Source organism: Haliotis rubra, unplaced genomic scaffold, assembly GCF_003918875.1.
Source record: "Haliotis rubra isolate DU_JTF1 unplaced genomic scaffold, ASM391887v1 Scf144, whole genome shotgun sequence".
Lineage (NCBI taxonomy): Eukaryota > Metazoa > Mollusca > Gastropoda > Lepetellida > Haliotidae > Haliotis > Haliotis rubra.
Genome location: NW_025765381.1, coordinates 1451605 through 1523693, shown reverse-complemented (window position 1 = coordinate 1523693; position 72089 = coordinate 1451605). Strand labels below are relative to the sequence as shown.

The 72089-nt window shown below is 42.6% G+C and overlaps 1 protein-coding gene across 1 annotated transcript; it reads left to right on the top strand.

Moving 5' to 3' along the window:
• Positions 1 to 16447: 16447 nt before the first annotated feature.
• LOC124269342 lies at positions 16448 to 49947 on the top strand. Its single transcript, XM_046704361.1, has 3 exons — positions 16448 to 16979; positions 36277 to 36432; positions 46224 to 49947. The coding sequence occupies exons 1-3, from the start codon at positions 16862 to 16864 to the stop codon at positions 46565 to 46567; spliced, it is 618 nt and encodes a 205-aa protein (XP_046560317.1). The 5' UTR covers positions 16448 to 16861; the 3' UTR covers positions 46568 to 49947.
• Positions 49948 to 72089: the final 22142 nt, after the last annotated feature.

Below are 72089 nucleotides of genomic sequence, written 5' to 3'. Positions count from 1 at the left end.
GTAGACACCGAGAATAGACTTGACAAACAATTACCGGATGGGAATCGAACTTGAGCTGATTTTGGAGAATGGTCAAGACTTCTGCTACAATCCAAGTTGATTGCGCCCTGTTCAGACAACTGTTCGGTAGTTTGTCTTGAGGGGGGCTATCACAGGGAACCTAGGAAGGGCAAGCCAGCACGGGGAACCTAGCAAGGAAAACTGACAAGAGGGAACTGACAAGACGTAACTGACAAGGGGGAATCAAGCAAGCGGTAACTGACAAGGGGGAGTCTTGCAAGGGTTAACTGACAAGGCGGAGTCTAGCAAGGGGTAACTGACAAGAGGGAACTGACAAGACATAACTGACAAGGGGGAATCTAGCAAGCGGTAACTGACAAGGGGGAGTCTAGCAAGGGGTAACTGACAATTGGTACCTTACAAAGGAACCTAACAACAAGGGAAATCTAGCAAGAGAAATCTAGCAAGGGGAATCTAGTAAGGGGAACCTGACAAGGAAAATCTAACAAACGGAACCTAACAAGGAGTAAAAGGCAAGGGGAACCTAGCAAGGGGAATTCAGCAGGGGAACCTAGCAAAGGAAATCTAACAAGGGGAATCTAACAAAAGGAACTTAGCAAGGGGAATCTAGCAAGAGGAACCTAGTAAGGGGAACTTAGCAAGGGGATCCTAACAAGGGGAGTCTAGCAAGGGGAATCTAACAAATGGAATTAAACAAGATGTAACTGACAAGGGGAACCTAGCAAGGGGAATTCAGCAGGGGAACCTAGCAAAGGAAATCTAACAAGGGGAATCTAACAAAAGGAACTTAGCAAGGGGAATCTAGCAAGAGGAACCCAGCAAGGGGAACTTAGCAAGGGGATCCTAACAAGGGGATCCTAACAAGGGGATCCTAACAAGGGGAACCTAGCAAGGGGAATCTAGCAAGAGGAACCTAGCAAGGGGAACTTAGCAAGGGGATCCTAACAAGGGGAATCTAGCAAGGGGATCCTAACAAGGGGAACCTAGCAAGAGGAACCTAGCAAGGGGAACTTAGCAAGGGGATCCTAACAAGGGGAATCTAGCAAGGGGAATCTAGCAAGGGGAACCTAGCAAGGGGAATTCAGCAGGGGAACCTAGCCTTAGCAAGGGAATCTAACAAGGAACTCTAACAAGGGGAATCTAACCCAGTAAGGGGGAATCTAAGGAAAAGGAACTTAGCAAGGGGAATCTAGCAAGGGGAACCCAGCAAGGGGAACCTAGCAAAGGGATCCTAACAAGGGGAATCTAACAAAAAGGAATCTAGCAAGAGGAATCTAGCAAAGAGGAACCCCAAGGGGGAACTTAGCAAGGAACTAACAAGGGAATCTAACAAGAGGAATCTAGCAAGAGGAACCTAGGGAATCCTAACTAGCAAGGGAATCTAACAAGGAGAATCTAGCAATGGGAACCTAGCAAGGGGAATCTAGCAAGAGGAACCTAGCAAAGGGGAATCTAGCAAAAGGAATCTAGCAAGAGAGAATCTAGCAAAGGAACCGCAAGGGGGAATCTAGCAAGAGGAACCTAGCAAGGGGAATCTAGCAAGAGAGGAACCTAGCAAAGGGGAATCTAGCAATGGGGAACCTAGCAAGGGAATCTAGCAAGAGGAACCTAGCAAGGGAATCTAGCAAGAGGAACCTAGCAAGGGGAATCTAGCAAAGGGGAACCTAGCAAGGGGAATCTAGCAAGGGGAATCTAGCAAGAGGAACCTAGCAAGGGGAATCTAGCAAGGGGAATCTAGCAAGAGGAACCTAGCAAAGGGAATCTAGCAAGAGGAACCTAGAAAAGGGAATCTGGAAGCAAAGGAACCTAACAAAGGGAATCTAGTGAAGGGAATCTAGCAAGAAGGAATCTAGCAAGGGAAGAGGAACCTGGAAAAGAGAGGAACCCCAGCAAGAGGAACCTAACAAAGGGAATCTAGCAAGGGAACCTAGCAAAGGGAATCTAGCAACGAAGGAACCTAGCAAAGGAATCTAGGGAATCTAGCAAGAGGAACCTAGCAAAGGAATCTAACCAAGGGAACCTAGCAAGGGAACCTAGCAAGAGGAATCTAGCAAGAGGAACCTAGCAAGGGGAATCTAGCAAAAGGAATCTAGCAAGAGGAACCTAGCAAGGGGAATCTAACAAGGGGAATCTAGCAAGGGGAACCTAGCAAGGGGAATCTAGCAAGAGGAACCTAGCAAGGGGATCCTAACAAGGGAAATCTAGGGAATCTAGCAAGGGGAATCTAGCAAGGGGGGAATCTAGCAAAGGGAATCTAGCAAGGGGAATCTAGCAAGAGGAACCTAGCAAGGGGAATCTAGCAAGAGGAATCTAGCAAGGGGAATCTAGCAAAGGGATCCTAACAAGGGGAATCTAGCAAGAGGAACCTAACAAGGGGAATCTAACAAAGGGAACCTAGCAAGGGGAATCTAGCAAAGGGAATCTAGCAGAGGAACCTAGCAAGGGGATCCTAACAAGGGAATCTAACAAGGGGGAATCTAACAAAGGGAATCTAGCAAGGAACCTAGCAAAGTGGATCCTAACAAGGGAATCCAGCTAAGGGGAATCCTAGAATGGAACAAAGGGGAATCTAACAAGAGGAAAAGGGAACCTAGCAAAAGGGATCTAACAAAGGGAATCTAGCAAAGGGGAACCTAGCAGGGGAATCCTAACAAGGGGAACCTAGCAAGGGAATAGCAAAGGGATACTAACAAGAGGAAATATGGAACCTAGCAAGGGAATCTAACAAGAAGGAACCTAGCAAGGGGAATCTAACAAGAGGAACCTAGCAAGGGAACCTAGCAAAGGGATCTAGCAAGAGGAATCTAGCAAGGGAATCTAAGCAAAGGGAATCTAGCAAGAGGAATCTAGCAAGGGGATCCTAGCAAGGGAGATCTAACAAGAGGAATCTAGCAAGGGGAACCTCAGCAAGGGGAATCAAGAGGAACCTAGCAAGGGGAATAGCAAAGACAAGGGGATCTAGCAAAGAGATCCTAACAAGGGAATCTAGCAAGAGGAACCTAGCAAGGGGAATCTTACAAGAGGAACCTAGCAAGGGGAATCTAGCAAAGAGATCCTAACAAGGGGAATCTAGCAAGGGAAACCAAGCAAGGGGAGCCTATCAAGAGGAATCTAGCAAGGGGAATCTGGCAAGTAGAAGTCTTTCAACTCCCAATTTGTTAGTCTGTAAATTCAAAGTATGTAACGTATATCAATCTGTTAGTTACGTATGACAAAACTTGTGCAGACATAATGTCATTATGTGACACAAGTCATTAATTACATGCTGCTAACGGACACTGGGCATTGAGTATGGTGTCCCGTTAACTAACTAGGCATAGCTGTTTTTCTTCCACAGTCTTTTTTTTTTTTTGCCTTTATATCCATGGACAAGATCAGCTTAATGATTACACGAGTGTCTGCTCACTTCCTGTTGCTGGTCGTTAACCCCCAAAACAGCACAGTAATCGTTATTTTTACAAAACTACATGCGAGTCACTGTACATAGAGGTGTCAACGTATTCGACCCTGTTGAGATTCCTGGTAAGAAAACCTCCCCCAGAAGATAACCGCTACCAAATAGACCAGCCCATTGACATGGTTGAATTTTCATCGTGTTCCGAGCTGTTGCTCATAATATCAGTCGCTGTTTGTCTGGTCTAATCTGATTATAATAGGTTACTGGTACCTTAAAGGGACACAACTCTGACCGAGCGATCCGTATAAAAGGTCTTCACGGTCAGACCCGTGAAGGTCGGGGTTAGAATTGATCTTCAGTAACCCATGCTTGTCGTACGAAGCGACTAACGGGATCGGGTGGTCAGGCTCTCTGACTTGGTTGACACATGTTATGGGTTCCCAACTGCGTAGATCGGTGCTAATGCTGTTAATCACTGGAATGTCTGGTCCAGACACGATTATTTACAGACCGCTGCCCTATAGTGGATTATTGCTGGGTGCGGCGTAAAACTAAATTCACTCACTCACTTCACAGTCAGTAAGTATATACATGAGACACGGGCACATTGAGACAGAGAAACAACAGCCTGTGTTGTCTTTGCATATATGTGTCCAAATATGCCCCCTATTACACAATTAGGACTTACATAGCGGGTACTATCACAATCATATTTCTGGACAAATCCTAGCCTTGGCAGATGCTTCAGGACCTAACGCATTACAAAAGTTAAAGGAATATTCATTTCAGGGCCCGGTGGAGAGAATTTATGACTGTTTGTGTGTAATAGCAATGACGTGGGTTGTTACACACGCTCAGTCACTTGTTTTTACCCACTTTCGATTATTTCATGCTATGTTTCTTGATATAGCTTGACGGCTTTAAACAGCATTCACTCACGTATCAAATAATTCACGTACAGGGTTAAGATTGTGTTCTTATTTAAGGCAGGTTCATTGCATCGTTTCCGATTCGGTCACAGTTGGTGAATATTGTGCAGATAAACAGCTTACGTTTATGGTTTTCAATTTTCCAGATTCGCTCAAATAAAAGGCTTGAGAGAACTCACTACTTTGTCGAGAGAATTTCTTTGAACCTTTCGTCTTAACGTGGCCTCGCATGAATGCGATTGGTTAACGATGCGGAGTATGCAAAGCGTGGTATGCGCCGCTTGTCATATACGCTTAGATTGACGTAACAAATAATATATTCAAAACTGTTCGTGAATACACCCATAACTTGCATTTTCCGCTGCATTGATATACGAGGGAAGAGTCCTTCCTGTGGTCCATATAACAAGAGGATTTCATACTTAAGCCGTCAACATCAAATCACAATCGCCATTAACTAAACAAGTGTTGTATTGTTTTCTTGAAGGTATACAAAACACAAACACCATGTGTGAAAATGACACACGTGTTTGAAGATAGGTAAACAAACTACAGCAGGAAAACCTATGAGTCTTTAAAAAAGAATGTATTTTCACTAACACGCAAACAAAATATATTATCAGCTTAATAAGAGATTTCTGTGGTGAGTAACAGAGACAAGAATTCAACAGGAAACCAGCCCGTCACTTGTTGATCCTCAGCTCTTTTCACAGTTTTGTTGGATTTATAACATTTTAACGATTTATCCTTGAACAGAAACGGAAAACTGACCAGGAAACAGCTGCCATTACGTCACGTGTGTAATATTCCGATATAATGTGATGATTAATGTGAAGGTGATTCATATTGTTCGAGGTTTACACAAAGTGTGTCACCAGGTAGGCCTTTTAATCGCCACAGTGCATGTTAATATGTTATTCTACACGTACACCTAGGGCGGCGACAGTTTACACCGTGATGCACACAGAGAAAATACAAAGCGGATATTGTGATGTTAATCCAACTCTGAAGACCTTTTCTTTAGCTTAGAGACTTTTTAAAAGAAATACAATCCTTTATCATATAATCGCGGTTGTTAAGTCGTTTCGCAGTTTGTATATATATTCCAGTGTGGATTATGTAGCAGAATCTGTACCCAGTCACGTAGATGGATAAGGTTTTCATTCGTCATCACTTCAGGTTGACCCTCATCAAGCTCGGAATCCCAGGTGTCCATGAGAGAGTGTCTCATGTCAAGCCCGTGAATCCCCAACCAGGTCGCTATATCGTGGAACACCCCGTGACATGTGTTCGGGAGTGAGTGAGTGAGTGAGTGAGTGAGTGAGTGAGTGAGTGAGTGAGTGAGTGAGTGAGTGAGTGAGTGAGTGAGTGAGTGAGTGAGTGAGTGAGTGAGTGAGTGAGTGAGTGAGTGAGTGAGTGAGTGAGTGAGTGAGTGAGAGTGAGTGAGTGAGTGAGTGAGTGAGTGAGTGAGTGAGTGAGTGAGTGAGTGAGTGAGTGAGTGAGTGAGTGAGTGAGTGAGTGAGTGAGTGAGTGAGTGAGTGAGTGAGTGAGTGAGTGAGTGAGTGAGTGAGTGAGTGAGTGAGTGAGTGAGTGAGTGAGTGAGTGAGTGAGTGAGTGAGTGAGTGTCGCATCAGAAATATTTCAGCTCTACAGTGATTACAGTATGCGGGCTCGGGTATAGCTGTCAAGGACGTTATGGGTCTTGATGTAATACAAGTGTTTGCGGTGGTGCAAAGTACTCCACCAGATCGCGCCTGCCCTGTTGACTCCGTGACGGTAACTGAAATTCCCGGTGTATATCACGTGCCTGTATATACTTCAGATCACCAAATATGAAACTTTCCTTTCCTTCAGTTCACCACACATAGCTTACATACACTTCAGTTCATCAGATATATCACTTGAACTTACAGTTCAGTTCACAGATATAAAACCTTCACATGATTCAGTTCACTAGATATAAAACATACGAATACTCCAGTTCACCAGAGACCCGGGCTATAACTGGCCTTCGGCAATCTATGCTTGTTATGAGAGGCGACTAACAGGATCGGGCTCACTGGCTTGTTTGACACATATCATCGTATCCCAGCTGCGTAGATCGATGCTCATGATGTTGATCACGGGATTGTCTGGTCCAGACTCGATTATTTTCAGACAAAGCTGGAATATATGCGAACAAACAGTTCACCAGATATTTAACTTCACCAGTGATCAACAACATGAGCATCGATCTACGCAATTGGGAACCCATAACATGTGTCAACAAAGTCAGAGAGCCTGACCACCCGATCCCGTTAGTCGCCTCTTATGACAAGCATGGGTTACTGAAAATCAATTCTAACCCCGATCTTCACTGGTTTCTTGTCTGAGGCTGTGATATCGTCCTCCGACGGCGTGGATCGCTGTTCCTGAAACAACAGAAAACAACCAACAAATCGACACTCATTAATCCTGTCTTTTTCATGAAATTTAAAATTTGACTGCGCCGAATTGAGTTGAAAATTATTCCTTTATTAAAGCTTTTTCATCAAGATTAAATATAATGTAAAATTCAATATTCAATCGCTAAAGGTTCTGTGTCGTCATATTATTTCTCCATCAATTATGTTTGAAATAGATGGAAAATAAAATAATGAAATGTGACGTTTATTTTGACACCAATTTACGTTATAACAGCATCATGCTATCCGGGCCTGGCTTGCTTACTGGTTCTCTGGATCTACAATTCCAAGATATGACAGTCTTTAAATCCGTGTTATCCATCTTTATCATTATCTTCTTCAAGTTATCAATAAATGCCAATGTCAGATATTTTTTCATATTAGGTTTCTTTCTATTCCTTCGCGTAGGAAACGACATGGCAGGTGTGATGAATGATTTCGATTTTGAAGGATTCGAGAGATTTAGGTTTTAATCACCAAAATCAAGAGTTACTGACGAAATACAATATAAAATACATCATGTTAAAACTCCAGTCGCCGGGTACATGTCGAGTTTTATCAGAAATAATAGCATTTTCGTGAAGATTAATAATGCGTTTCTACTAAACGAACTTATATTTCAACCCGAGATGTGAATAGTATCTAAAATGATCGGTTAACATCTTAATGCTGTAGGGTAAACCGGCATCCCTATTCTCAAAAGTGATAAATTTTCTGTGAATAGCGGTTTCTTCTACATATTTTATATACGCCTATTTCATCCAATCGTGATTTCCATGATTCCAATTTCGAAAATTTCGTTTTCAACTTCTTCCTGATTCTTAGATATTGTTAAACACTCAATATATATCAAAAAGAAGAATTTTATTAGTTTCGTTTCTGCGAAGGGTTTTCGTTGTGAAAACACGGAATATTCCGTTCATGGTCAGTATTAGAGAGTTTCAGTAACTGTGTTTATACGCCGATTTTAGAATCAGAACAATGGTCACCAAAGATGACCACTGCAGCGGGATTTGAACCCGGGTTTCAGTGGAAGGGGGCAAAATATAATAACATATTTAATAGTATAATATATATTAATATAATAAATATAATAATATATTTTGTTTGTTTTTTGTTTAATGCCTTACTACTTTCAAAATCCTTGCTATATGATGGTTGTCTGCATATACTCGAGTCCGAACCAGACAATTCAGGAGTTGAAATAACGAGCATTAATCTCCCAGGTTAGATACGAGGTGAGGTGAAATTGGGTTTAACGTCGTGCTTGAGAATATTTTGCTCATATGGCGACGTGCATTCGTGTGTATGTGTATGTGCGGCTGCTTGTACTAGCCCAGACTTAAGCTGGTTTTATAGTGCTAGCCCACTGAGATACCATGCCGCAGTGAAGCATGAATACCCCACTCAGACACATTATACTGACTCCGAGCCGACCAGTCCTTGATGTACCCATTAATGCCGAGCGCCAGGCAGGGACCAACAAGTACCATATTTTAACGTCTTTTGGTATGACGCGGTCGGGGATCTAACCCGCGACCTTCCGCTCTCCGGGCGGACGCTCTAACCACTCACTACACCACGGAGGCGGCAGGTGAGATACGATGACACACACCAAAGCTCAGCGGACCAGACCACCACGATACCGTCAGTCGATCGCTGCTCTAGCCAAATATACTACACATCAAAAGTTTAGACTCACTAAAGCACTCACTATATGTTATGCATATATATGTGGTTACATCGAAGATGAATTTCTCCTCTAACTTGGGGGAACTATACTAGGCACATAAAGAAACTGTGCATACAAAAAATTAAAATCTAAATTTATCAAACCTGTGTAGACACATAAGGATTTAAAATCTGAGATTAGTGACATGTATCCAACATGCATGTACGTACCACGTTCCGTGACGTCAGTGGGTTCGTCCTTGAGACGTGCAATACGTTGTTGCACGTGCATTCCGGGAAAAAGAAACAGTGCAAATGAATGCCACACAATACTGTCACTTTGGAAAGCTGAACCCCTGCCCTTGCGATCGTTCAAAAAATTAAACGGCTATTGAAACGCATAGCATGCCAAGGCTCACGTCTGCACAACGTCATGAGGCCATTGGGGTGGTCCGTGGCTGCACATTTCCACTGCCACCGGAACACCATTTGTGACCATGGTGAGACGCTACCAGAACACAAATGACGTCATCGATCGGCCACGTTTTGGACGTCCACGTGTAACAACGCCAAGACAGGACAGATGGATAAGGGTGACCCATCTTCGCCACAGGTTTCAGACTGCAGTGATGACTGCCCGAACCATCCCAGGACTTCGCCGTATCCACCCCAACACAGTTCGACAACGTTTACGTCATCACGGGATCAGACCACGACGTCCTGCCATACGGCCTATCCTGACACAACGTCATCGAAAAGCTCGCCGAATGTAGTGCCGAAATCATGTCCGCAGACCCTTGTTTTGGTGGAGAAATGTTGTTTTACAGATGAGTCCAGGTTTAACATTTCCCATAGTGATGGACGTCAACGTGCCTATAGACGCGTGTGAGAACGTTATGCACAGGCTTGTGTCTTGGAGAGGAATCGCTTTGGTGGTGGTTCCGTGATGATTTGGGGTGGAATAACAGCACGCCAAAGAACTCCTTTGGTGATTGTTCAGGGCAACTTAACTGGTGTGGGCTACAGGGATCATATTCTTAGACCTGTGGCAATTCCTTTTCTGCAACGTCATGGCCCTGGGTAAACATTCCAACAGGACAATGCCCGCCCTCATACGGCAAGGGTTGCTATGGATTTCTTGCAACGCCACAACGTTGACTTACTGCCTTGGCCTGCAAATTCACCGGATCTCTCCCCGACAGAGCATGTTTGGGACGAGATGGATCGACGTCTACGCCGTCTTCCTCATCCGCCAGATAACGCCCTTGACCTTGCAACAGAACTTGAGAGAATCTGGCGTGACATCCCACAAGTCTTCCTTGCACGTTTGATAGGCTTTATGCGTCGTCGATGCACTGCTGTTCTCAATGCCGATGGTGGACATACCCGTTATTGAGCTTGTGACATGGTCGTTTGACCCCTGTCCCGCTTGTGGACTCGTGACGTCGTTGTGATTGACTTTTCAATTGAAATTCTCCCGATTTGTTATGGTCTCATGGTCCCTCCATTAAGGTTTATATGTACCTTTGACATTGTTATCGTACTTATCAACTGGGATAATATTTTGACAATGCACAGTTTCTTTATGTGGCTAGTATATTTGCAAACCTTATGTAGATGAGTTATACAAGGATCATGTATCATATTGCTGAAAAGCTTGTGCAAATGTCGTGCATGTGAACAGCTGTGTTTTGGTGTAAAGTTTTATTAAGATTTCGACAATTTTCAGTGAGTTTCATCATTTATTGAACTCATGACAATAATCTTTTCGACGTTACAAATTTGATTTACAAACAGTACCTTTAAACATTATGGAATATTTAGCAAAATCTAGTTTAGAACAGTTGCCTGAAGTAAGTGGCTACGTTTACACTAGTGAGTCTAAACTTTTGATGGGTAGTATATATTCTATTTCAGATCTTCACTGGTAACGTATAACAACACCGGGTGGTCACGTCAAGGGTCGAGGAAAGGTATCCGCCGTGTTCAGGTGAGAGAATCTGGTTTAGGCTCGCCCTGTGTAGATGCGGGTTAGAATTGGTTTTCAGGAACCCATGCTTATCGTAAGATGCGACTAACGAGATCGGGTGGTCAGACTCGATGAGCTTTGAGGCATGTCATCGTTACTCACCTGCCATGTCCCCTTGTCCCAATTGTGTAGATCGATGAGCATGTTGTTGATCACTGGATTGTCTGGTTCAGACAATACCTGGAATATTGCTGAGAGCGACGTTAAACAACAAACAATGAAAGGGCTAACGGTGGTTAAACAGTATTCCGTTTACACTAGGTCATGATTATATCCACAGGGGTGCGAACCACTGTTTGGACAATACTTTTTAAAAATAATAACCTAGACTTTTGCAGTCGTATATTGTTGTACACGTTATGATTAACCTGTATTTCAAATTTGAACGAGATCGGTGAAGAAATGAATTTACAAGAAAATTCTACAGCTACACTCATTACATTAAAATATTTTACATAATGAGTGTAGAGGTGGAATTTTCTTAAGATTCACTTATTCACCGATCTCGTTCAAATTTGAAATATAGGTTAATCATAACGTATAAAAACAATATACGACTGCAAAAATCTAGATTTTTATTTTTAAAAATTATTGTCGAAACAGTGATTCGAACCTCTGTGATTATATAAATGGTGTTAGACGTTTACTTGATAGCAAAAAGCAAGCATAGGTATGTTAACGATAAACCAAGAATCGCAAATAGGGTGAATATGGGATTCGACCCCACGATTATATGATTCTGACAAGCATGTGGAACGCACCCATGCAGTGCAAATTGTTGTCCTTAAGCAAAATTCACATTTCAGCGATCTAATCACTGTTGCTTTTGGAAAAAACACGCAGGTGATTTTTTATGTCGACGTGCAGCGTAGCGCTGCTTCATTATGGGACGTACTTGGACACTTGTTAACTTCTTTGAAAGGCATTTTAGAAGTTGGGAACATGGAGTATTGAACAAACTTTATGCATAACTGTGTTGTTACATTCCTGTTTGACAACGGTACAAGAATCTGTATCGAGACGTCGCACGAAATATAAGAAGTTGTTATCCACCAAGTTTATTCAATAGTGGACACCTGTTACCACGTTGGGATTCAGAAGTTAAAATAGAAATTACCCTTTTCAAGTTACATCCTTATATACCGAATAGGGGAGACCGGGGTCAATTGTAACGCGGGTCAATTGTAACAAGGGCGATTACTCTAAAAGTTTTCGCTCAAGCATAGTGTAGGTGAGTAGAGTTATTTCCCTTTACTTTCCTGCGGTACTCATCCAGGCGTTTTTCATCTGCTCGCTTATGGCGAGATACAGTTGACGAAAAATCGTTTTTCACATAGGTAAGTAAATTTTTCACAAAACGCATTAAAGCGTTCTTAATGCAGTAAATGGTGTTTGGTATGAAATTAACTTTTCAAGTGTAAAATTTAGATATTACGACATATTTGGAAGTAGAAATATTTGAGAAGCCCAAGGTTGTTAACGTGTGACGAGGCATGAAATATGGCTACTGCCATCAGGGGCAATTGTAACACTTGTAGTCATTGCATTTGATACGTAATAACTTTGTAAAGACATCATAGTGAACTTGAAACGACACTGAGGTTTAAAGCCAAGAAGCCAATGTACTAGTTAGTACCGATTAACTTTGTGAGCGGTCGTCTGGGATCGAACTACAAGAAGTTAAGTAAAAAGTGTTACAATTGACCCCGGTCTCCCCTACTGTAACACTATTATGAGTGTAGAACTACGAGATGTATGTCTTACTGTGGTGTGGGGTTACTTACATCAGTGTCTGCAGGAGCAGCGAGACACCAGGAATCGCCTTCACCACTGATCTGGGGAATCGAACTTGGCCTTGACGAGACAAAACAACGCTTTATCCACTTGGCTACCTCCTTGTATAGAACAAGGCTTCAGTGAATCATTGTGTGACATACCGTCCCACCCCAAAGTGCGTATCATGAGAACCATTGTCAAAGACACAAACTCACAAACCCATTACCATCAGCAACGACAGTCGAGAATTCAACGTCACCATTGTCAAGAACAAAAACACACATTACCACTTGTACTCACATGCTAGGGTTACACACATACAGTTGATCTGGTTTTTGTCAAGCCGTGGATGTTTCTCACCTGTGACAAGTCCTGGGCAGATTACATGAAGAAATGTCGACAGTAGGTGTGATCAAGTAGAAGCCATTTTCGATGTGCTGAGAATACATGCATCTGTCGTCACTCGCTTGCTTTTTATACTTTCACGATATCACCTGCCTTATTTAAATAATTTGATCCCATTTCAGTCCTATTGGGTAAGCGATTTCTTTGTACTCGTGATGTATGCTTTAACAAACACTGGATGTGAATCAGTATATCCGGTGACAGTGCGCAGAAAAGCGAGTAAATTTGACACTGAACTTTTTAGTTTTATCATCTGAAAAGGCAATTACTTTTGTTCACGTTAGATTTATAGCACACATTTGCTGAAAAGTTATTACCTTACATAGATTCACACTCGCGGTATTGTGCTGACATATATAACACGACCACAAACTGACTGACTGACTGACTGAGTTTGGGTTTACGCCGCTTTTAGCAATATTCCAGCAATATCACGGCGGGGAACATCAGTAATGGGCTTCACACATTGTACTCATGTGGGGATTCGAACCCGGGTCTTCGGCATGACGAGCCAACGCTTTACCCACTGGGATACCTCACCGACCACAAACACAAACCCGACAACTCCAACATTCTTCTTAACGAATGAGTTTAAATGTAATGCTTTAAAAGATACCCATCGTTAAAGAAGGCTATCGCCATCAGTCGGTATGGTTTTACGAACAGAGGGTCATAATCAAGATAATCTTAGTTGATTTTGTAGTGCAAGGCTGAGCTTTTAGCTCTAGTGAGTGAGTTTGGTTTAACGCAGCTTTTAGCAGTATTTGTAGCAGACCACGATATAAGCGTGGATGTGGTGCTGATACGCTTATGTAAGAGCGAATTTGGGATTCGAACGCATGGCAATGTGATCCTGGCGCAGCTGAAGGAGGCTACTCTGCATACCTAATTAGTCCCTTAGCCAGCTTTACAATATGGCTGAAGAAATGAGAGCAGAACCCGTCCAGTCGGTCCTGAAAACTTTCCCGACGTTTAAGTGTTAATAGAGGCTGGGATTGAGCTTTAATCACGGACAATGGTGTTGATATATCTTAGCCGGAAACATCTAACATGGAACGGATTAAAGAGGCGTCACTGCAATGCGATATATGGTGGGTGGGGGTGAGTATTGTGTTACGCCGCTTTTAGCAATATTCCAGCAATATCACGGCGGTGGACACCAGAAATGGTCTTCACACTTTGTACACGTGTGGGGAATCGAACCCGGGTCTTCAGCGTGACGAGCTGCCCCACCACCCCAATGCGAGATATGAGACGGTATAGTATGCGTCGTTTAAGAATTAAACAGCGATTGTTATACGCGTTCGATGACCACCTTTAAATGAAACGTAATTCTTGTACCATCAATAGTGAAGACGAACAACATATGTCCCCAGTGTCATTGCGCACTTGACCAGAAAGTGGAAAGTTACACTAAAAGACGTTAAAAGATCACGCTTGTGGTTAACCTACCTGTGTTTGGCATTAACAAGCATATAAACGACGTTAAAAGGTTGTACTTGTTGTTGTCGTGCCTTGGCATTCAGCTTATGTAATGAGAACCCGTGTCTCTGAGCCATTGTGAATGGTGTTACCAGATCATGTGTTGACGTGCAACGCTTAAACGTAACAATGGATGCCGTTTTTGTCTGTGGACGTTGACCACAGAATGGGCAAGTGTTGTATCCCGAAGTCAGTATTGCGACCTTAATATTACGACAGGAAGTGAGTAATGGTGTCTGGACAAGATCAAGGGTTGGTAGATGGTAAAGACAACAATCCACGCCGTCAGAAAAAGAGGACACACATCAGCCAGATCATATAAATTAACCATCTAAACCTCAGATGGTAACCATCTTAACCTCAGTTGGTTACCATCTAAACCTCAGTTGGTAACCATACGAAATAAACCTCAATTAGTACAAATCTAAACCTGTGAGTAACCATCTAAACCCCAGTTGGTAATCGTTTAAACATTAATTTGGCATAACCATCTAAACATCAGTTAGTAACTATTAGTAACTCTTACAACACCTTACAGAGGATCAACTTTACTTTGAACCTTAGCACGCAAACTTTTAGGACTGAAATGAAAATTGTAAAAACTTATGTATATATTGATCTTCATATAGACCGGGCAGGGATATCCCAGTTGTCTAACGCGCCACGAGTAGCTGTGTAGACGTGCGTCATATAAGCGTCGGACCCCTAGAGTCGTTGGTTCGAATCCCAGATTTGTCCTGAAATATTGTCAGCATAACGTGCTCGTGGATAAAATTATAAACGTAGTTTGTCACTTCCAGTTTATTCTCCCACATCAAAACAGATCCGTTATATTTCTGAAATACTATTTAAAACGTCCGTACGTGAGTGAGTGAGTATGGTTTTACGCCGCTTTTAGCAATATTACAGCAATGTCGCGGCGAGGGACACCAGAAATGGGCTCCACACGTTGTACCCAAGTGGGGAATCGAAACCGGTTCCTCGGCGTGACAAGCGAAAGCTTTAACCACTAGGCTACCCCACCGCCCCCGTCCGTATGTGAACCTTGGCAAGATGGGATCAGCACTATAAATGTAATTATTTGTTACAAACTCTCTGCCTCAATATGTACCAGACGTTAGGCTATATGTCAAGCTATGTACATCCAGACAGTCGCTGAATGGAGATCCCATCCAGTCTGTTATCCCTTGTTCATGCAAACATAATTATTTCACAACAATAATAATTAAAATCTTTCTATATATACACACACTGATTTCATGTGCTTGGTCATTAAGATTAATATCGATTTCCTTTACCAAACACAACTACGTTTTATTAAATTCTATTAACTGAGTGTAGGCTTTATCGTTCTTTTTTAGAACAGCCCATAAAATTCACGGTTAGAAAATGGATACAACTCAGGTCAGGCTTGTCAACAAGTAAGTGGAATATTAACGGCTTGTCCTGTGTTAAAGTTTATGGTCCATTCTGATGTTAGGCAAGAGTATACTGGCTTGTTTAGAAGAGTTTTCGCGTTGCTCCTATATATCACGTTTATATAGACCAGACCTCATAGCTCGGGTGTCATTCACTATATCGATTTGCGTGGGAGGCAAAACACTGGCATCTTCTCCCTCATCAAATCGTTTTCAGGAACGAATGTTGGTTTGATCGCTTCACGCCCCGTTTCCATTGTAAAGTTTGGATTCAGAGGTCGGAGTGTCATACTAAAACGTATAGTGTCCTGTGAATCTGTTCCGCCTTGGTACGATATTACTCTGTCGTTCTCAAGCCCATGGATACAAGCTCCCAACATTGATAGGGATAAGCGCGTTGTAAGCGCACGCGGAGCTCTCGCATTGCACTTCACAGTATAACATGGGATCCCAAGCTACTGCGTTCAAGTGCTTTTGAGAAACACGGGTTATGCGCCCAAGAGTGCATCCTCAGTGGTTGATTTCACTGATAATGACCTCGCTGGGATTAGATCTTAATATAACGTGCTCCATATTGCATAAGTCTTTCTTCAGCGGAAAGCGTGCTTGATTTGTCATTGTGGTTGATAAATTGATAGGTTGTACAAGCCGATCCGAGTGAGCGGTGTTGTAATCACATAACGTAGATTGGGTAAGGGTAGCACAGGTCTGCGGAGTTTTTCTCTTCATAGTGTGTCGTTCTTGTATGAAAGGTATTTACGGCGGGTTTGTTGACTGGGTGAAACGGGCGAGGCGCACCGCTGATTTGTGTCCGAGTTCTTGGATATATTTGTATCAACAGTTGGGCGGGATGTGTGTACGTGTTTCGGTAGCACCAGCCTCCTCTCAGCCGACGTGAGCCCTCACGGTTAGGCCTGCACAGACGCACGCTGCTACCTAACAATGGGGAGCCGCCGAAGGTGCTGATTGGTCAAACTAGGAGCGCCAAAATTCCTTGGGTGTTTTTTTTCAAGAGAATACCGCCCTCTGGTGATGTTAAGGAGGCAGACGTCCCCCACAAGCTTCAAGTCCACGTGGTCATGTGACCAAGCGACCGTCTGTCGCTTTCTGTTCATGTTCGTCGTCAAGGAAGATACTGGAAGACCAAGGGATGCATTGTCGGCGAGAAGCCGGTCGTTCCCCAACTATGTTCAGTATAGCAGAAGGGGGTTGCGACTACGTTTAGTCCTGCGTCTCTTCAACGGGACAGTTAATGTAGATACTATTCAAGCTGCGAGCCCCGAGCTCCCATGGACACGCACGTGAGTTGGCTCGTGAAAATCAGTCTCGTGCTCCTACTTGTCGGCGTCGCCTATCCCTCCCGCGCCTCGCGACGACGACAGCAGCAGCAGAACTCGGCAACGCAAGGTAGGTGATGTTGCATCAAGTTTTCATTTGTCATCACTTCTGGTCTGGCACTTGTCTTGCTCGGAATCCCAAATGTTTGGTGTCCAATGAAAGTTTGTCTCATGTCAAGCCCGTGATTCCCAAAGCTCCTCGTTATATCGTGGCACATCTTGCAACATGTGTTCGGCAGTCCCGACAATCATGTGTGACTATCTGTCGCTTACGTCTTGAGATTCTACTCGAGCGTGATGTCAAATATATCACATAAGACAACATATATTCAAAATGTGTCACTTCCAAATGTAAAAAACCAGCGGAGAGTCTAATGTAGAATGGGTCTTTCACTCAGCATGGGCTAAAGTGAGTGAGTTGCTTTTAACAATATTCCAGCAACATTGCGGCGGGGGAAACCAGAAATGGGCTTCACACATTGTACCCATGTGGGGAATCGAACCCGGGCCTTCGGCGTGACGAGCGAACGCTTCAACCACTAGGCTACCCCACCTCTCTGTTCGCCACTAGGCTACCCAACAGCCCCCATGGGTTAAAAGCCGACTTAATGGTTAGGTTGGTCAGACTCGCTGACCACAGATCATTTCGTACAGATTACAGATCATTTCGTACCTTGGGTTTGCTCATGATGTCGATCACTGGATTATGTAGTTCAGACTCGATTATTTAGAAGCAGCCGCCACATAGCTAGAATAATGCTGAGTGTGGCGTTTAGAAACAAATATATCCAGCAAATTCAATTGTTAAAATTATTCAATTCTAAACAAAACAATTAAGCCTGTTTTAAATTTACCAGTTCAAAATATGCGACACTGTCATATGTTACTATGATTCGCAACAGTGTATGAAATATATCCCATTTCAATTAATACACGATTACACTGTACTGTTGTTAGTGAGTGAGTGAGTTTAGTTTTACGCCGCACTCAGCAATATTCCAGCTGTATGGAGGCGGTCTGTGAATAATCGAGTCTGGACCAGACAATCCAGGGATCAACAGCGTGAACATCGATCTATACGCAATTGGGATACGATGACCCGTGTCAACCCAGTCAGCGAGCCTGACCACCCAATCCCGTTAATTGTCTCTTACGACAAGCATGGGTTACTGAAGATCAATTCTAACACGGATCTTCATAGGTTACCAACTGAGGTTTATATGATTACTAACTGATCTTCGGTTGGTTACTCACAGGTTTTGATTTATACTGATTAAGGTTTAAACGATTACCAACTGGGGTTTAGATGGTTACTCACAGGTTTAGATTTGTACTAATTGAGGTTTATATGGTTACCAAGTGAGGTTTAGATGATAACCAACTGAGGTTAAGATATCTACCAATTCACAATAATTATTTCTCAGATTTTGAGGAAATTCATCATGACTCCAGTAAGGTAAATCTATTATAACAGTATTTCTGAATCGCGTAACGGCAGTTCTAATCTACTTGGTATGAAGACGGTGGTTGTTTTACGCCGCATGACAAGTACATACCATGTATGTAAAGGTCAAAGCAGAAAAACGAGGGTTGGTAAGTTTCATTAGCGATCCATGCCGTCTAGCTATTATGCTAACGCATTTCGATATATTCCAATCAAACATAACCAATCGATTTTGTAGGCTTGACAAGCACGGATCATTGCGGATCTTCGGTGAGTATTTTTAACTGTCGCGGGGGGCGATGGGGTAGGCCAGTGGTTAACGCTTTCGCTCGTCACCCCGGAGGCGCGGGTTCGATTCCCCACATGGGTACAATGTGTGAAGCCCATTTCTGGTGTCCCCCGCCGTGATATTGCTGGAATATTGCAGTCAGCGTACAACCCAACTCATTCACTCACTCACTCATTCACTTACTCATTTAAACTGTCGCCTGGCTGAACTGTTTTGTTCTACCCCAGACACAACGAGTTCAAACAGGATCTCACTACTCAGAGCTAGTCTTCAAAGCCGATTGAAACCATTATCGGAAGGTCAAGTGTGAATATAGCATCGTACCTCGATCGCGTGTATTGTTGTTCGTGCTATCAACCACAGGTTTAATGGTTGGCCAAGATGCAGCTTGGACATTCACTTTCACTCAGGTGCACCTTCCCAGATCAAAATAGATTCTTACTACTAACAAGCGACTATTAAAAATTGGGTGTTGCAAGGCCACGACGTCGCCTGAGCCTGTGGATTGAATGGTCACGTTTTCTGCTATAGCTGAATGTTTGCCAAGCTATAAACCATCAGTTTGCCAAGCCCGGATCCCACGATTCAGGGGCGATGGGGTAGGCCAGTGGTTAACGCGATTGCTCGTCACCCCGGAGGCGCGGGTTCGATTCCTCACATGGGTACAATGTGTGAAGCCCATTTCTGGTGTCCCCCGCCGTGATATTGCTGGAATATTGCAGTCAGCGTACAACCCAACTCATTCACTCACTCACTCATTCACTTACTCATTTAAACTGTCGCCTGGCTGAACTGTTTTGTTCTACCCCAGACACAACGAGTTCAAACAGGATCTCACTACTCAGAGCTAGTCTTCAAAGCCGATTGAAACCATTATCGGAAGGTCAAGTGTGAATATAGCATCGTACCTCGATCGCGTGTATTGTTGTTCGTGCTATCAACCACAGGTTTAATGGTTGGCCAAGGTGCAGCTTGGACATTCACTTTCACTCAGGTGCACCTTCCCAGATCAAAATAGATTCTTACTACTAACAAGCGACTATTAAAATGGGTGTTGCAAGGCCACGACGTCGCCTGAGCCTGTGGATTGAATGGTCACGTTTTCTGCTATAGTTGAATGTTTGCCAAGCTATAAACCATCAGTTTGCCAAGCCCGGATCCCACGATTCAGGGGCGGTGGGGGTAGCCTAGTGGTTAATGCGATTGCCCGTCACGCCGAGGACCCGGGTTCGATTCCTCACATGGGTACAATGTGTGAAGCCCATTTCCGGTGCCCCACATCCACACACACACACACCTCCACACACCTCCACACACACCACCACCCCACCCCACCCGATATTGCTGGAATGTTGTTAAAAGCGGCGTAAAACCATACTCACTCCCACCATTCAAGGCGTGTGATAAATCTGTAATACTTCTTTGTGAGTTTTAATTACATGTAAATCTACAAGTCAAAGCCAGTAAAGCACTAAAATGGCTTAAACCAACGTTTCATTTCACTCACCACTCCACTCTTCCTCCGAATTACCCGTGAAGGTCCGGGTTAGAATATTGATCTTCAGTAACCCATGCTTTTCGTAAGAGGCGACTAACGGGATTAGGTGGTCAGGCTCGCTGACTTGGTTGACACATATCATCGGTTCCCAATTGCGCAGATCGATGCTCATGTTGTTGATCACTGGATTGTCTGGTCCAGACTAGATTATTTACAGACCGCCGCCATATAGCTGGAATATTGCTGAGTGCGGCGTAAAACTAAAATCACTCACTCGCTCTTCCTCCGAATAGATTCTAAATGCTTAAAGGCGATCGGAATAGGGGTAGCTCAATGGTTATAAGGTTCAGTGTTGAAGCCTATTTCCGATTGACCCTGCCGTCTTATTGCTGGATTGTCAGGAAAAGGTTGTAATATCCAAACTCAAGCATTTTAATGTGACTTTGTATAGAATTTCGATTGTGGGTAGGTCGTTTTACTGTCACCTTATCTTTGTTGTGTAAGCCGCACATATTAATACTGTCACAGATGTGATGTTGCTGACGACGGATAATCCCATTGACGGATAGAGAATCGTCCATCCCCGTGCCTTCCCCGTCTGATAGGGGCGGTGGCGTAGCCTAGTGGTTGAAGCGTTGGCTCGTCACACTGAAGACCCGGTTCGATTCCCCACATGGGTCAATGTGTGAAGCCCATTTGTGGTGCTCCCCGCCGTGATATTGCTGGAATATTGCTAAAAGCGGCGTAAAAACACTCACCAACTCACTCCATCTGATATCACAGTATCAGTCTCTATCCCCTACCTGTCCATGCCACATCTCCGTCACAGTTCATATCCCTGTCCCGATCTCAGTCCCCGACTTCATCATAATATCATCCCTGCCTCCATCACAGTATCCTAAAACCCGTCTCTCTCTACCTCACCACCTGCATCCCTGTTTCAGTCTCCACCTCCATAACAGTATCCTTTAAACTTGTCAGTCTTAGTCGCCATCTTCATATCCATCCTTATTTCAGGATTTCAGTCTCCACCTCCATAACAGTATCCTTTAAACTTGTCAGTCTTAGTCGCCATCTTCATATCCATCCGGATTTCAGTCTCCACCTCCATAACAGTATCCTTAAAACTTGTCAGTCTTAGTCGCCATATCCATCCATATTTCAGGATTTCAGTCTCCACCTCCATAACAGTATCCTTTCCATATCCATCCTTATTTCAGGGATTTCAGTCTCCACCTCCATAACAGTATCCTTTAAACTTGTCAGTCTTAGTCGCCATCTCCATATCCATCCTTATTTCAGGATTTCAGTCTCCACCTCCATAACAGTATCCTTTAAACTTGTCAGTCTTAGTCGCCATCTTCATATCCATCCATATATTTCAGGATTTCAGTCTCCACCTCCATAACAGTATCCTTTAAACTTGTCAGTCTTAGTCGCCATCTTCATATCCTTTAAATCGCCATCTTCATATCCATCCATATCAGGATTTCATCCCACCTCATAACAGTATCCTTATTTCAGTCTTAGTCGGATTTCAGGATTTCAGTCTCCACCTCCATAACAGTATCCTTTTTAAACTTGTCAGTCTTAGTCGCCATCTTCATATCCATCCTTATTTCAGGATTTCAGTCTCCACCTCCATAACAGTATCCTTTAAACTTGTCAGTCTTAGTCGCCATCTTCATATCCATCCTTATTTCAGGATTTCAGTCTCCACCTCCATAACAGTATCCTTTAAACTTGTCAGTCTTAGTCGCCATCTTCATATCCATCCTTATTTCAGGATTTCAGTCTCCACCTCCATAACAGTATCCTTTAAACTTGTCAGTCTTAGTCGCCATCTCCATATCCATCCATATTTCAGGATTTCAGTATCCTTATTACAGTCTCCACCTACACAACAAAAACCCTTCTCAAAATCTCCATCTCATTCTCAGTATTAATCTCCATCTCGTTCTCAGTATTAATCCCCATCTCATTCTCAGTATTAATCCCCATCTCATTCTCAGTATTAATCCCCATCTCGTTTTCAGTATTAATCTCCATCTCATTCTCAGTATTAATCCCCATCTCATTCTCAGTATTAATCTCCATCTCATTCTCAGTATCAATCCCCATCTTATTCTCAGTATAAATCCCCTTCTGATGCTGTCTCTACCCCCATCTTAGCCCCAATCCTCTACCTCGTCCCCCATCTCAGTTTCGGTCCCCATCCCCGTCTCCATCCCATCCCAACCTCAGTCTCCATCTTAACCCCCCCTTCCCTATCTCCATCCACATTCTGCGTGATTACATACATTTTCCAAATGATTTCTTGTCTTTGAACAAATTCGTTCCCATTCAAATAAACCACATCATCTGGCGTCTTTATTTGTTCGTAAAACGTAACTCTACCCCGTACCAATTTATCCTAAGCCTATGAATTATTATTTCATACAAACCTAATATTGCTTAAGATGAGCATCAGCCGAATGTCGGACGTTATTACGGCAATCAATCTCGTCATCCTCTGCAAATCCAATTAAGATGGAATCATTCTAGAAAACTTCCCTCCATACGCCCACACAACAAACTGTTTCCAGTCTACCAAGGCATTAGTAAAGTATGTCACTGAGGTTTTTCCGTTGTTGTTCGTGTTGTAATTCTTGACACGTCTAGGTATATTTGATGGAACGGTACAAGGAATACAAGCCTGACGCATGCTCACCGCCCCATTAAATTTGATGGATATCGTCTCTTTGTTTTTCGACTTCAGATATAATTAGAGAGTGATGTATTCTGAAACATAGGACCTTGCACTGCGATGCCATGTTGATACCGATGCCATTTTGGGATGGGCTGGGGTTGAACTAAATGTTCGAATTGTTATTGATGTCTTTAATTGAGAATATACGGAGTGGCCGATCCGGGGGTGGGGTTGAGAGGTGTTTCTGGGTGTGACCAATCTTTCTCTTTTATAGCTGATGACAGTCTGTATACGCATTGACTTCCATGATAACGTCCTGATGTGGTTGTTTAAGTGCTATTAATGGTTTCTATACCATTTTTGTGATTTCTTTTTCTGTTTGGTCTTTTTTGTTTTGTTTTGTTGTTTTTTAAAGGGAGGGTATTTCTTTTTACCACTTACCCTTCGAAGTTACAAATGGCTTTAGTGGAACCCACATTTTTAAAACATGGTGCACCCACTCCCGAAAGATTACCATAAAACATTTGTCTCGTCTAATTGAGAGACAGACAGTTTATTCTCAAGAGAACCCACCAACGGTGGTACATGAGAAAAGAACAGATTAGCCATGTGGCATGTCATGGAGGATTAAAACACAGACTCCCTGGTCTCGGAGTCAGAAAATTTGTGTATTTCTATGTCCATTTGTTCTTTTAAGGTGTTATGCATAATTACTTACTATAATACATAGAAATCGAATTCGATCACATAATGACATCTTTTGTCGGCCTTCCTTGGTGATAGTCAATCCTTTACTTTCCCCTACTTCTTTGCGGAGCGGTGAGGATAGCCTGGTGGTTTATCGTTAACACGTCATGCGGAAGACCCGGGTTCGATTCCTCATCGCCTTCTGTACAATGTGTGGAGGCCAATTCTGGTGTCCCATGCTATGATATTGCTGGTGGTTTAGCGTTAATTTGTCATGCGGAACACCCGGGTTCGATTCCCCGTCGCCTTCTGTACAATGTGTGAAGCCCAATTCTGGTGTCCCATGCTGGGATATTGCTGGTGGTTTAGCGTTAACTCGTCATGCGGAAGACCCGGGTTCGATTCCTCATCGCCTTCTGTACAATGTGTGAAGCCCAATTCTGGTGTCCCCAATTCTGGTAGTTTAGTGTCCCATGCTGGGATATTGCTGGTAGTTTAGCGTTAATTTGTCATGCGGAACACCCGGGTTCGATTCCCCATCGCCTTCTGTACAATGTGTGAAGCCCAATTCTGGTGTCCTATGCTGGGATATTGCTTGAATATTGCTGGTGGTTTAGCGTTAACTCGTCATGCGGAAGACCCGGGTTCGATTCCCCATCGCCATGGGTACAGTGTGTGAAGCCCAATTCTGGTGTCCCATACTGTGATATTACTGGAATATTGCTAAGCGGCGTAAAACCATACTCACTCACCTAAAGCCACACTCACATACTCACACTGCTTTGCCTTGTATCCCTTCACTTGCAATATTCTGTAGGTCACGGTCGTAACTAACTCTTAAATACACGTAGATGCGACATGTACATGTTACAAAAGGTTTATATAAGTTTGAAATAGGGGAAAACATGGAAGGGATGTAGTTTAACTTACATTTTTAGAAACATAAAGAAAATCGATTCCATTTTATTTAGTCGGGTGTCGTCGTGTTAATGTTGATTCCGTCTATACTTGTAACGTAAGGTTAGATTTAGTCTTCATCAAACCGTGCTCATAGAGACAGCTGACGGGATGGGATGTTGTTGATTCTTTAAGCTTGCGCGTTATTGTAGCACTGTTTCGTAGATCGACACTCATCTCTATCACTGCATTGTCTGGTTCAGATTCGACCGCCATATTTACAGACCGTCATATGTAAGGAATATGTGGCGTCAAACAGTCCTGATTACACTATGGATCCATATTACGTACAGTCCTATTTACACTATGGATCCATATTACGTACAGTCCTATTTACACTATGGATCCATATTACGTACAGTCCTATTTACACTATGGATCCATATTACGTACAGTCCTATTTACACTATGGATCCATATTACGTACAGTCCTATTTACACTATGGATCCATATTACGTACAGTCCTATTTACACTATGGATCCATATTACGTACAGTCGTATTTACACTATGGATCCATATTACGTACAGTCCTATTTACACTATGGATCCATATTACGTACAGTCCTATTTACACTATGGATCCATATTACGTACAGTCCTATTTAAACCATGGATCCATATTACTTACGGTGATATGCCAAGTTACAACACAGGGCCAAAAACCTTATCACTGCAGCCTGAAGTTATGTCAACTTATGTCAAACGTAGAAGTGTGCCTCCAGGGAGCGAGTTTAATGTGTCTGAGTCGGCTAGTCATGTTAAACAGCGACTAGGTATCGCTATCACGGGACAAACTATATGTACCTTGCTTTCGTCTGGAAAAGCACGCGCACGCCCACGCGTACGCGTCATTCAACTTTAAGAATGGCGATTTTTGATACAAACATTGTGGATATGCATGCAAGAGACAGAACACGAAGCCTGCTGCAATATGTCACACCCATTGCCATTAATATTGCCATTTACACGTCGCCTCATCCTCTCAAATGGGAAACTGTATAGAGCTTCTGACGTCAGCATATAAACTTAAAGGCACAAGTGTTCACGATTTTATTTATCATAGTGTGTTTCTAATAACACTTAACTCTGAATGACGGAAGTGAAATGACGACGCATAAGTGCAATTAAGAGTGGCACAATAGGCATTTAAAAGTTTCAAAATTTCAAATTCAAATTCTGATCAGAAGTTGTTTTTTTCCATTGCTGTACAGTAATTTGAAAGGGCCAGAAAATTTGAAGTTGGACCCAAGTATGAATTGGAACGTCATCAAATAACTAAAGAGAAGAATGATAAATTTTTATGTCAAGAAATATATCATCACATTTACGTCTGGCGTTGAGTATATTGCCATACATAATCACGAAATATTTATAATCATATATCCTTTAACACGTATAATTAACCTTTGAAGATTCAGGTTAGAATTGGTCTTCAGCAACCCATGTTCGGATGGTCAGGCTCGCTGACTTGGTTGACACATGTCATCGTATCCCAGTTGCGTAGAACGATGCTCATGCTATTGATCACTGGATTGTCTGGTCCAGACTCGGTAATTCACAGACCACCGTCAATATATATGCCGCTGCTGGAATATTGCTGAGTTATACAACAAACAAACAAGTATAATTATACTTAAACAAAAATAACCTTATATGTACAATAAAATAAATTGTTTCAACCTACGGGCTAGTCTGTCTTACAGTCCCTGAACCACATTATTTTCCCTACTGCACAGCCCTCCCTGCAATGTTAAAGCCCTAAACGCAAGTCCGGATTTCCTCAATTTGGGGCTCCTTTTCAGTTTAAATGATTTTTATTGTTTTTTTTGTTTCTATCAAAATTATATGTATTCAAAGACTAAGGGATAGTTAGTCTGTCATACAGACCCTGACGCAAATATATCCAAGAAAGCCCACACAAGTCTAGATTTCCACAGTTTTAGGGTCACCGAAAATGAAGAAAGTCTGAGGGCTCCTTTTCATTATATTTTCTGAGATTTTTGTCTGTAAAATATGTTCATTTCAGAGACTAGTTGTTAGTCTAAGGGATAGTCTACCTGCATGCATACCGTCACATGAACCAGACTCTCTGCACCATACCCAACTACACACCTTTCACAGAGAAATCCAGCCATCCCACCTGGTATACCCATGCCAACGGGCGACCCCCTCTCCTTTGATAAAGTGTCACATCCAGCCCTGTCGGCAGATTGATGCAAGCCAATAGCACTGACACCATTTGGCGCTTATTGGATTACCTTCCTCTCCTTTCATACTTGACGTATATATCCGCAAAGTGGCATGTATGCCATTCTGTGTACATTGCGGCGCATTATTCCGTCTCGCGGGCCGGCCTGGCACGGACCTCACCCTCAATGGTGTCTCCGCGAGTGACACGCGGGGAGAACAGTTGTCACCAGGGTGGGACAGCCGGACGCTGAGAGGGGGGTGAGGGAGCCAGGACCACGACAAAACACACAGGCTCGTCTGGCAGAACTGGGAGGAAACTAAACAAGTTGAACGCCAGAAGCTGGGGGTTGGGGGTGGGTGAGTGGCGTGGGGGGGGGTGGGGGTGGAGTAGCCTTGCTCCTAGGCTCTGTTGAAAGCTAAGCCCAAGGATGTGTATAGTAATTCAATCTTCAAAGAGGCAAATCTAGATGAGCGGACAGTAGGGACGCTAGTCTGTTAGAGGGTATTTACATTTTTTAAATTAAAATTTAAACTATTAATTATTACTTTAGCGACTTGTGCAAGTCTAGGGATGGGGTGGGGTGGGGGTTTCCATGTACACAACACGACACGCAGGCTTCGCTTCCACCATAACATTCTACATAATGTCTGTTGGGGGTGGGGTAAGCATACGCACTGGGGGTCCCGGGGCTGGGGAGAAAGAAGACAGGTACACAACACTACACCCAGGTTTGTCTGCCAGAAGCTTGCGTTATCGAAAAAGCTTAACCATGGCGTATGTCTGTCAATACCTTTATGGAAGGTTTACTAGCGTGTTATTCAATTTAATTGTATGTGACAGAATCTGAGATAATAGTTCGGAGGGTGCACTCGACTGGCTGTCTCTAGTGTCCAAACCTAATACTGAAACCTGTCTATACATTTTGACACTGCCACTCACTGCCTTGGTCTCGTTGTTGCCAGTTTACTTAAATATAAGAAAGGACGTGTTTTCTGTTTGGTATTTCAAATAGTATTTATTCTCCATTACGAGTATTATTGTTGATGGGTGACATTAGGCTAAACAAACAGGGGAGATCGTACATGGAGACTCTTTTAGTTTCAGGGTTAAGCCCCGTGTGACCCCAGGTTAGAAGGGGTTCCCAGAAACCAACCTCTGCCGTAACTGTTGACTAAAATGAAGATCGGATGTCGTGATATCGACCACTTGTTGAGAGCCTGTTTTGCTTGTCCGTTGTTTTGTCTGTTGTTCAAGGCCGCACTGTATAATCCAGCTGCATGAAGGCGGTCTGTAAGTTATTGAGTCTCGACCAGACAACCAAGTGACCTGCATCGTGAGCAGCGAGGATACGATGACTTGTTTCGATCAAGTCTAATAACCTGGCCATCCGATCCTGCTAGACACGTCTAACGTGAAGAACTGAATCGATACCTAAGACCAGTTCTAACCCAGAATCTTTTTGGGAGCGATGATGAAACAAATACGCGCACCGTAATTGGTGCGAATAGAATCTATATACATTTTACTATTTTGAAGATGAAGTTCCGAATTTTACGAAATCATTAGGCTCAAATGGAGATCGGCTAGTCACAGAAGATCTTGAGTGAGTGTGATTTGTGAGTGAGTTAGTTTAGTTTTACGCCGCACTCAGCAATATTCCAGCTATATGGCGGCGGTCTGTATATAATCGAGTCTGGACCAGACAATCCAGTGATCAACAGCATGAGCATCGATCTGCGCAATTGGGAACCGATGACATGTGTCAGCCAAGCCAGCAAGCCTGACCACCCGATCCCGTTAGTCGCCTCTTACGACAAGCATGGGTTACTGAAGGTTCATTCTAACCCGGACCTTCACGGGTGAGTGTGATTTGTGAGTCATTATAGGGGACAGCAGAAATGAGAGACACTTTGCTCATTCCGGGGATGGAACCGGAATATTGGGGGTGACCGAAATAAGGAATGTGGGATCATCGCTAAACCGGTATATTTTGGTGCAAATCTCCTGCAATACGTATTGCGATACGTTAGTCAACGTAGCAAATAAATTGGGCAAATATTAATCAGTAAATTTTATAATTTGGACGTTCCATAATCGATATGGAGACAGAAAATACTATCTTCCTGGTGCAGCTTTGGTGCATAAAATATAATGAGTTGTCATAATATCAACCACTTTTATCTTATCATGTCTCGTGCTTTTGTTGAAATTTTACAGTTTCGTAAATTCCGTTCTTTTGCTGTATGTATTAGGGACACGGTAAGCCCAGTAGTCAAAAGCACCACGGTTTCTCGTTTTAGAGTTGTGACCCCCATTCTGACCAGGATCTGCTGTAGATTTGAAATTGACATTGTTTGTAAAATGTACATGAGATTATACCATTGTTTGCTAGCGCAGTGTTCATGATCGTATTCCTGGTTTTCAATGCAGAAAACTTGATGTCCGTGGGTCACTGACGGACTGACCACCGCGCTATGCCCACTCGCTGTGGTATAACTGGACAAGGATTTTTTAACTCATTTACGCCACAGTTACTCGCCTAGTCTGTCTCACAGTCCCTGAACCACATTAATTTCCCTACTGCCAAGCCCTCTCTGCTGTGCTAAAGCCCTAAATAAAGCAAGTCTAGATTTCCTCAGGTTCAGGAATCTCTGGTCTCCCTAGGGCTCCTTTTCAATATAAATGGGCTTGTTTGTTACTATCAAAATTAAATATATTCAGAGACTAAGCCTTAGTCTATTACTCGCCCTGTGAAGATCCGAATTACAATTAGTTTTCAACAACCCATGCTACTCGTCAAAGACCACTGACGAGATCGGATTGCCAAGCTTCGGAAATGCATGCCCTCGTGTCCCAGGTGAGGTGAGGTGAGGTGAGGTGAGGTGAAATTGGGTTTAACGTCGTGCTTGAGAATATTTCGCTCATATGACGACGTGCATGCGTGTGTATGTGTGTGTGCGGCTGCTTGTACTAGCCCAGACTGAAGCTGGTTTTATAGTGCTAGCCCACTGAGATACCATGCTGCAGTGAAGCATGAATACCCCACTCAGACACATTATACTGACTCCGAGCCGACCAGTCCTTGATGTACCCATTAATGCCGAGCGCCAGGCAGGGACCAACAAGTACCGTATTTTAACGTCTTTTTGGTATGACGCGATCGGGGATCGAACCCGCGACCTTCCGCTCTAACCACTACACCACGGAGGCGGTCTTCCCAGGTATGAAGATCGATATGCTCATGATTTCATGAATCACTTGATTGTCTGGTCTGGACGCGATTATATGCATATCACAGAGTGTTGCTGAGTGGACCCGTGAAGAGCCGGGGAAGAATAGTTCTTCAGCAACCCCCGCCGTGATGTTGCTGGAATATTGCTAAAAGCGGCGTAAAACCAAACTCAGTCAGTCAGTCTTCAGCAACCCATGCTTGCCACAAAAGGCGACTATGCTTGTCGTAAGAGGCGACTAACGGGATCGGGGTGGTCAGGCTCGCTGACTTGGTTGACACGTCATCGGTTCCCAATTGCGCATATCAATGCCCATGCTGTTGATCACGGGATTGTCTGGTCCAGACTCGATTATTTCGAACGGCCGCCATATAGCTGGAATATTGCTGAGTGCCGGGTTAAACTAAACTCACTCACTCACTCACTCACTGTTGTCGAGTGTGGCGTTACACAACCAACAAATAAACACACGTTTTCAATTCCTCCGACCATTGACAGCATTGATTCATCTAAACAGTATTATTGTCAGATTGTCTTCAAAATACCAACATTTATCCAGTTTGTTATATTGAAGAACTTTTGTTTTACATATTGTGCACACGTGTTAATTAGTTTCCTCGTGGGTCATGCGTTAAATGTACACGGATTTGTTGGAAACGAAGTCCTTGAAAGTCTCGAGTTTGATAGCCTTTCGCGTCGTTTTCCATGTGTTTAGCAAAATGGGTCATTACTCGGTTAAAATTAGACGTAGCTTTGATCCAAATGTTAAAAGCCTGGCGCGGCTTAAGCCGCACCGTAAAACTTTATTGTGTCTTCGGAGACAGAAACTCACATATGGCCTGTGAATGTATACAGACTATTTTATAATAACTAGGCATTCTAGCCCCCTTCAGGCGATCAGTTCACATTCAACCAATCAGCGCCAGCCTTCTTAAAACGGCGCTCGCTGATTGGCCGTGCCTGTGAGCGGAGTGCTTTGAGCGAGAAGGGCGTTTGGTGAAGATAGGTTACCGCACCGACGACCGCTCTCGCCCTGTAAACATAGCTCTGTTACCAGCATTTAAAGATCGTGTCAGATTTCTTAAAAAGTAATTTGTTAATCCAAAATAAAAGGACCAAATACTGAAAACACATGGCAGGCAGAAACAATTGATCATTCAAAACAAGGAAGTTTCTATAGATAAAAACATACACCAAGTCTAAGTATATACATGCAGCTGCGTAACATGACTGAACCGGTTGTTGTCAAGCTGATTTTAATAACTGGTGTCTCGAGTTCATAGCCAAAAAATATATTCTACCCATCAAACGTTTAGACTCACTTAAAACACTCACTATATGTTATGTCTATATATATATGGTTACAGCGAAGATGAATTTCTCCACTAACTTAGGGGAACCAACTGCAAACCTTATGCAGTTGAATTGCATGAGGATCATGCATCAAATTGCTGAAAATCATGTGCAAATATCGTGCATGTGAACAGCTGCGTTTTTGTTTTGGTGTAAAGTTTTGTTAGGAATTTGCCAATTTTCACTGAGTTTCATCATTTATTGAACTCATGACAATAATTTTTTCAACATTACGAATTTATTTTACAATACATCAGTTCATGTGCAAACAGTACCTCTAAACAGTATGGAATATTTTACAAAATTCAAGTTTAGAACAGTTTACTGAAGTGAGTGGCTATATTTACACTAGTGAGTTTTTAATGGGTAACTTTTAATGGGTAGTATATGTATTTCCACTTTTTGGTTACATTTCCCAAAAATATATGGCTGTTTAAGAAATGGCTGTTTGCATGTATTGGTGTTGTTTAATAAGATACGCCTCGCACTTAATGTATGTGGATGTGAAAATGACAGTAGATACAAAATGTTTATATTACACATTGAAAGAATGCATTAATATTACACTAACAACTAGTCTCTGAAATGAACATATTTTTCAGAAAAACAGTTAATATTAAAACAATCAAAGTATAATGAAAAGGAGCCCTGTGACTTTCTTCATTTTGAAGCTGTGGAAATCTAGACTTGCCACGTTTTCTAGACTTGCGTGGACTTTCTTGGATATATTTGTTTCAGGGTCTGTATGACAGACTACATTAATATGTGCGTATGATTTTTTTTACAATTTATCAACAGAACGCTCCTTAAGTCGATTCAATGATGTCGCTCGGCTGGTGAAATGGAGTGGCTGTTGTCACTTCCATCGTCAATAGTTGTATTCCCATGATTATGGGCGGTCACCCGTCCTCTGACCCTTGAACACTGACACGGGTGAATGCCTATGTTTGTAATGGCCTGAGAAATTCGACTGTTTGCAAAAGCTATTTTCCACACAACAAATGTTATTCGGGGGTGGATCTAAGGCGACCCACTCTCTTTATCGCATTGAAATTCAAACCCGAAATAGAATATGTATACAACGCCTTGTTCAGCTTTTGTTGAAGGATTTTTAGTGTAAATTCTAATAGAATAAGTTAGTCAGAGGGTTAGACAGTGGCTGTCATTCAGAGGCTGGAGATGTTGACGTTTCTCATTAACACTGTGTAAATAGAGGCGAAACATTATGTTGCTTTTAACATTACGAACCGCAATCTATATATCATTTATAGTGCTGTGTAATCACGGGCTATTCTTTCCATGTGAATTATTTGTCACGGCGCAAAGACCTTATGTGATGCGTGTATCATGTCACCGTATGATCTCGCGATGATCTCGTTGGGGAGATGACGGGGTGTGTGGGGTGGGGTGTGTGTGTGTGTGTGTGTGTGTGTGTGTGTGTGTGTTTTACTGCTATTCGCTTTGCTGAGTTACGTCCCTTGCTTCCAACAGAATCGTATGCCTTTGGGTTCGAATCCCATTTCTCCCCGATTACGTTTCCATGTTTATCAGCACCATATCCGTGCTTATTGGCACCCGTGAAGATGGGGTAAGATCACTGGATTGTCTGGTCCAGACTCGATTGTTTACAGACTGCCGCCTATAGCTAGTCTACTGATGAGTGCGGCGTTAATCATCAGCGTCCCTGTCCGTGTCACCAGTTTTGATTGTTTATAATAGTATTACTATCATGATACTGTAGCTAAACTTTAGCCCGTACATGTACATACGCCTTTCAACACAGCGCATACCTCTTGTTCGCAAGGTAATGCTGAAGCTTTATCTGGGAAATACTTCAGATTATTGGGAGGAAAATTGCCTGGGGGTTAAGGGAGGTGGATCTGATGGAATAAAAAGTTGCGAGCATTATCTGAATGTCCTGTACAGGCTAGGCGTGTTCTGAATACTAAAACGAACAGAAAAGAATTTGAGGGATCAGGCGTCCAATATCTGGGCCACTTCGGGCTATCCAACACCATCAAACTGATAGGTCATATTTCAGGAATCCTGTTCAAAGTGGCCTAAACCAAACTCGCTCACAGGTTCCACTTCATTGCGTGCACTTGTGCGTGCGTGCGTGCATGCATGTGTGCGTGCGTAGACGTTACGGAATGGGAAAGGACCTGAATACCTGATGCTTTAAATGAGTGAGTTTAGTTTTACGCCGCACTCTGCAATATCCAAGCTATATGGCGGCAGTCTGTAAATAATCGAGTCTGGACCAGACAATCAAGTGATCAACAGCATGAGCATCGATCTACGAAATTGGGATAAGAGGACATGTGTCAACCAAGTCGGCGAGCCTGACCACCCGATCCCGTTAGTCGCCTCTTACGACAAGCATTGGTTGCGGAAGATCAGTTCGAACCCGGATCTTCACGCTGCTCTTAGCAATATCCCAGCAGTATCAGGACAGGGGACACCAGAAATTGGCTTCACACTTGTACACACGTGCGAAATCGAACCCGGGCGTCGCCGTGACAAGCGAACACTTTAACCACTAGGCTACCCGCCAACCCTCTGAAGCGTGATGTGGCGATAGACTGCCTGCAGAGGCACTACTCGTGTTACTGTGAGAATCGAAGGAACGATCAAATATAGCTGCAGTTAATGTTCTTTACATTTCCAGTGAAATAATATCGATCACCTTCTAACAACAAATCATATACGTTTAGAAAAGCTTTACACATCTATAAATAATTGTGTTCAAGCAGCGTGCAAAAATCCATGATTTCCTATTTACAACGTGTAATGTGCATGGTTTGTTATTCTCCACGAACATTCTATGGCATTGATCCGTATAATTGTTTACTGTCGTAACTGTTTACTTTATTAATGATTAAATGTTGTATTGCTCGTCCGCCCCCGCGTATAGTTCTTAAAATTGATAACGCCACTCGTGGCATACACCTTGAAGTTATATCTTCATCAACCCCCACCCCCACATCTGACCTAGAGTATTCTTAAATAATCCATTTTTCAATGTCATAAATTCGCAAAAATTTAAGATAAACCAAATACGATTTTCCAAATTTTCTTCCTCAAAGAACTAACGCCCCTCCCACGCTTGACCGTAGAGTGTTGTAATAAGAAATGCAGCCCTTAGATCCCCCTTAGAACCGAAGTACAAGGTAGGACAAGGTGATTTTCCAAATGTTCTTCCCAAAACACCCCCGATGCCAAGTTCCTTTTGAATTCCCTTTATGACTTTACAGATTGTAGGGACATAGTTTATCACACCACTAGGCCTAAACACACCACACACAATTGCGATGTAAGCGTTATCATTCCTAAACGCTCCGTTTAATATCCTTCCTCCCTCCCACGCATACGAAATGTCCGAGGGAAGAATCCGTAATCCAATTAATAACGCTACACCTAAAAGAATCCAAACGCCAACAACCAAAAAGCAGTTTCCAGACCCATTCATACATAAAATTACATCAATTTCGGCAGGATCAATTGCTACCGAAACGATATGTTTGATTCCTGAACAACCTAATATGACTGCACATCAATCGAGATGATTACGGAAATCAGACGAGGTTGTGAACCAGCATGCTGCGCTGGTTTGTATTAAATTTACTTGAGATACCACGATAGCTTTTCGCTTTGATTTCCACGGGGACTCAGAAGAGAGGATGTAAGTCATCTGTAACTCGACTCGTTGCCTCACCCCCGCCGTGCCTGACCTGTGTGGGAGTGTATTGCCCCGGGGGAGGGTTAGACTTACGAGTCATCAATGGGGCTGGTCCCCAGGGGATCGGGGGAAACCATTGCCATAAACATGGCTTACATCTCGTCAAACACGCGCTAAGCTACGGTGAATGCTCCTGGCCTGTCCATTGCACAAGATCGCCCCACGTTGAAAATCACAATCCAACTTCCAAGGACTGCTTAATTCAATAAATACATCTGTAAAATGCTTTTTCTCTAGATGTAGTTTGCGACGCACAACCGACGCCGAATATGTCACGTTTAGAAATGAAGTAAGCGAATTATGGCACTTCCACTGAAGGTTTTAATTTTACTGATCTATGTGGATCTGAAAATATTATCTGGCAGCGCCAAAACGATAGTTTTTCACCTGTTTCAAGACATTCAGATATTTGCCGGAAGAAGTGGAACCCATTTCTCCAGACATCCAGCATGTCCATTGATATAATATAATTTTTTTAACAAAATTAAAGAAACAAACCGCGCCAGGTCCCTTACTCATTGTCAAATGGTCGGTCTCTTACGATAATCTGTCAACCAGACCCCATGTTCCCTTCTCATAGAAGTAGTAGGCTATTCGTAAATGCCATTATCATAATGTACAGTAGGCCATTATCCACCAGCATAATATTCATCAATACCGAGAATATGTCTTGGTGTATTTCTACACCAGAATGCGTGACTTAGTACATGCTTGGGCAGAGTTGTAAACGTAAGGCCACATAGAGAAAATGCTATGTTTCTCAAATCCGACTGATGTATATCTTCATTTACCGTTATCTTTCCTTTCTTTCACGTGATACCCAAACCAACAACCAATACTGTTGGTGATTTCGCACGTCAGAAATCTCTTTGTATAAATGTTTAAATTCTGTTAAATTGGGAGTCCAGATTGTATCGTTTGTGAAATCAATACTTACTATGTTTGTGTGATGAGAACCGTTAATTGCTGATCGTGGCCTAACTGACGATCGTGCCACGTCGTTATACGAATATATAGCGTACGGCACCGGTTGCGTGCCAATCTTGGCGCTGTGGTCGGAAAAAACTCGTTTACTGTCCGACATATCTCCGACTTGGCTTCCATTATTAGCGCACATTGATGGAAAAGTACTCCCCAGGTGGTATAAGAATGACAAATATTTGTCATGGGTTTTTTAATATCCTGATAGAGATCGTAAATAAACAGGGCATATTTGTGTAATATGTTAAAGAAACGCAAGTGTCTGTTTTTTCTATCCTCAGGAATTGTCTGCGTTTTCTGTTTCAGAGTTATTCGCTGGATCTATCAATTACCGCCGTCGTATGCAGGAAGCCATCTTGGTAAGGGAGACAACCGATGACGAAGACTTAACCTTCGAAACCGGAAGTGGCATGGAGCTTACCGGAATTTCCAACAGAGAAGACCTGCAAGCTGGAGTAGAGGGTGATTATAACGATTTACAATGCATGTTCACATGGTGAAACCACCTCCGTTGGCCTTTGGATTGAGCACCTACCGGAGAGCGAACAGTCAGAGTTTCTCCGCCCATGTTAAACTGTCATGGTATGTCAGTGGGCTAGAACTATATCCTGAGTGAATTGGAATCGAACCCTGGTTTTGGCGCGCTTTTAGCAATATTCCAGCAATATCACGGCGGAAACACCAGAAATGGGTTCCACACATTGTGTCCATGTGTAGGAATCGAACCCTGGTCTTCGGCGTGGCGAGCGGACGCTCTAACCATTAGGCTACCCCACAGCCCCAACTACATACTGAAATTTGTCGACTCCCATACTGGTACAATGCGTTAAACCCATTTCTGTGGTCCCCCGCTGGAATATTGCTAAAACTCACTCACTCACTCACTCACTCACTCACTCAGATCCCCATGATCCGTCACACGCAAACAATGTACATTATCTCACTCACTCACTCACTCACTCACTCAGTCAGATCCCCATGATCCGTCACACGCAAACAATGTACATTATATTTTGGCCGAAAATGATCTCCGGAGGACGGTCTTTTCACTCTGGTAATGAGTGGTCTCTAACGTTACGCTACCAAGGTCTCTCGCGCTGCTCCATTACTGTAACTCACGTGTCGGCTTCTCAATATACATTATGGCACAGGGATTCTTGTCCGTCAGTCGTGGGATGGAACGTTTGGGTAAACCCCGTTCATGAAGTTTCTATAACCTGTAAAACCAAACCAACACCTGCCGAGTCATGACTTTGTCGCGGATCACCACGTATCCCATTTACCTCGTATGTAGTATTACTTTGTTTAAACAGCTTTGTGTACCACCACGAACCTCTGCCCCTGAAGATGGGCGACACAAACGCTACAAGCCCTCTCGCAAGATCTATTATACACCCCCGTCATTAATTCCGTAAATTACACCCCTTCTTCTAATGCGTCGTTTTTCAAATCATAGAAAATGATGACTGTCTGATAGGCCTCGATGGTTTTGAAAAATACACGCCCTCTATCCTATTGACTCGGGAGCTGACGTTGCAGCTATATTATGACTTAATGCTATTTCAAGCCGGCTATATAAATCTCATGTAAGGCGCTCTTTGCTTGTAAATGGAAACTGGTATCTCTTATAACCACATGTATAGTCGCATGAGTTTTATACAGTGTTGTAGCGTGACGCCCTCGAGAACCGGGATGAAGTGGAACATCCTCAATCTGAGGAAACTGTTGCCGCCATAACTGTGATGTTAATATGGAAAGCTATTTCGAGATGATTTATGAATTAGTTTTTTTAACGCATCGTCGCGCTACTCGTTTGTGCCTGGGTCCGGTAATGTTATCTTTGTAAAAAATATATGCGTTGATTGTCCGAGGACGTATTATGTCCGTTCGGATATTAACTGTCGAAATATATGGTAGGATATAGAATATTGTCGTGTTTGATCAGAGAATACATGAATGTGTTGATCGAGAATATGTAGATCAGTATAGAAAAAAAAACCAAATCAGTATTTATCAGTTTCACAAATAAACACCCAGAGATGCGGTCTGTTAACAGATATTTAGCTATAAAATACAAATATTCCTCGCAGATATTTTGGGTAACAATTTCCGTTTGTTGGCCAAGTTGTAGCCATTGACAAGTAGCTGTTATTCATGACATGATTCAGTTATGTTCTCTTGTACAAACTGATTTATTGCAGGCTTCAAAGAACGCGTGTGGGTGGCGGTGGGGCTCAAGGTCCATAGGTCATGATGTTTTATATGTACACCCACATAGATAAAACACTTTTCAAAAATACGCTTTCATTGCAAAGAACGTGCTTCTGTAATCCAAATTTACAATTACGCATATCATTGTTCGGAAAGTTAAATGATACATATCCAATGGTAAATAGTGCTGAGCCTAACTATCATTGCCAGTGTTGGTGGAGTTAACTGCTAGTACCTTTTAAAGGTACATGTAAAATCACATCGGAAGTCCACACTTTTTCCAACGATGCTACGTCACCTTGACACCACTGGTGAAGAAGGTTGTTCTCGGTGGCGTCCTCCACAACAGAAGCGACGTCTTTATTACTTCCCATCCTCGATAATCTCCAGGGTATACGTTACGATCACTCTCCACTATACCCTGGATGCATCCACGGCTTGGCCCGATGATTTTATTTCCTCCGTTGGCTGGATTTCTATCCAATCAGGTGTCTACGCAACTGACTCTCGCTTCTTAAATTGTCTAACTGTTTAAACTTGGCAACACAACTGATGCAGAGGTACTCTGAAAGAGGTAGAAGGAGGTTTTTTTGAAAGTTTCAGATCTGTCAATTTGTCTGTATTGTTTCCCTTAAAAAATCTGAGTGGCATTGAGAACAAACCTTCGCGACTGTGACCGCTATCTTTGTTGACACTGGCAAGCTTGGTTGTAACGGCGGCTTTGCTGATTGGCTACTGTGAGAATGCGGAGCCAGCAAAGGGAGGTAATAGAATTATCGGGCCAAGCCGAGGATGCATCCAGGGTATAGTGGAGAGTGATCGTAGCGTATACCCTGGAGATTATCGAGGATGGTTACTTCCTCGATGTCTAACGGACAGTTCTTTGTTCAGGTGTGGGAAAAGTGAACATCTCTTGAATGCAGCTTGACTGACCGAGTTTTGTTTTACGCCGCTTTTGCAATATTCCAGCAATATCACGGCAGGGGACACCAGAAATGGGCTTCACTCATTGTACCCGTGGCTTGAATGCAGAGGATGTTGTATAAGTTCAACGCCACGGTCTTGTATTGAGGTCCACCGTTGCTATTCCCACACACTGGCCTGAGTAGATAAGCATAATGTGAGCCATTGAATGGTCTGGCCATTTGGGAGGTAGTCCAGGGGTAGTATTACTTTGGAATCTCAGAAAACGGAAGCCATTGTGTTGCTGGCTGATAGAGCAGACTTTGTCTTTTTCTCCGGGGGGAGAATATGTGTTTCATTTGCTTGGACTGTTGACTAGTTGATAGTTTTGATCCATATACATGTAGTTAAATACTACTTGAACAAAATCTCCAGGGTCTGTTTCAAAACGACATAGTCTCTCGAGAAATGATAAACCTGGATCGTTTCCGATCAGAAGTCTGAAGCATGACGAGGCCTTCAGTTCATTCATCGGGACTTTCGTAACTGTCATGAGAGATACCTTCTATGGGGCCTGGAAGTCTCGCGAGGCGCTTCTCCCGGTTCCCAGCTCCTTTGCGCGCGCCAACTTGCGATGTGCGAGACGGGCCCCAGCATACTTCCGGTACCAGATTTCCGGTGCCAAGCGTATATTCAAGAACCAGTTCTGGTTCCAAATTGCGCGGCCGCCAAATATGACTTGACAAGACCGGACCAAGTGTACGTTGTTTGTCACCGGGACTACTATTGTCTCGCGAAGTGCCACAAGTCCAAAGTACAGTCAAGCTTGGTGTATTTCGCCACCAGATTCCAGTTTCTCAAAGTGGCCGGTGATTCAGCAAGCCTGGGCCAGGTAAACCAGTTATTCAAAACAAGAAAAACGCTCTATGATATCCTTAAAAGCATACATACTTGGCAAATCTGTTTTATCACGAAAGCTTCACTGATCTATTGCTCCACCTGAAACCCCTGTTTCGCTGAAAGTTCGCATGAGTTCAACATCGCCCAAACAACCGGATTTCATGTTGAAAGTCAAAGTGAAAGTTTCTCTCAATTGATAAAGTAAACTTCCTTTCCTAACACAACGATGTCAATAACTCTGTTCACAGAGTGAGAAGCGCATATCATATCTAGTGTTTGGCGACAGGTATGTGCATATTACCGCGTGATTTGGGCCATGTGTAGGATATGATGGCACGCTGTTTCTCTCATATTTGTGCGAAAGGTTACCTCCCTTGAGTGGCGGTGTCAGCCGGATGAAAGGTCAGTGTTATGATGACCTTAACGCAAGGTGACCCGCTGTCAGATTCCTGTGTCAGGGACCCGACCGCTTCCCCCCTCTCTTACCCCACTGCCTCGCATAGAAATGTACACGGGGGAATTCCCATTTCCCTCCACCTGTCAATCACACCAGTCATGGCTGATCAAGGGTGAAGTTCATGCACGTAAATAAACCCGAGTTCTAATTCTGCTCGAATCTTCACACCACAGGCCGTTTGAAAAACTAGCAGCATTTCCTGATGATACCAGTCGCCGAGCTGTGTCGTGGATAATTTTAATTTTAAAAAAACAAACATGGTACAATGTGTGAACAGTTTGACTTTATATAATCGTCAATTCAAGCCAAAGGTTCAAATAGGGGTTTAGTTGCTTGTTGTTTAACGCCGAACGAAGCAATTTTCTAGTTATGTGACGGTCTGTCAATGTGGTCTGGACCTGACAATCGTGTGATCATGAGCATCGATCTTCGCATTTGGAATACGGTGACATGCATAAAAACATCAGCGACCCTTAACACCCGATTCCGTCAGACGCTTTTTACGACAAGTATATATACAGTATATGTAGAAGACCAGTCCTAATCCGGATCCGGGTGCCAAACTGAAGTAGGTGTACTGGCATCAAAGAAAGGTTTAACGAACTAAATACTCCAGTGACCCATAAATTGAGACATCAGTTGTGTAAATGTTAATGACTTTCAAGATCCCTCTTTACTGTTGAAAATGGTTCCTATTCCCCGGGCGTTGGGATAGCCTAGTGGTTAAAGCGTTCGCTCGTCACGCCGAAGACCCGGGTTCGATTCCCCACATGGGTACAATGTGTGAAGCTCATTTCTGGTGTCCCCCCGCCGTGATATTGCTGGAATATTGCTAAAAGTGGCGTAAAACCAAACTCACTCACTCACTCACTCCTATTCCCAGGGCGGTGGGGTAACCTAGTGGTTAAAGCGTTGGCTCGTCACGACGTGGGTTTGATTCCCCACATAGGTACAATGCGTGAAGCCCATTTCTGGTGTCCCCCGCCGTGATATTGCTGGAATACTGCTAAAAGCGGCGTAAAAGTAAACTCGGTCACTCCAATTCCCCCATGCGTTCAGTAGTGATGACCGTGTGTCAGTTTGCTCACTGTGTCATCTGGCCTTAACTGAGGACATCTCTGCTCATGGCACCAGTCATTGGTGTGTCTGGACAGGATGTCATTATCTATGACTAGCCATGGGATAGTCAAGAATGTGACATAATCATTCACTTCCATGAAGAGTCTTCGGTGAAAACAGACTTTAAATGTAGATCCTTTACATCTTAGGGCATCATATTTTTGTATGTGTTTAATGTAGCCACCAAATTCTGAACATGGCTCGGTCAGGGCGGGGGTGTCGGCAATAAACTTACAAGGGTCGGTCGGGCGATGAGAAACACAAAAAATAAATATGCTGCCCTTATACGTTGACGACAGATTAACCAGTCCTTTGGACGGAAGTGGGTGTTCGCGAAAAGTGAGTGAGTTCAGTTTTGCGTCGCTTTTAGCAATATCACGGCGGGGGACACCAGAAATGGGCTTCACACATAGTGCCCATGTGGAGAATCGAACCCGGGTCTTCGGCCTGACGAGCGAACGCTTTAACCACTAGGCTACCCTATCTCTGTTCGCAAACATGGTCAGATGTAGTACTTTAATGTCCCCGAGGATGTATCATTACGTAATCAACAACAGAATCACATGGAAGTTTATGGATGCATAATAGCAAATTGGGGCGGTAGGGTAGCTCAGTGGTTAAAGCGCTAGCTCGTCACGCCGAAGACGCATGTTCGATTCCCCACATGACAACAATGTGTGAAGCCCATTTCTGGTGATATTGCTGGAATATTGCTGAAAGCGGCGTAAATGTTATTTGTTGACGCCGAGATGTTGAGTGTGATACTAACTGGTGTAAAGGACAAGCGGAAAGTGTTTTAGTATTCGGCACATGCTGTCAGAATTCAGATGGTATAGTTCGAGACGTGGTCGAGTGTCTGTACTAATACTCTCAGGCAACTAATCAGTTTCCAACTTGAATAAGGATACCCATTTTACCAACCAGCTGCAGTTCCAAAGAGTTATGTCGAACTTCGAAATAAAGGTTTGATCCCTGCACATTTATTCTTAAATCATTTTGCCATCATTTCTGTCGAATCTCGGATAGCTCGAAGTGTTTACAAAGGCACCTTCTACCCTGACTAACTGCGTTCTGTAATTGAATACATTGGACTGTCAGACACGAGGCAAATGTGTGAGAACGCTTGGTCTGAGACTGCGAAGTTTTTAACTGTTCGTGTCAACTTCCCCTTAAAATATGGTACAGAAATCCATGGACATGAAGATAGTGCTCTGCAGCAGTAACGAACACTTGATGGAATAGACGTCAACTAAAATGACAGCTGTTGTCCCATTTCCGTAACCGTACTGTAAAAATATTTTCAAGAATCAGACACGAAGCACCACAACGAAAGAGTGGCAGCGTAATTCAGGTTGATGTTGTACTGCAGACCCTATCGTTAAATCGCACGCCCCAACGTAAGTGTTTTGCGGAGACAGAGGGGAGTAGCCTTATATTGCGACGCAGTTTAAGACTCTGCTAAAGTATAAGAGTTACTAAGTACATGGGTTATGCCAAAGGGTATATGTGATAGCTGTAAAGCTTTAGGGTCAATCGGGCATTAAGCCTGGACATTCAGGCACACTTGACTCTGGAACAGGAAGAATCCATTGAAGGTGGAGACCGCAGAGAGATAACGTCCTCTTAGACGTCGTCGACGTTGTCTGCTTCGTTTGAAACCAATCAGGTGCGAGCCCCGGAGCAAATGTGGAATGTTAAACAACTATTTTCAGAAGCAAATATTCTATAAGAAGCTTAGATAGATTAAGGAACACGCTCAGTAAGCTAACTTTATAACGTGGACCCGTGTTCAGGACGTGTTATTATGCCGTGAAATTCACCTTGCGTGGAAGTACATTATGAACGCGAACGGTGGAGTTATGAAATGCCCAATACCATCGACCGAGTCAGGGCTGGAGTTCGTTTCCTGTTTACTTGACATACCAGTTCCGTTAAATTTACTTTTATTGACGTTTTAGATTATCCTATCAAAATCTTCCGCCGAGCTGGCTTTTCGGGTTCGGTATGGCGCTCCGTGTACCAGTTTTGCCAAGATATGTGTGGTGCTTTGCCGAACGTGTCAGTATGGCTCTGTGAACTGTACAGAAAACGTGATATTATGTGTGTGAATATCAATGATAACGTTTTGCAGACATTTACTGGTCCACGTTTTATAGGGCTATTTTTGTCTTCCCTTGACCCACAGAAATTATTTTCAAAATATTTTGTTTATATATAAATACGTATGTATGTTTATACGTACCGAAAGTTTGTAATATATATTTGGTACACTAAACATTTCACGTGCCGAACGTTGATTTTGAAGCTATTCCGGTGCTCATTTACACACTTAAACACTCGTATACATTTCACTATTTGAATCCAAGGCTTCGTTGTAAACACAAGGGACGGTGGTTTAGGCGTTGGCCCGGCACGCCAAAGACCCGGGTTCGATTCTCCACATGGGCACAATGTGTGAAGCCCATTTCTAGTGTCCCCCGCCGTGATATTGTTGGAATATTGCTAAAATCGGCGTAAAACTAAACTAACTCACTCGTTTAAACACGTGTCTGATGGCCAGCTTTAGGGTCAAGACCAACGCGTCTCTCACTAAGTTTCAGTCTTACATCACTGCCGTCAGTATTGATCTCGGGGACACACGAGACCCCACAAGTGCCATATGTTGGGAATGTCATTATATGCTTAGCGTGTAATGGAATTTATGTCATTTATCTTCCAGAATTAGAACTAAACCCGATTTATCATAAAATAATATCAGCGCGACCAAATAAGAAATGTATGCTTTTCTCACGACCCTTGACCTGGCACACTTGTTAATATCACTGACATAAACGTAATATTGACATGCACATGTCGCTAGTTTCCGGTCACGTGACATCTAATCACATGTACCCCTGTTGTATCGGTTGTATCCCATGTGACTCAGTTCTCGTACTGCTGTCAATCGCTTTTCAATGCGCGTCTCCGGGTGGCCCCCGAGGACCAAAAACTTTATGACTGCTCTGTACTCAGTCTAAGTAAACTTAGGCTCAGTATTATTCGTTACACTGCCATACTGAGTCGAAGAAAACTTAGTAGAATGTCGCGTCAGCTAACCTTTGAGCGACCTATGACCGTCCAATCAAACGCGAGACGGCCGAACGGATTTAACCAATCAGACAACGACTACTTGTTAGGGTTCGGCGGGACTTACAAAACGGTTTTTGGATTTTCTCTTCCCTGGTCGCTGACACTATCACCAAACGAATATCCGCATAAAACACAGATATTTGACCTGCAGTATATACGCTTATGGGTTTCTAATGACATGGTTACTATTTGCTTATATTTTTGCAAGATGACATATTGACAAAAACGCTATTTTCAGCGACTGTTTACTCATTACGTGTGTCACTCGGAAGCGATCGTGCGGAAAATAGCATTCGGAATCGTTCGAGTTTTGGAGGTAAAGGTTCAAACGGTATATGTGCGAAAGTTAACTTTCGCGATTTGTTAAGCTGTGTTTTGATTGGTCAGTCCAAATGGTTAGCTGATGCGACCTTCTACAAGGTTTTGTTAGACTCAGTATAGCAGTGTAACGAATAATACTGAGCCTAAGTTTACTTAGACTGGCTCTGTACTCGAGCTTATCCATTTCTGCCGTTTCAATAGGGGTACATGTGAATAGATGTCACGTGACCGGAAACAAGCGACATGTGCATGCCAATATACGTTTATGGGAATGATATAATTTGTAAACCATTCTTCAATATCATACAGTCATTTTTATCATGCACATATCAGAAGTATTTTAGGCTAAAACCTTTTCAACTTTTTGATAGCCCGTCGTTGTGGACATGCCTGGACTTCGAAGTAGCCGGATTTGTTTACCTGCTGGATTTTCTATAGCACAGATACGGCGTTGCCTATTACATGACTCGTCGAATCCTACTGACTTGGTTCTGTGCTCACTCGTTCGACCACTTGTTCAGTTGCAACAAGTCTTATATACTTCGCTGAAAACGACTGATGTTAAACACTACCATATGAAATAAAACGTTAAGATCCTAACGACGCTCGTCACGACGAACGCTCGATTTGGATTCCTTTTTACAAGTACACGCTCTGATATTGCAAGAATATTGCTTAAGCGATGTGTAGCCGTACTTACTGGAATGCTTCATATGGACCAAAACTGATCCTTGTTTTAATGCTTTTACAATGCATTTCTGAGGCCTGCAAATGTTTTTAGCAGTTTGTCTCCCTGTATTTAAGATTCTTACCATAATTAGGACCTCAAAGAGTTGAAATTTTAAACATATTTCACTTGAATTCTAAACATGTTACTTTCTCAACATATTTGTTATCGCAAAATGTAAATATCCTATCAATTTTTTAATCTAAGGAGTTTGAAAAATGAATCGGTTGGATATTAATTATATATTGATACAATCACGTTTGATTAAAAAGTACCTGGCCCACCGTATGAGTGGGTTTACGCCGCTTTTAGCAATGTTCCAGCAATATCGTGGCGGGGGACACCAGAAATGGGCTTCACACGTTGTACCCATTTGGGGTATCGAACCCGGGTCTTCGGCGTGACGAGCGAACGCTTTAACCACTAGCCTACCCCACCGTCCCACTCGGTATTATATAAATAACGTGACTTTCTTTTCTTTTACAGATGTCGTGGAAGTCAAAGTCGACTGCTGTGATGTAGGCAGGATAGCGGCGCGGAATGGCATGCACTGCCACGCCAAGATCCACGCCGCCCTACTGGACCACACCAACCGCACACGTGACTACCATCGTCGTGTTCGTCTGCCCGTCCAACATCACCAACAGGTGTCGCTGCCGATGCGATCCTTCAACATGTGCATACATAACCGCGGCTTGGAGTTCTATAAATGTTGTCATGCTAGTAAGACCGACCCAAGGGGGAGAAGGACAAGCTATAGACCGTCCAGGCCTAGATATCGCCCCCCAAGACGGTACCAGTATGACAGACGACCGTATTCGAGAGGTTAACAACTCTCGGCAAGGGACCTTTCAGCATGAGAGATCCAGCTAGGGGCAGATTACTCTTCGTGCATCGCCAACAACCTGACAGGCATGGCCAGATTTCTCACTCGATCAGGGCGGGGATGTCCTCCATGTCCTCGCAAACGTGTTCTTCTGTCAGTGTTCCACAATGAGTGCACTTCCGGAACAGAAGGACAAGAATGTGCCGCCGTCTTTCCTTGGAGGAGTGACTTCTCCAGATTATTTGCTACAGACTCAGGGTGCGACCTCCATTAATTGACCCAAATGTGCTTTGGAGGTGGACGCTTTCGTGTTCTTGTGTTACCAAATGACAGGACATGAACAAGGTGTTGAGTGTGTTCTGGATGATTGAGAACGGTTTTTACTGGTATAGACCATTTGCTCTGGGAGTGAGCTAACCCAGCCCAGGGCGGTACGCTCACAGTCCCACTGTTGCATTCCTGCAATGTTATTAATCTGTAATACTACCATTTCTGCAAATCAGTTTTAGCGCTACGACAGACGTTCATCTACCTAAACTCTTTCCTCTTTGTGAAAAAGGTCGATGGGCCCTCTTGCACAAAGCAATCTTAGACTGTTCTGTGTTGAAGTATTGGTGATATGATAGTTTTGGCACTAAGATTGTTCGTGCAAGCGGGCCCAGCCTTAATCAGCTTCTACCATTCGGAACCTCCTCGTCACGGATGATGTTAGCGCTCTCCGAGTTTTGAGTTGTTTGAACATTGGGTTGCCTAGTAGCGGGTACTACTGATACTGACGATGAGCTCTCGCTCTAATCGAAGAATACTAATCTCTCCTCTTTCCCTTTCAGGTAATGTTTCTAAGTAAAGACAGATAATATAGGCAACGTAAAGCAACACAAATCCTGGAGAAGAAACATTTATTTGTCATCGTTACAAGTAACAAAAAACATCCGATTTGTCCAATGCCAGAAGCTAAATGTTCAATTTTCTGCAGATTCCGGAACAGATGGTACTTTAAAAAACTCCTTGTCTCTATAGGACAGGATAGACACAAATCGCTGGTAATCAATTCCTTATGAATAAATTATATGCATTTTCATTACGATGGCTTTCTGTATGAGACCAAATTTTCCCTTCCTCAAAGCCCGTACTGTAACGCTACAGACCCACATGAATGAAGATCCACAATCTAAATCTCGCATCTCTCTAGGGTTTCTTTATCAGTTTAAATGGAGTCATTTGTTTTTATCAAACTGATGTATTTTCAGAGGCGACGAATTAATCTTTGGCAGATCGTCAACTGACTGGTTCTAATGATCATTTCAACCTAATGGGTTCTTTTTCAACGCGAAACAAGCTACTGGCTCTTAAAGGGTCTCTTCAAATCCAAGAACACGTTTGATTATCTATCTATTCCATCTTGATTCAACTATATTTAAAACTGAACCGAGATCGATTGTTAAGATGCTGATTCGAATAGCCCGATACTAAATATAGCCGTCCAATGAAATTACCCCTACGAGCGAGAGACATTCTGTGCTTAGAGATGGGAGAGAAATAATTAGGTCCAAACGAAATAGAAGGGATATTTAAAACCCTGAAAATAGAGGATGGGCCAAGGACGTGATTTAACGTTGATTTATACCTCGCGTTTCCTTAATTCTTTGTAACATAAGTTTTGTCCTATACTGTTTACTAGTACATACAGGGGAAAAGCGTTTTAATTTATGACGAAACGTACAGGGTCCTTTGCTTGTGTCTTTTTTTACAATGCTAATCAATGCAAAATGACAATTATACTTTTCCCGGTGATATTCTTGTCTTTTTCTCTCCGACTGGATCCCTTCGTCGCCCCTTGCATCATTCCGGGGCAAACTGAATGGCCTGTGACGGAAAGGTGCGAGTGGTGACGATGAGATGTGTCGCTTCATCACCAAGGAGCACGGGTCGTTCTATACAGGTGATATGCATGAGCGAATGAGTGAGGCAGTGTGCTGAGGTCTCTGTGGCATTCGTGACCACTCGCGCAATTCCGGGATAAACGCTGGTCACGGAAAGTTGCGAGTGGTGACGAACGGTGTCGGTGGGTACAGGGTGTATATGTATGTTTGTGGGTTTACCGATAGTCGTGTCATTGACAAGGCAGCTTTATTTGAGAAGTATTCATTTTTATCATGATTGTTGCATGTTTTACCTTTAATGTGGCGTCTTTTGGTATTTGAATAAAGTATAGCTTTTGACATTAAGTGGGGACTTGTGCCCGTGAAAATGGCAGCCCCAGCAAGAACTACTGTGTTTGTGTGCTTGCTCAAATTGTATGATATGTATCGGTTGAAGATTAGTCAGAATATACAAAAACACCGTCACAATTTCACGGCACTAAATTCAACTCTATCACCGTGGCTGTAAATGGATACCATTTAAAGGAAGCCATCGACCGATTCCCAAAGGCTGGCAGATCTAAATTGACACCTGATCTAAATACATGCAATTTCCTTTCTCCATACAAAACCAGTGTGATTTCTACCAGTAGAACCTATGTATAGAAATACCCCGGAAAGCGAAACTAACACGATAATGTAACCATCGGTTTGGGAAACCATGCAAGCAGCATTTGGAATAAGAGCTCGATGCCTACCTTTAATATTGTATGACTTATCATTAACATAAAGCGCTGCTATCAAACTTATCTTTTACACATGTCTACAATTTCCACGATTTGTTATTATATGTTATTGTAATTGATATTTTTACTTGACTATTTTATTTACACTGCTCATTTTCACCCAGTGAATAATGCCACAAAGATAACGTGCTGTCCACACAGCTTGCTTTCACAGTACAATATTTAAATGTCATATCATGGCAGATTAACTATAGTGATATGAACGTGTTCCTTAACTTCTTTTGATGAGTATATGTAATAAACATGACGATGTTACCAGATTGTGACAGAAACAAATTCTTCACTAGATTGGATGAAATTGAAAAAACGGAAATTGAGGACGAATTATTTTTCATTTTGATGCGTTTTCACATTTCTGCTATTTTTAACGTTAATAATGTATTTAGCAGGTGAGTACTTTAAAACGCTTTACATCGGTTGGGGCACACGATTGTCATCGTTCTGATGAATTGTATTGATTTTATTATGTTTATATAACTGACGATGATTTACTTTTTGTTTAACAAAGAACCTACTAAGAGACTGGCCCACACTTAGTGCTAGTATACTGATGGTTTTGTTTGATCACGTTGTTTGAATTCAGAATGGGAAAAATGAATCCTCAACGGTGTGGTCGTATTTCAAGTTGTTTCTTGTCAGTAATCAGTGCTGCGACTTGTTTGACATATGTCATTGTATTTGAAAAATGAAATAAAAATAAACTAGCTCTACTGGAACAGTTTGGCTTTTCATGCTCAACCTAAAAGTGTATTGGAGCCGATGGAGGGGGGGCTTAGTGGCTCGCTCGTCACGCTGAAGGTCGGAGTTCGATTCATCACAGGGGTACCATTTGAACCCACTACTCGTGTCACCGCCGTGATGTTGTTCAACGTAACCTAAGACGTCATTCACTATTAACGTGTTGGGAAGCTTGAATTTCCATGGACACTTGTTAATTGAGATAGCTAGGCGACGTGACTGAGTTTTTTTTACGCTTCTGCTTCTGCAGTCGAACCTCCAAGTCTTCGGAGGGCAACGTTCCGACAAGTCATCCAGAGAAACAAATAACTAAACTGGAGTAATGTCATTTTGTATTCGCAGCATTAATCGTTCAGCTTAACGATGGTCTGCTGTATTTATAGAGAGCGTATTTGGGTATATTCCAGTTTTTCTCTGAACTAGTGAAAAAACAACTGGGTTTGTCGCCGCTTCTAGCGGCATTTCCAGGTATATTGCCACAATGTCCGATGGAAACCCAATGTGATTCAGGTCTCGGGTTCGATTCCCCACATGGGTACAATGTGTGAAGCCCATTTCTGGTGTCCCCGTCGTCATATTGCTGGAATATTGCTGAAAGTGGTGTAAAACTTCACTCACTCACATTACTCCACATTTACACGTAACTGTGAATTACGTCCCATGACCGTGCCAGGATGCCATGTGAGTGATTCGATCGATTATAATCCTACATCATATCTCAGTTGGATTGTATTCCACTTAACGCTTAAAGCGTCATAAATAATTTGAACACATCTCATCGAAAAAGATCTAGGATTTGTACCTCTGCATGGTTAATTGATGATGTTTTATAACGAGCCACAGTTCATTGGGGGCCGGTTGGGTAGCCTAGTGGTTAGAGCATTTGCTCGTCACGCCGAAGACCCGGGTTCGATTCCCCACATGGGTACAATGTATGAAGCCCATTTCTGGTGTCCCCCGCCGTGATATTGTTGAAATATTGCTAAAAGCGGCGTAAAACTTAACTCACTCACTCACAGTTCATTGGCAGGTAAATAGTAAACAACCTTGACTCAGAAAACATTGTATATAATAATCCATTTCACCCAAATACCGGCGTTAAAGATAATATGCCTCTACTGTGGAAAACATGTTTTACAAACGAATCTTGATGCCCTATTTACTGTTTACGCCCATCAGTATTAGATTGCGCATTAAGATGAAGACAGCGATGGTATTTATGTTCTATGGTATCAAGACATCAGTTGTAACACCTCAGGTTTTGTACAGGTTCCGCGTGGATCAGCGATATAGTGGTTCAGTCACATGGAAGCTATCACAAGCGTTCTCTTAATGGCACCTGGATTTTCTAAATGTGGGTCTAAAAATACTAAATGTGATGATTTGTCATGGTCATATACTTCAGCAGTACATGCAATTGATATATAACATGCTAGAAATAGTGGAGTAACATATTTATGACCAAGACATTCCTCAGCAAACGCTTGATATGATTCCGTTTCCGATAGCATTGGAAGACTTTACGTTTGGCATCTGAAGCTTTCCATAAGTCCATGTGTGGAATTTCAAGCGCGTCGTAAATGAATATCAGTTTTTGAAAAGCGTTATTTATCGCCAACACGGTTAGAAATAAATCATGCAAAATATTGAAATCTGGAGCAAACATCACTTCACGGGCAATTGTATATTCTTACGTCACCAGGGCGGCATTTTGAAGTCTTTCGAATCGGACAGAATGACGTCGCACTAGAAACGTCGTATCAGATAATTGTGGTCCTCTGAGACGGCCGTCGTGATCAGAGCTGGCTCAAAAGCACTATAAAATAATGGATATTAAAGAAATTACACTCGGCAATCATACTGATTTTACAAAACTCTGGAATTTATAACCCTCGCTCTCTTTAGGGAAATTCTGCCATATAGCTGGAATATTGCTGATTGCGGCGTAAAGCTAACTCACTCACTTACTTGAGGGAAATACTAGATACATTTCATAAAGCCAGCATGACACACATGTTCATATAATACCCTCTATTTATAATCCCTAGCCGCCACATCAGATATCGATTTGGTGAAATTGCACCACAATGCTTTTCACATAATTGTGAAGTCACGGTTTCCTGAAAATTCTTACTTCTCTGCCACTGAAGCTGTAGGCGTATTGTTTCAACTCAAGATACAGGTTATTTATGTTTACAATCAGAAAACGTTGGAAGAATGACTTTGGTTACAATACACTTTAAAAAAATAATTACGTTGATTTTCGGAAAATAATCCCTAAGCACCCGGTGTGTATTTTCTTTTGTACGTCAGTATATGTGCTGAATCATGGTGGTACCAGACCTGGTTGGGATTTGTCATCCTACCCTGAGGACATAATCTTCTTCATGCTATCAACCACTGGTTTATCTGGCACAGAGCTGAATTGCTACAGCCTGTTGAACTGCCGCTGCGAAATTGCACACTGTACCATAAAACAATAAGCACTCACTCGCCCAGTTGCCATACTGTCTCTGTTCCACGATCACGTAACTTCCATTCTTGGAGGGAAACATGTAAGTGTTGCAGCAGCGAAATTTCACACAATAACACAATAAGCACATTCTCGCCGAAGAGCCATCGTGACTGTTCTACGTTCACGTAACTTCACTTCGGGGAGAGAAACCTGTAAGTGCTGCAGTTGCGATAATTTACACTGCGCCATGAAACAACATTCACCCACTCGCCCAATAGCCACTGTGTCTGTTCTACGTTCACGCAACCCCGCTTCAGTGAGGAAAGCCTGTAAGTGGCAGACAACGTGCTGGATGCGGTGTAAATGCCATGAGCAATATCAGCAATGATACAGTATGTTGTTATTTACACAGGAGGTCGGGGATGTTCCATCTCTTTACAAACTGCCAAGACACTAGCCTTCAGCAGCCAAAAGTCCCGAAAGAAACAGGTACTGCTGAAACAAACCGCTGTAGCTCAAGCTTCTGCTGCTTCGCTTGGCAGTTGATGAAAGACAGACACTAAGATGCTAGGCTACGGTGCTTTAGATAAGTGTTCTTCTGTCGACGCTTCGAAGACTCTCGTCTTCAGCAGGTACACGTTCGGCTTTCTGTAGCGTCCCTTGCAGTGTTCCAAGATTACCATTCCGGCATTCGGGAACTCTCAAGCTGATATGGTGCCTTTGCCAAAAAGGACAGCTTTTGGTTGACTCTTCTTCACAGCACCACTGTTTCGTAATTACTTGATGGTTTTTCATGGTTGTGGTTTAAGTGATGTTTTTGGAGGCTGTATTTCCCGATGGATGCATCTTTGACATCAAGCTTATTTTGATACAGTTTGCCAAATCGCTATGAATAGTTACGGCTATGATAGAATTTGCTGGTAAGGGGTTCGAATCCCATATCATCCCTTTTGTGATTCGACCTGTCAGTTCTAAAATCCACTACCTTTCTTCTATCCTCTTTTAATCGTTTTCATACGCTAGTGGAGTTAAGAACTAATTTCCGAGCTTCGTACACCGGTGTTTTACCAATATTTAACTTTCACTTCCTGAGATAGGTATTTCAAGATATTAATTCGAAAATATGTGTTAGAGAGTCTAATATTTCGCTGGATTGGTTGACAACTGCACAAATTTCCTTCTCACTATATGAGGCATATTTTGAAATCATGTTCCTTATTGCAAAATCATAATTAACAATATTTCCATTTAAAGATTTCAAGCACAAATCGATAAGATAATATAGATTTCGCTAAATCTTGAGGGAGTTTAGTTTTACGCCGCTTTTAGCAATATTCCAGCAATATCTTCGGCGTCGTCGTCCATATTTATGTGCCATTAAAATAAAATATTTGATTTAAACAGTATTTTATTTCCCGAAAGACATGTAATATACATTAAATATTATTAACCACTAGGTTACATAAACTTACACTGAGCCACCATCCCAATCTCTCGAAATCGAAATCCGCGCAAATAAAACAACAAACATTTTGTATACTTCTAAATTTAAAGAACATACACCCTCCCATGTCCTACAGGCTATCTGAGTGAAATATATCATGTAATTTGTTTCCAGTGTGAACTGAATAATGTATGAAAAGTCCTATTTTTATTCACGTCTTATTTCAGCAGCATTCCTAGTACATGTAACTAGCATAAGATGTTGCAAGCTTTCGCCGTTAAACAGTATAGTACCTGCTTGCTGATTGGCCAGCACAACACATCTCTCAGTCTCGGGATGGTTGGACTTAGTAAATTAGCTGTGGAATAATTACTCTAACCTTGGCACACGGAGATAGATTTACCCTTCCCCTCCGGTGAAAGGTCTATCTTTGGTCTTCGCATGACAGTGCCTATTACCTACAGACACAGCCTTCCCTATACCACCGTTGCTTTCGCCCAGCCAGTGTCCCTCGTTTTAACTATTCACTTACCTATTTTTCCCACGACTGCTGACTTCCGGGGATGCCAAAGATTCCAGAGATTCCACAGCCAAAGGTAGCCAAGGTCGCACTCTAAGAAGAGGTGAAGCGACCCAGGAAGTCTCAGTGTGATAATCTCATTGTCAGAAGGCTTGGTGCCGTTATTTGTTAAGCCACGGGGTCTGCTACAGAACCTGAAGGTGACTCAACGTTTGAGTCATTCATCATGTACAGCACTTGTTAAGAGAAATAACGCTTGAATAAATGTGTGGTAAATATTTTCAAAAACGAATTCTTTCGAACTCAGACATCTCGTTAACTTCTTTATTTTTCTCTCTTTGTAATTGTTGTCTGGCTTTTTATTTGCAACAATACATTTAGGAGTCTGGAAGCTATGTTTTAGATTAATGTTGCCCAAATATTTTAATTCAGTAATCACTCTCTGTTTTCAAACGCACTCGGGAATACCTGTGAAATAGTTTTACTCTACACTACTATTCAAAAGAAAGGTGCCCTCGATCGCGACCGAAGCGCGAACCTGTCGCGTTGAAGAAGTGATTTATCAAACTACGGTGTACAATCGCATCGCGAACCTTGCGCTATCGTGGTGACGTTTGTTTTGAACAGTAGTGTATGAACCGTATAAGCTGGCGATTGCACTTTAATAGCTGTGTACGTATGTGTTTATTATCGTATTGTTGAGATGTCGTCCATATTTATGTGCCACTAAAATAAAATATTTCACTGATGCCAACAAAAAACATGGAAGATGGTGTTTTGATATAAAGTAGCAGAAAGTACGTGTGGAGGGACGAACTGCGGAGTTAATACTGATGCATGTGTACGTTTTCACATCAACAACAAACAGCTTGGCGAACACTCGGGATATCAGCTGAACAATACACATTTGAAATAAATAATAACATACCATTTAGTTCATCTGTCACCTTCGTACTCAATACCCTCGCGTTTCTTCTCGTCTTTTTCTCTTCACACATCCAATTCACACTCACTCACCCCTGCAGTGTGTACACAACCCTGGGGACCCCACCATCCAACACACCGCCTGACCCGCGGTACGACGTGAGCACGTCAGCCCCGTGCAGAGGGGGGACACCCTCTCCAATCCTGCCACTCGCTGATAACAGCCGTGAAATACTTTCGCCAAAACACCCCCCGACGTGTCCCGTTGTCTGTGTGTTTACGATACCTCGTGACGCGCGTTTCAATTAAACGTGACGTGGCGTGCAATACCATATCATTCAAAAGTGGCATAAAGTGCCGTATCCGATGACCCTGCTGGTCTTCCGTAACACTACACGACGAGACATCAGCAGATGAGCTTTTCGCGTTGTGGCACTTGTTTCTAGTATACACTGTTACGCGATTGTAGATTCCTGTCATCGTAGAATGACATGTGTATGTACCAAAAGTGCGCGCATGACACCTTAGCGCACCAGGAGAAGCGCACCTGCTGCGCAAAACCAACTTGACACGTGTGTCTAGTTATTTCGGTGTGACACTCTAATCGATTTATTTCACTTGGCACTGAGGGCATTGTTTGGCTACGGAGCTATTTTCATGAACCACGGACCAAGGGTGTTGATAAGTAGGGAACTCTTTGCCAGACATTGACATTTTTGAATTTTTGTTGTTGTTGTTGTTGTTGTTGTTTTTGTGGGGGTTCTCTCTTATGTTTTGGTGGTTTTTTTGTTGTTGTTTTGTTGGGGTTTTTTTGTTTTTTGTTTTGTTTTGTTTTGTTTTTGTTTTATGTTGGGTTTTGGGCTTTCTTGTTTGGTTGTTTCCATCAAAGTTGGTATTTGCGTTATGCATTCGTAGAAATATATAATGTTCGTTGGTGTGGGCGTCTCACAACGGACATACAGTCCAATGTGTCGTCGTAGCCGTTTTGGGCACAACAGTCAAACTGTCTCATAGTATGGTACTCAGACTACGTCAGTTTAACACAAAAGAAGCTTTTTGTGAAGGAGTGTGCATTTTGTAATCATATGTTAACTTGTGATAAAAGTCGTAGAAGAAAACAAACTCCGTGTAACAGTTTGCATTTGGGTCTGAAAACGTAACCCGATGAGATAAATTTAATGCGTTTACTGTCAGTCAACAGTGATTCAGTGACGTGAATAATCAGTGTGTTTCGAAATGAGGGTGTCCACCCACCAGCTCCTGAAAATACGACTTAGAGCAAGAAACATTTTCCTCATAAGTATCATGCAACAGCTACCGCTACCGACGGTAACAACCACGATGAATCAGTCCTAGTTTGAGCATACTCGTTGGCCCAAATTGATGTGTTGCTGAATGAGACCGCTGAGTGTTAATCCCATGGCATTATGTAAACTCTGTCAAAAAAGAAACGCAACCCCTGTCCTCAGATATGAAAAATTCGTTTGAATGAAGTTATTGCTTCCAAACTAAATTTTATTCGAATGTATTGAAATTATACACGTAATTAATGAAGATTACCATCCAAACAACTGCATTTGTACGCATAAGTGTATTTTATTGCTTATTCCGTCACAACGCATGAAATAACCCTCATGGTGACTTCGCACAAAAAAACCACATGGAAATCATGAAAATGGCAGTTAATGTAGGGGTGTATAAAAGCCCATGTGCTTTCGTATTATATTCATTCATTTGTCGCCGAAAAGCTGTGTTAAAATGCCACGATTGAGTGCTGCCGACCGAAATATCGCCATTGGTCGTGTTCAAGCCGGAGAAAGTTTTGGAACTGTTGCACGGCACCTAAATGTTCACAAAACAACGATATCCCGACTTTGGAGCCGCTACAACAACTTCAATTTGACCAACGATCGCCCGAGAAGTGGAAGGCCAAGAATCACGACCCCTTCAAGATCGGTACATCCGGGTCCATCACCTGCGTAATCGGCATGCCCTACCAACCGTGACTGCCACACAAATACCAGGTTTGAGGAGAGTGTCAGCTCAAACGATTAGGAACCGTCTGAAAGAAGCGGGTTTACGTGCCTGTAGACCAGTTGTTGGACCTGTACTACGCCCCCTACATCGACGCCGACGACTCAGGTGGTGCAACAACGTAAGGATACGGACTTTACAAAGCTGGAGGCGCATCTGGTTTTCTGATGAATCACGTTTTCTTTTGCAACGTCACGACAGAAGACAGCGTCTGTATAGGAGACGTCATAAACGTTTTGCGCCCATCTGCGTCCGACAGGTGGACAGATTTGGCGGAGAAAGCGTCATGGTTTGGGGAACCATCTCATACAACCAGAAATCAGACTTGGTGATCGTTCCAGGGAACCTGACAGCCCAACGTTACACCAACCACGTGTTAAAGCTTCACCTTCTCCCGATTATTGACCAACAGACACAGATTTTTCAACGGGACAACGCCCGGCCTCATACTGCACGTGCAACAATGAACTTTCTGCAGAATTCCAACGTCAATGTCTTGCCATGGCCCTCTAAATCACCAGACCTCAACCCTATTGAACACCTGTGGGATACTCTGGATCGACGCGTACGTCAACGTCAGCCGCCGCCACAGACGCTGCAACAGCTCGCCGTTGCACTGCAGGAGGAGTGGAGAGCCATTCCCCAGGAAAGAATCCGGCGTCTTATCCGTTCTTGTCCAAGGAGATGCCGTGCAGTGATTGCAGCTCGTGGTGCTCATACGAGATACTGAGAAAGACGCCCCCCCTGGTGACAAACTGGTGTCTGTGAGATGACTTTTGAAATAACAATTTTAAACATGCCCATCTGGGTTATTATTCTGCCAAATTTCAGACTTCTGTCTTAAATAATAAAAATGCCGTGTCGTCCTACAACTTCAGATCAAAATCTCTAAAATACAGGGGTTGCGTTTCTTTTTTGACAGAGTTTATATACATGACAGTGTTTCCTTTTCAAATGTTTACTATGCCGTTATCACGATTAATTTACACTTGTTTAAAATTTTCTACAATAACCACATCAAATGGAAGCCATGACATCCTATCCCGCCATGTTTGCAAATGAGAGTGGTCTCCCCTCCAACAGGCCCAGCTATCATCGTATTGCTCGGAGAATGTCGAGTAGTAACAACAGTGACAAACATTCAGACCATAATTTGTGACTGTCACACTATTGCTCGTGAAAATGGTTAAAAAATGAGAGTCTCCCCATACTCCTGTTCCGACTGCTGGTGTATGCACGACAGCGAGCAGGATCTGCTGCTCCGAGGAAATGCCGGAAGTACAGCTGAAATTTTTCTCACTTCAGGTACGTGAGATCTGGAAACTCATAGCTGTGCTTGCGATGTCGAGCAGATATTCCTCTCATTGCGTATTTGTACTTTTGAATTGTGTATTTATTGTGCATTAGAAACTTCTGAGCTCTGATGTCGATGTTGTACTTAGTTCCACTCTAGCCTTGAGATGGCAAAGTGGCATTAACCGCTGTTTCAGTTACACAGTTACACACAAGGCCGCAGTTAGGACGTCTATACCTAAACGAAAAACGACAAGATATTGTGGAACAAAATGCCTCTTCAAGGTAAAAACAGAGTTCTATTACCATGTTAGGAGCATGCTCTTCAGTCCTAATATTCGTCTGAGATTGAGGAAGCGTTTATGCCGTTTAGCCTGTCTGAGTTCGATTCTTCACATTAATGTGTGAAGCCAATTCTCGGTGTTGCCCCTCTTTGTATGATTCTGATATCGTTATAGATCCTTTAATAAAATAATAATAATAATAATAATAATAATAATCTTTATTTGCACTGAGAAGGCCACAGGCCTATAGTACATAAAGTTATGTTACATGTGTGATATATTATCTACAAGGATGCGTTCAATGTCTTCAAAATGTAACTTTTACAATGGTTCATTTGTATGGGGGTCTTGCATTCACGACAACCTTTCTGCTCAGTCTCTTGTAGCAATGAAACGCATACGAATACTCTTATGGCCTGGGAGAATTTATCATCTCCACACAGCATGCTTCTAATCTCCACGATTTCCATGCCAATGTCATCTTTGACAGTTATACATATAGACCCTAAAACAACCAATGACATCACTTCCGGTAACAGAAACTCCACGTGCCATCTCCATTTCTGACAGCACTTAGCATCATCTACCCACGTTACTGCATAGCAAAGCAACTGGCAGGATTCGAGACTGTGTATTACATTATTGCAGTGGAACATCGAAGGGTATATCTTGGGCATTTCCGGACTTTCTAAACAGACACCTCTGTAGCCACAATTCGATACATATTTTGTTAGGAAGAAATCATTGCAGCATTGTGAAAGCATACATGGCATGTTTTGTCAGATGGTTGGCACTAGAATGTTTGTATGGAACGCCGACGAATCCATTCCTTTCTGTTTTTCCTAATATCACAGATACATTCTTGCATTCCACGACCAACAGGTCTCTTGAAATATAGTTTTCCTCTGACCTTGGAATTGGCTTATTTCGTTATCACGGCACAGACTAGGCGTGGTCGTGCGTTACACACGGAACCAGGAACAGGTTATGTATTGCATGTTGCAGCTAACACTGATGAAAAGGCGTAGGGAGGGTTTCTCTGTGACCTTGCGGAATAGATCTGTTTCGAGAGGAGGAAATTCTTAAAACAATCATGTGTAAACCCTTCAATCTACCCTAGAATGAAACCGAAAATAATCTACGGTCAGGAAAATAATGTTTTTTACCAGAAGCTCATTTCAAGGGGATTGCATAACCAAGATTTTAACCAAAATTGTTCTCAGTACACCATGGTATCATGATTCAGACAAGGAAAGATAACTCTACTGGTAAAGTTATGAATTAGTTCTTTAACCGGACAAAACTCAACATTGTTCATGATTCAGTACATTGCGCGTTAATGACTTCATTTCTTTTCAACAGACGATCAAGAAAATATCAAACTACGAATACAATGGCCCATTTAAATGATTGGTTCAATTCAATTGTTAACCCATGCTGCTTCCCTCATTTAAACCGCCACCCTCACACCAGACCACTCGAGCCAAAGTATATATATACTCATGCCAATAATGGTTGTCACCCCCTTCAATTGTTTTAATTGGAGAGGGGGTGAGGTGTGTGTAGGGTTGGGGTGTGGAGGGGGGTGACAACCATTATTGGCATGAGTATATACATTTTAAAATATATATACCTTTAAATAAGATTAAGTCTCATCAGATTTAATATCACAACGTGTGTATATTGGGTGATATTTTCGGACTGTCACCAAAACAGCTAAAGTTCTCGGTAGAAATAACCTTTGCTACAACAGCAAGGCTTCGTGTATCTTTCGTTAGCAGTATATGTAAGTGATGTAATCGCCAAGGGCAAAAGGAGAACGAGTAAACGAAGCGAGAAGTCTAACATAAGGGCAATGGTATGGCAGAATGGCATGCAAGCAACTGTCTGAAGACACGTGAAACCCAGCATGGTAATCGAGTTTCTATTTGTATGCAGCAATGTGACATTGCATCAGATGGCGATGGTTCATCTATCCGTTTGTACCGATTGTAAACTGTCAAGAAAAACGCGGAAGCCTCTTGTATCCGTTGATCTTTTTTCATATTACATAGCCTAGGTAAACCTTTGCAGTAACATTAACGTCAGTAGGTTTTTTTGTGTGAAGATGTTTGTAGTGAAAGAAATTCTTCAGGTAACAATTTCCATGTGGAAACAAGGTATCTCCCTGATCCCCCATCTTGGTATTATTGGTTATGGAACAAGCATTTGTGAAAGTGATGTTGCATTGAGATGCAGCTGTAGGTAAAACGTCCTTTATGCCAAGTGTGTCGATACATCGTTCAACCTCCGGCAGGAATTATTAATGATGTCTTTGATATTACAAGTCCAGCTTTGTTGACCTTTGATTACTTTGGCTTACGTGGTTTCAATGAATGCACAGGAAAACAAATGAAATTATTATAATGTATTTGCTAACAAAGCTCTACAATACGTGCTATGTGTTTCCAGGTAGACTGAGTTCGGATGTAACGAATGGAAGTAGAATTATTTTCATACATGCCTGTACCGAAGTTTTATTCAATGATATTTAGGACCCTTGAAGCCCAATGCTGACAGCCTAATTCAAACTCGTAAGCGAACTCGAGTTATTCGAACTTCGTCAGAGGGAAAACGCCACGGAATCAAATAACTCTACCTGTTTCGATTTAAGGGCGTTCGAGTTATATAGGTTTCAGTGTCTGTATAGATTGCCTTCACTGCCGTAGTAATTGACATTTAGACGCAAACATACGCTAAAAACAATATAATATTTTGATGGGAGATGCAGAACTGTCATAATTGCCAAACCACTTACAATAACTCGAGGACCAGAATATAGGTGTTTAAAGACGTCTTGTAAATATTACCAATGACAATAAGGTGGTTTGATCATATGTCAATGATTACGGCAGACTCCAATGAATTTCTTGTCACGATTAGGATCTCGCTGCCAAAAGTGTAATCAGTCATATATGATCGGCAGCCCTCATATTTGTGTTACTGGTCGTGTTAAGACCATATGCCTATAATTCACATGGCAGGTGCTGATGAAGACTCGTGCTGTGAAACTCACTACTTGCTTCATTAATTTGACAATTTGTTTCTAACAGGAACTGTTATACCATTGCCGTTCCTGGGCTTTCCAAACACTGAAATAGGCGGGTGTTAATTGGGAAAAATTGCATCTTGCTCATCGCAAGTGGCAGAAGAATACCAGTCTGCAATCCCAAAATGTGCACAACTTGCCACATGTGTTTAGGTTTGCCATATGTTAGAACGCTGAAGCCTGCAAACGAAGCACGTGCATGCAGTGTGTCAAATATATACTAGTACCAAGTCCATAACCCAGGCACATTTGCTGCAGATCATCTTAGCATAAGGTTTCTGGAATAGTGTACACTGCTGTTCAAAAGAAACTTTACCTCAATCGCGACCAGGACGCGACTTTGTTGCGATAGGTTCTCGTCGAGGAACCGTTTGTTATTTATAGTACAGTACCTATAGAATTGTTTGATGTAAATGTTGTGTTTCAGTCTAAAATGATAAAAGTATTTAACATGTTAACTCCATGTACTCTTGACGTAGTACATATATGTGCCCTTTAATATTTTGTTTCTGTGTTAAATTATCCAGTACATTATCAGTTCATTCGGTATGAAACAGAGTAAGTGGGTGAGTGAGTGAGTAAGTGTTGTTTTCTGTCCCAGAGTCAAACGTATCCGGAGATAGACACTCACCTTAGAGACCTAACGAGCAATCTCACTGATGACTGTTTAACGAAATTAATATTGCTTTTTATACGTAAATGATGTAATGTACATCTCCTAATCCCAAACAACGAAATAATCAATAAACACAATATGAACAAAACCATACACAAATTTCGTCATGGAAAAATGAAAGCTACGAAAATGATTGTTTCACACACCAGAATTCCGAATGACTAAGCATCCTAAGTACGAGACTATCAACAGCCTCACAAATTCTTCTCTTAGTTTCATTTTTATAATGTTAATTACTCATTCTGTTTATCTATTTAAAACAAGTACAGTCTAAGGTTAAAAAACATATCAAATAAAAAACACCCCATAAAATGTAACTGTTCTGTTTTGTAAGTGGGTGCACACATGAAGATCGGATTGTGGCATGGCTCATAATCCCAAATAACCGATGCCTAAATAAAACAGTGGCTCTCCTATCTTGTGCAATTGCCACACTCCTAGCTGGGGGTATATTTACTGCCTAAATACGTTAACGGTACCAAAAGGCAATTGCTGAACATAAAAACAGCAGGGCCCGGGGTGAAGCACATTTACCCATTATAAGATGCTATCATGGCCTGAACAAACTGGGCGACTGGCTCGTTATGGGCCGCGCGTTCCAGCGCGTCCTGACCGCGGTGCTGTAGCGGTGCAGCTACCCACAAGGAACGCCGGGGCAATACTTAATCACATCCTAATCTCAGACTAAAAGGTAGGTCTTTCCTGGGGTTTCCTAATTCAATCAGTGCCAAATTGTGAATGGAGAATGGTTTCCATTTGGAACACTCCTAACATTACGTCCTGTAAGTTCGAAACAGTTTGATTTGGCAATAAATAGGGTTATTTTTCGAAATATCGTGCTTTTCCATTTGCAAGGTGGGTGGTTCGGAGGAATGCCATACTTCATGTGGCTGTTATTGGATGTTTGGTGGACGAAGCATACACAACAGTAGACAGCGTAAGAATGTGTAGATGATAACCGTTTGGTTTGTCTCAAACAATCTAGTATACGAATCTTGAATGGATGCATGTTACAATAAGAAACTTAACGCCGGAAATTCCGGAAATAAAAGGTGATAGCTACTCGGACAAAGTGTTCATCAAGACGCCTAAGCCACGCGTTCGAATCTCGGAACGAATCTCGGTGTCCACTGTTTGAAGCACATTCTACTCTGTAGTCTTAAGAATGTTGTCCGGTTGGTACGGCATTAGAGCGTCACAGAACTCTTGCTCAGGGTTTGTCAGTCAAGGTCATATTATTCAAGACTTAACTAAGGCTTCACAACGTTTCAAGAGAGGCCTGTAGAGGATATTTCAGCTATGGCCAATCAGTGATCTAAATTATGTCCTATGCTATTCCACACTTTAAGATGTACCGTGTTTTTTCAAGGTGAATACTTGCCTTTGCATGTGTTTGTGATGAAGGGTACCTTGTATCGTCACTTTTTTATTGTGATTTATGAGTGAGGGAGTGAGTATGGTTTTACGCCGCTTTTAGCAATATTCCAGCAACATTGTAATTTGCGCCCACTCACTACGAGTGGCGGTAAGGTAGCCTAGTGGTTAAAGCTTGCAATCGTCAAGTAGAAGACCCAAGTTCGATTTCCCACATGGGTACAATGTGTGAAGCATATTTCTGGTGTCCCCCGCCGTGATATTGCTGGAATATTGCTTAAAAGAGGCGTATCACTAAACTTTCTCACTCACTAGACACTACGAACGGTGTGAGTCAGTTTGCGCCCTGCTTGCTTTCGTAATTACAACCTAGAGTGTGCCCCTCTTGTGCCTGAGCTTGTTACATCAGTGTGTTAGTGTGCATTTGCTTACGATTGTAGTTCTGTGTTAGACAACGGTGCCTCGTTTGAGCCCTATTTCCGACAGAGAAGATGTTTGTTTTGAATAGTAGTGTACCTTCTGACTAACGACCGAAAACTGTTATTGCTTTAATTAATAAATTCCTCAGTGTATAGCATCAAGAGAAATGGAACATGTACGAGCACACGCCTAGTCTGATGGGGTTACGTGCTTTACTCAAAGCTAAACCATGTACATTGAAATTTGAATCTATGTACTATACTTGGTCACACTCGGTCTTCACTCTATTGGTTTTTGGGGATGATTTTGGTTGGTTTGGTGGTTTTTTGTGTGTTTTTGTTGTTGTTGAAAACCACAATCAGCTATATTCCAGCTATATGGCGGCGGTCTGTAAATAATCGATTCTGGACCAGACAATTTAGATGACATTATGCGCATCGATCTGCGCCATTTGGGTACGATGACATCATTGTTAGCAAGCCTGACCACCCAATCCCGTTCAAGATCATTTTTAACCCGGATCATCACGAGTCGTAGACTGCAAATGAAACAAGATCATTGTTCAAGCAACCATTTTAAGAACGCCTATGAAATTTACATTTTGTTCCACTGACATTTGACAGTAATCGTGACATTGAGTTATGGGACTTGCAGACCAGTTCGTCCTATACTTAAATCTTAATGTGTCAATTAATCTCATTGGTGAGCATGTGGATGTCATGTGAGGAGAGGGGACGGGGGTGCTTGGGAATTTTGTTACAGACAGTAACTGCTTCCATCATCGCTTCAAAACAAACGGTATTTATTCATCTGTACTTTCTGGAACATTTCTTTTTTTATATTATCCCAGTTCTATCCCCCGTCTATCGACCGTCCCTTCCATCATATCAGTCAATCCCTTTTTTTTTTAAACAAGCTGTTGTTGAGTATATTTACAGAAAAACATTTTTTCTTAGTTCCAGGATCCACTTCTCGTGTTGTTCAGTCTCCAGGATCCGCTTCTCGTGTTGTTCAGACTCCAGGATCCGCTTCTCGTGTTGTTCAGACTCCAAGATCCGCTTCTCGCGTTGTTCAGACTCCAGGATCCGCTTCTCGTATTCGTATGTTCCCAGTGTTTAGTCTAGTACCACTGCATGAACGTGTTCCCACGTATTGTAACCGAATACTGCTCTAAACATTCTCCATAACACAATATAGCTTTAAGTCGTTAAATATTTATGAAACGATTCTAGAATTCGTCTTGTCAATGATGACACGAGTTGCGTACACACAAAATTCCACTGGTAATTTCGTTATTTGAAAATTCAATTTCTGTAACTTCGTATGTGTCGTGTTTTCCAAACAATGTTTTGAAACACATTCTTGTAAACATTCCAAACTCTTTGGCACCATATCCTCATATTTCCCATCAAGGACATAAGCTGGAAATATGTAAATAAGTTAAAATCCTGCCAAAATGTGGGAAGTGAAATTAAGGCAGCCTGTACTCCCGGCGCCACCATAGTTAAACTGGTTCATTACAGTGCATTTCAAACGGGCTTGTGAATGGAAGAGAGGGAAGCAAAGAAATGACAGTGTGTGGAGTTTCCAAGTTCTCCATCATTGGAGTCAATCTAGTACAAGCTTGTCCGTAAAATACACAGGGGGCCCAGTTCCTCGACTCCAGAAGTTATCATCTTATAATTGGTTTGAACCCTAAACAAATAAACTATGTCTATGCGAATTGAGAGCAGTAACAGTATGTAAATTATAAACATGTTCATTTCCGGTAAATGGATTCTAGCTGCGCCGTGTGATTGAGATAGGTATCAGTTTCATCATGGCAATCCTGTGCACCTTTCATTTTGTTCCGGACAAGAATGGACGGAGAAGTAATGCACATGGTGACTGTACACTACTAATCACAAGCACTTTCCTCTTTTTCGGGGCGGTGGGGTAGCCAAGTGGTTCAAACGTTCGCTCGTCACGCCGAAGACCCGGGTTCGATTCCCGACATGGGTACAATGTTTAAAGCCCATTTCTGGCGTTCCCCGCCGTGATATTGCTGGAATATTGCTAACAGCGGCGTAAAACTAAACTCATTCAGCAAATCCTCTTTTTCGGAATTGTTTTCATTAATTTTCGAAACCACAGTTTGGTGCGGTAATACCGAAAATGTACCGCAGTCATATCTGGGGTTTTCCGCAAGCATCCTGTGGTCTTTTGCAAATGTACAGTGATACTTTGAAAAACATCTTGGTAGTTCCAGAAGCGTCCTGTGGCCAATTTGCAAGCATACAGGGATATCCCACAACACATATCTCCTTATTGTCGCACACTGACCGCTGTAGTCCGCCAACGTTCAGTGGTAATTCTAAAACGCGAAACGGTAAATCCTTAAAGGAGTTGTGAAGGGGAAACATTATTATTGACCGCGGTGTGTGAGTAAACTCATCTGGACCAGACAACCCTGTGATTCAAATTGCGAACAACAATCAACGATCGAAGAGCCTTACGACACCGGCCGACACTAACGACCAGGATATTGTGGACCTTTGGTAACCCGGAATCACCATGCCGAAAAAGGTCATAGAGGTACGTATTTTTGAGTAGTAGTGTAAAAGGTTTTGAATGCAGTCGACGTGATAATTGCAACCTGAAGCAACCAGGGAAACACATTTCGGAAACGTTTTTTAACACCTGATGTGACTCCAAGCTGATATACAAATAATATCAACAGAGTAATTGATAACAATACGATATTTGACACCCTGTTCAAAGAACGTGATAAGTCATTTCTAACTTATATTAATTATTACCTCAGAGACTTGTGCAAGCCTACTGTATACCCTGTATACGAGATACGATGACATGTCAGTCATCAGTAGTGAGCTCGAGTGAGTGAGTGAGTGAGTGACGTTTTACGCCGCTTTAAGCAATATTCCAGCAATATCACGGCGGGGGGCACCAGAAATGGGCTTCACTCATTGTACCCATGTCGGGAATCACAGCTAGGTCCTCAGCGTGACGAGCGGACGGATTGACCATTAGGCTACCCCACCGCCCCGTTATGATCAGTAGATCAAGTTGACAACTAAAAACATAAGATATGCACTTTGTTTCGCGAACGTTCGCGGACACACGGTTTTGTCACATGCATCAAACAGTCCTGCTTCACAGGCGAAAACAAGACTGCTGATTTGAAACCGTTTAAAATGTTTGGACCGACATCAAAATAATTAATTATTTACACCAGGAAGTGAAACTAAGGCCGGTTCAGTTCGTCTGAAGATCTTAAGCTATGTTCACATCGAAAACCTGTTATCAGGAAAGCCACATTTACACGCATACCTGGACCTTGTGGACCGCATTAGTGGAACTTGGACAACTGATGGTAAAGTAGTTGCTGCAGACGCCCGCGTTTACTGGACCAGAGAAAAGATACAGTACATATTCTGGACTGGATGAAGCGCTTACTGCAGTAAGTGGTGGTCTGTTATTACAAGCAGGTGCGATAGCTAATAGTGTCCTGGAGTGATCCCCCTTGAGTCAAGAGCATTGGAAACATGGTCAATCATAACACGCTGTCAGGAATACGACCTTGTGGATACCTAGAATATTCGTATGTCCAGATATTTGCACAATCTTTGCGGGAGGAACGTTAGTATGAACTAATTTCTTAACAAGATTCTTGCGGACACCTCGATTGTTGAGACATTTGCCAATTGCATCACGTTTTGACATATTTTTTGTGTAAGACCCAAAAGTGATTTTGCTCACTTCCATTCCTTACACCACGGCAGCTGACTGGATTTCGGCTGTGTCTTTCAAGTGGCAAGATAAGACGTAGCCTTATTGTTGCAATCCAAATGTGTCGTTACGTTAGTCTATCCTCACAGGACAACGTAAATTAAGTCTTTACGTAGCCCATACGAAGGGGAAGGACTCCAGCGTCACGTGGATTTTTACCTGTGCGAGCGTTAGTGTTGTTCTTCAGGTATAACCTGTCCGATGAGTCCTCTTTTAGTTGGATATATGCTTTTGTACCGCAGTGAAAACACGTGGTGGAAAGGTGTCACTAGAGACTTGCAGTGAAATCAGTGGTTGGAAGGTGTCACTGGAAACTCGCAGTGAAACCAGTGGTTGAAAGGTGTCACTAGAGACTTGCAGTGAAATCAGTGCTTGGAAGGTGTCATTGGAAACTCACAGTGAAACCAGTGGTTGAAAGGTGTCACTAGAGACTCGCAGTGAAATCAGTGGTTGGAAGGTGTCACTGGAAACTCGCAGTGAAACCAGTGGTTGAAAGGTGTCACTAGAGACTCGCAGTGAAAGCAGTGGTTGAAAGGTGTCACTAAGGACTGGTAGTTGAAATGTGTCACAAGAGACTCGCAGTGAAATCGGTGGTTGAAAGGTGTCACTAGAGACTAGCAGTGAAACCAGTGGTTGAAAGGTGTCACAAGGGACTCTTAGTGAAACCAGTGGTTGACAGGTGTCACAAGAAACTCGCAGTGAAACTAGTGGTTGACAGGTGTCACAAGAGACTCGCAGTGAAATCAGTGGTAGAGAGGTGTCACAAGAGACTCGCAGTGACGTCAGTGATTGACGGTGTTAAGGTTGTGTCACAAACTCGCAGTGGCATCAGTGGTTAAAATTGAGCAAGAACCACGAAGTACAATCAGTGGTTGAAAGCTGGAGCAAGAACCACGAAGTACGAAATGAATACAATCAGTGGTTTAAGGGTTGAGCTGGAACCTCGAAGTACAATCAGTCGCATAAAGTTGCCTCTGGAAACTCACAATACAAACAGGGGCTGATAGTGGATATAGAACCTTTGTAGTTGTCGGTTCGTGAAAGGGGCCCAGGTGTCGTCAATGCTCCATGAATATCATTCACTGTGTTGCCTTTGACGTTGCGTTGCCTGTGTCTGTTTAGGCAGGTATTCCAGGGCCTAGATTTTCGAAGCTCTCTTAGCGCTAAGATAGTCGTAAGTTAATGTTAATGTATGGCACTTACGACTATCTTAGCGCTAAGAGAGCTTCGAAAATCTAGGCCCAGAACTCTCTAGGGTTGCCATAGGACTCAATAGCTTTGTGAATCCGGACCAGTCTATTCTTCATGCGGTCCATGCCCAAATGAATGACCCACTGACCAAACAAAACATACCTACACACAGTAGCCGTGGTGACCACCTGTCATCTACTGAAGAAATGAAATACCGATGACAGGCATCACTGATGACAGGCAATGATGACACTCTATGTACTAAAAGAACTTAGTTATTTGGGATACATCAGAATATTACCCATAACGGTAAGACCGAGTGTTAAAACGTTCCGAATTCTCAAAACTGATTGGTTGATTTAAGCTTCACTGATGCAAAAATGTGATATGACGTCATCTGTTTGTCACAACGTCAGAGGTTGATTACATACGTAGGAATAACGCTTCTCACGTTTGTTTTTCTTCCTTATTATAGTATTTGGAAATATGTATAATAACATTCTGGGAACTCTAAATTACGTATTTTAATACCTACGAGGTCAAGCATACCGGTCTTCCTAAAAGCTCATGATTAATTTCGTGTCGCGAGGAAAATTCCATGACAACGGTTACCCGCTAATGAGCTTCATAAACTGTACTACAATTACGTACTAAAATCTTAACTGTTGCTGTACCGAACCTAGGTTTTCGCAAGACTATACATGTACAAGAATTATTTGTTTGACGTCTAAAGCTGCTCTCAGCAGTATTCTGGGTTTGTCATAGCTTTCTGTGAATAATAGAGTTTGGACCAAACAATCCAGTGATTGACATCATGAGCATTGATCTACACAATTGGGATACGATGACGCACATTGACAAAGACCGCCCGGATATGTAACTGTATCAGAATGGTTTAATAAACTACAGAATCCTCTTACTGGTAAGCAACACAATACATGTTTTCATTGTGAAATGCTTATGCATGAAAAAATAAAGAAACTCTCAAAAAATGTTTGAAAAAAAATATTTAAAGTGTAAATTGCAAATTGCGGACGCCGTAAGGTGAACGCAATCACGTTCTCTGACGGCTGTAAGAGTGATTGACCTTGCCCAAGAAAGATAGTAGTTGAGTTTGAAGAGTAAGGCATTAAATGATGGTGTCAAACAAGCACATCGTCAGTGTACGCAAATACTTCCCAAACCGGCAATCGACTTTACACTGACAATTTGGGACTACAACACAAGCAGACATTGATTTCAGGAGATGATATAAGTTTTTCATTTTAAAATTGAATTTTTCGATGAATGTGACAAGAATTTTTGCAAATCATGAGAAACAAAAACACTGCACAAAAGATAAAACACATTTTTTAGGAAGAGGAATTGAACTTTTCTCTGCTTGTTGATCTGGGAATTTCCCAAACACGTTATGTACTCAAATCCACTCCAATGTATCTAAAAAGAAGAAAAGGATAACTTACCTGAACGTATTGATGCAGTCAGCAATAATTAGCTGTGGAAGTCGTGAATCGGCAATAATTAACTGTGGAAGTCGGCAAACGGCAATGATCAGCTGTGGAAGTAGACAGTCGGNCATTACACGCCATTGGAAGTCAGCATTACGTCTGTGGAAGTCGGCAATCAGCAATGGTCAGCTGTGGAAGTCGTCAGCATTACTCGTCTGTGGAAGTCGAAGTCGGCAATCAGCAATGAAGTCAGCTGTCAGGAAGTCGACAATCGGCATTACGTCTGTGGAAGTCGTCTGTGGAAGTCGGCAATCAGCAATGGTCAGCTGTGGAAGTCGACAGTCGGCATTACTCGTCTTTGGAAGTCGGCAATCAATGCAATGGTCAGCTGTGGCAGTCGGCAATCGACAATCAGCAATGATCAGCTGTGGAAGTCGGCAATCGACAGTGATCGTCTGTGGAAGTCGGCAATGAGAAGTGATCAGCTGTGAAGTCTGCAATCAGCAATGGTCAGCTGTGGAAGTCGGCAGTCGGCATTACTCGTCTGTGGAAGTCGACAATCAGTAATGATCAGCTGTGGAAGTCGGCAATCGACAGTGATCGTCTGTGGAAGTCGGCAATGAGCAGTGATCAGCTGTGAAAGTCGACAGTCAGCATTACTCGTCTGTGGAAGTCTGCAATCAGCAATGGTCATCTGTGGAAGTCGACAGTCGGCATTACTCGTCTGTGGAAGTCGACAATGAACAATGATCATCTGTGAAAGTCGACAGTCGACATTACTCGTCTGTGGAAGTCAGCAATCAGCAATGGTCAGCTGTGGAAGTCGGCAGTCGGCATTACTCGTCTGTGGAAGTCGGCAATCAGCAATGGTCAGCTGTGGAAGTCGACAGTCGGCATTACTCGTCTGTGGAAGTCGGCAATCAGCAGTGATCAGCTGTGGAAGTCGGAAATCGACAGTGATCGTCTGTGGACGTCGGCAGTCAACAACAATAGGTTGTGAAAGTCGGCAGTCGGCAATAATTGGCTGTGGAAGTCGGCAATCGACAGTGATCAGCTGTGAAAGTCGACAGTGGGCATTACTCGTCTGTAGAAGTCGGCAGTCAGCAATGATCAGCTGTGGAAGTCGGCAATCAGCAATACTCGTCTGTGGAAGTCGGCAATCAGCAATGATCAGCTGTGG

What these genes read in the sequence shown, in the direction of transcription:
- LOC124269342 (XM_046704361.1), top strand. Translation starts at nt 16,862, where the DNA reads ATGGACACGCACGTGAGTTGGCTCGTGAAAATCAGTCTCGTGCTCCTA. An exon ending in GCAGAACTCGGCAACGCAAG is followed by an intron (nt 16,980 to 36,276) that starts GTAGGTGATGTT and finishes TTTCTGTTTCAG; the next exon opens with AGTTATTCGCTGGATCTATC. An exon ending in CCTGCAAGCTGGAGTAGAGG is followed by an intron (nt 36,433 to 46,223) that starts GTGATTATAACG and finishes TTTCTTTTACAG; the next exon opens with ATGTCGTGGAAGTCAAAGTC.